Genomic DNA, 72,089 nt, shown 5'->3' on the forward strand with positions numbered 1-72,089 from the left:
ATTACTAGGCATACTAATAAGATTTAGGACTTAATGGGTGAGAATGGAGGCTCAAAAGTCTGAAATTCGGCTTTAAAAACTCAAAAATCAACTTTTACTAGAAACAGGGTCACGCGTGCGCATCGCCCATGCGTACGCGTGGAAGGTGGAAAAGTAGGGTGACGCATGAGCGTCGCCCATGCGCACGCGTGGGAGTCAGAAAAGCAGTGTGACGCGTGCGCGTCAACCGCGTGTACGCGTGGGTGCGTTTTGTGCTTCTCGCACAAAACCAGCACAGTACCTGCACAACTCTCTGGATTTTCTACTAGGCATTCACATGAGTGCAGCGATGCATACCTGTCGGCCAGGCGTACGCGTGAGACAGTAAAAATCGTGAGTGACGCGTGTGCGTCATTGATGAGCGGATAATTTATACGCTTTTTGGCATTGTTTTTAGTATGTTTTTAGTATGTTTTAGTTAGTTTTTATTATATTTTTATTAGTTTTTAGTTAAAATTCACTTTTTTGGACTTTACTGTGAGTTTGTGTGTTTTTCTATGATTTCAGGTATTTTCTGGCTGAAATTGAGGGACCTGAGCAAAAATCTGATTCAGAGGCTGAAAAGGATTGCAAATGCTGTTGGATTCTGACCTCCCTGCACTCGAAGTGGATTTTCTAGAGCTACAGAAGCTCAATTGGCGCGCTCTCAACTACGTTGGAAACTATACATCCTGGGCTTTCCAGCAATGAATAATAGTTCATACTTTGCTCAAGATTTGATGGCCCAAACCGGCGTTCCAAATCAGCTCAAAACTATCCGGCGTTAAACGCCGGAACTGGCACAAGAATGGGAGTTAAACGACCAAACTGGCACAAAAGCTGGCGTTTAACTCCAAGAAAAGTCTCTACACGAAAATGCTTCAATGCTCAGCCCAAGCACACACCAAGTGGGCCCGGGAGTGGATTTTTATGTCATTTACTCATCTTTGTAAACCCTAAGCTACTAGTTCTCTACAAATAGGACCTTTTACTATTGTATTCTCATCGGGGGTAGCTATCTCTGAGTAGTCTTATGCTATCTTAGATCATGGGGCTGGCCTCACGGCCATGCCTGAACCTTGTTCTTACGTATTTTCAACGGTGGAGTTTCTACACATCATAGATTAAGGTGTGGAGCTCTGCTGTACCTCGAGTATTAATGCAATTACTATTGTTCTTCCATTCAATTCAGCTTATTCTTATTCCAAGATATTCATTCGCACTCAAGAACTTGATGAATGTGATGATTATGTAACGCTCATCATCATTCTCACTTATGAACGCGTGCCTGACAACCACTCCCGTTCTACAAGCAAACAAGGCTTGAATGTTTATCTCTTGGATTCCTTAATCGGAATCTTTGTGGTATAAGCTAGAATTGATGGCGGCATTCTTAAGAATCTGGAAGGTCTAAACCTTGTCTGTGGTATTCTGAGTAGGATTCAAGGATTGAATGACTGTGACGAGCTTCAAACTCCTGAATGCTGGGCATTAGTGACAGACGCAAAAGAATCACTGGATTCTATTCCAACCTGAGTGAGAACCGATAGATGATTAGCTGTGCTGTGACAAAGCACGTTGAACATTTTCACTGAGAGGACGGGACTGTAGCCACTGACAACGGTGATGCCCAATATACAGCTTGCCATGGAAAGGAGTAAGAAGGATTGGATGAAGACAATAGGAAAGCAGAGAGACGGAAGGGACAAAGCATCTCCATATGCTTATCTGAAATTCTCACCAATGAATTACATAAGTATCTCTATCCTTGTTTTATGTTTTATTCATAAATCATCTATAACCATTTGAATCTGCCCGACTGAGATTTACAAGGTGACCATAGCTTGCTTCATACCAACAATCTCCGTGGGATCGACCCTTACTCGCGTAAGGTTTTTTACTTGGACGACCCAGTGCACTTGCTGGTTAGTTGTGCGAAGTTGTGAAATTATGTTTAGACCATCGTATTGAGCACCAAGTTTTTGGAGCCATTACCGGGGATTGTTTGAGTTGTGAAAATTAGAGATCACAATTTCATGCACCAAGTTTTTGGCGCCGTTACCGGGGATTGTTTCGAGTATGGACAACTGACGGTTCATCTTGTTGCTTAGATTAGGTATTTTGCTTCAGAGTTCTTAAGAATGAATTCTAGTGTTTCAAGGTGATGTTATTATCATCACCAAAGCTAATTGATTCTCATCAATTTAGCTCTTGAATGTAATGTCCTACTGAAGCTTGGCTAGCCATGTCTAATCCCTTTAGACTAAAGCTTTAGACTAACGTTGCATGATTCCTGGAATTCTCATTAAGAATTTTGATATTCTTATTTTATTTCAATTTTCGAAACAATCCAAAAAATTTACAAAATCATTAAAACCAAAAATATTTTTTGTTTCTTGTTGAGTCTAGTGTCTCATTTTAAGTTTGGTGTCAATTGCATGTTTATATTCTTCTTGCATCTTTCGAATTCATTCATGTGTCTTCATTAATCTTCAAGTTGTTCTTGATGATTTCCTTGTTCTGATCTTTAAATTCCCTTGTCTTGTGTGTTTTGTTATTTCTCATATGCATTCTCATTTTGTCAGTGTCGATAGTATACAAACTTCTAAGTTTGGTGTCTTGCATGCATTTAGTTGCATTTTGATTATTCCTCATCATTAAAAATCCAAAAAAAATTTAATTTGTGTCTTTTCAAGTCAATAATACAGGGAATTGAAGATTCAGAACATTCGGCAGAGGAATTACACAGAAAAAGCTGGGCGTTCAAAACGCCCAGTGAAGAAGGAAAACTGACGTTTAAACGACAGCCAGGGTGCCTGGCTGGGCGTTTAACGCCCAAAAGGGTAGTGTTTTGGGCGTTAAACGCCAGAATGTGCACCATTCTGGGCGTTTAACGCCAGGATGGCACAAGAGGAAAGATTTTGTTTTTAATTCAAATCTTTTTCAAGTTTTCAAAATTTTTCAAAATCAATTTTTTTTTCAAATCATATCTTTTCAATCATATATTTTCAAAATCAATTTCTTTCCTTTTTCAAAAATACTTGCTATCAATTAATGATTTGATTCAACATTTCAAGTATGTTGCCTTTTCTGTTGAGAAAGGTTTAATGTCTGAATCATATCTTTCTTGTTAGGCAAGTCATTAATTTTTAAAATCAAATCTTTTTAAAATGTTTCTTAATCATATCTTTTCAATCACATTTTTTTTAAAATATAACTTTTCAATCATATCTTCTTAATCACATCTTTTTCAAAATAGTTTTCAATCATATCTTTTTGATTTCTAATTTCAAAATCTTTTTCAAAAATCACTTTATTTCTTTTCCACTCTTAGTTTTCAAAAATCAATTAGTATTTTTCAAAATGATTTTAAAATCTTTTACTTAATTTTCGAAAATTTCTTCCCTTCTTCTCACATCCTTCTATTTATGGACTAACACTCACCCTCAATGCACAATTCGAACTCCATCTTTCTTGATAAGTTCGAATTCTTCTACCTCTTCCCTCTATTTTTCTTTTCCTCTGACACCTCAAGGAATCTCTATACTGTGACATAGAGGATTCCATATTTTCTTGTTCTCTTCTCTTTCATATGAGCAGGAGCAAAGACAAAAGCATTCTTGTTGAGGCTGACCCTGAACCTGAAAGGACCTTGAAGCGAAAGCTAAGAGAAGCTAAAGCACAACTCTTTGGAGAGGACCTAACAGAAATCTTCAAAGAAGAAGAACCCATGGCAGCCGAAAACAACAACAATGCCAACAATGCAAGGAAGGTGCTGGGTGACTTTGCTGCACCTACTCTCGACTTCTATGGGAGAAGCATCTCTATCCCTGCCATTGGAGCAAACAACTTTGAGCTTAAGCCTCAATTAGTTTCTCTAATGCAACAAAATTGCAAGTTCCATGGACTTCTATTGGAAGATCCTCATCAGTTTTTAGCTGAGGTCTTGCAAATCTGTGACACTGTCAAGACTAATGGGGTTGACCCTGAAGTCTACAGACTTATGCTATTCCCTTTTGCTATAAGAGACAGAGCTAGGATATGGTTGGACTCATAACCTAAAGAAAGCCTGAACTCTTAGGAAAAGCTAGTCAATGCCTTCTTGGCAAAGTTCTTTCCACCTCAAACATTGAGTAAGCTTAGAGTGGAAGTCCAAACCTTCAGACAAAAGGAAGGTGAATCCCTCTATGAAGCTTGGGAAAGATACAAACAATTGATCAGAAAGTGTCCTTCTGACAGGCTTTCTGAATGGGCATCATAGGTATCTTCTATGATGGTCTGTCTGAACTGTCCAAGATGTCATTGGATAGCTCTGCTAGAGGATCTCTTCATCTGAAGAAGACGCATGCAGAAGCTCAAGAACTAATTGAAATGGTTGCAAATAACCAATTTATGTACACTTCTGAAAGGAATCCTGTGAACAATGGGACGAATCAGAAGAAAGGAGTTCTTGAGATTGATACTCTGAATGCAATATTGGCTCAGAACAAAATATTGACTCAGCAAGTCAATTTGATTTCTCAAAGTCTGTCTGGAATGCAAGCTGCACCAGGTAGTACTAAGGACGCTTCATTTGAAGAAAAAGCTTATGATCCTGAGAACCCTTCAATAGAAGAGGTGAATTACATGGGAGAACCCTATGGAAACACCTATAATTCTTTATGGAGAAATCATCCAAATCACTCATGGAAGGATCAACAAAGACCTCAACAAGGTTTCAACAACAATAATGGTGGAAGAAATAGGTTTAGCAATGGCAAGCCTTTTCCACCATCTTCTCAGCAACAGACAGAGAATTCTAAGCAGAGCCACTCTGACTTAGCAACCATGGTCTCTGATCTAATCAAAACCACTCAAAGTTTCATGACTGAAACAAGGTCCTCCATTAGAAACTTGGAGGCACAAGTGGGACAGCTGAGCAAGAAAATTACTGAACTCCCTCCTAGTACTCTTCCAAGCAATACAGAAGAGAATCCAAAAGGAGAATGCAAGGCCATTAACATGACCCACATGGCCAAACTTGGAGAGGAGGAAGAGGCAGTGATCGCCACTGAGGAAGACCTCAATGGACGTCCACTGGCCTCCAATGAGTTCCCTAATGAGGAACCATGGGAATCTGAAGCTCATAGTGAGACCATAGAGATTCTATTAGATTTACTTCTGCCTTTCATGAGCTCTGATGAGTATTCTTCCTCTGAAGAGGACGAATATGTCACTGAAGAGCATGTTGCTAAATACCTTGGAGCAATCATGAAGCTAAATGACAAGTTATTTGGTAATGAGACTTGGGAGGATGAACCCCCTTTGCTCACCAAAGAACTGGATGACTTGACTGGACAGAAATTACCTCAAAAGAGACAGGACCCTGGGAAGTTCTCAATACCTTGTACCATAGGCACCATGACCTTTAAGAAGGCTCTGTGTGACTTAGGGTCAAGTATAAACCTCATGCCTCTCTCTGTAATGGAGAAGCTAGGGATCTTTGAGGTACAAGCTGCAAGAATCTCACTAGAGATGGCAGACAATTCAAGAAAACAAGCTTATGGACTTGTAGAGGATGTTCTGATAAAGGTTGAAGACCATTACATCCCTGCTGATTTCATAGTCCTAGAGACTGGAAAGTGCAAGGATGAATCTGTCATCCTTGGCAGACCCTTCCTAGCCACAGCAAAGGTTGTGATTGATATTGACAGAGGAGAATTGATCATTCAAGTGAATGAAGAATCCTTTGTGTTTAAAGCTCAAGGATATCCCTCTGTCACCATAGAGAGGAAGCATGAAGAGCTTCTCTCAAAACAGAGCCAAACAGAGCCCCCACAGTCAAACTCTAAGTTTGGTGTTGGGAGGTTCCAACATTGCTCTGAGTATCTGTGAGGCTCCATGAGAGCCCACTGTCAAGCTACTGACATTAAAGAAGCGCTTGTTGGGAGGCAACCCAATGTTATATTTATCTATTTTCCTTTGTTATTTTAGGTTTTCTATAGGTTGATGATCATGGGAAGTCACAAAATTAATTGAAAAAGCAAAAACAGAATGAAAAACAGAAAGAAAAACAGCACACCCTGGAGGAAAACCTTGCTGGCGTTTAAACGCCAGTAAGGGCAACAAATGGGCGTTTAACGCCCAGTCTGGCACCATTCTGGGCGTTTAACGCCAGAAAGAGGCACCAGACTGGCGTTAAACGCAAAGAAAGGGCAAGAAGCTGGCGTTAAACGCCAGAAATGGGCACCAGCCCGGTGTTTAACGCCAGAATTGGCATAAAGAGCATTTTTGCTCGCCACTTAGTGCAGGGATGAATTTTTCTTGACACCTCAGGATCTGTGGACCCCACATGATCCCCACCTACCCCACCACACTCTCTCTTCTTCACCCATTCACCAATCACCTCAACACCTCTTCCCCAAAAACCCCTCACTTATCAAATCCCATCTTTCTCTTCACCACTCACATCCATCCTTCATAAAACCTCACCTACCTCACCATTCAAATTCAAACCACTTTCCCTCCCAAACCCACCCATTCATAACCGAACCATACCCCTCTCTCCACTCCTATATAAACCCATCTTCACTCCTTCATTTTCACACAACCTACACACTACTTCTCCCCCTTGGCCAAACCACAAAGCCTCCTCCATCTCCTCCATTTTCTTCTTCTTCTACTCTCTTCTTTCTTCATTTGCTCAAGGACGAGCAAACCTTCTAAGTTTGGTGTGGTAAAAGCATTGCTTTTTTTTTCCATAACCATTTATGGCACCTAAGGCCGGAGAAACCTCTAGAAAGAGGAAAGGGAAGGCAAAAGCCTCCACCTCCGAGTCATGGGAGATGGAGAGATTCATCTCAAGGGTGCATCAAGACCACTTCTATAAAGTTGTGGCCTTGAAGAAGGTGATCCCCGAGGTCCCTTTCAAACTCAAAAAGAGTGAATATCCGGAGATCCGACATGAGATCCGAAGAAGAGGTTGGGAAGTTCTTACCAACCCCATTCAACAAGTCGGAATCTTAATGGTTCAAGAGTTCTATGCCAATGCATGGATCACCAAGAACCATGATCAAAGTGTGAACCCGAACCCAAAGAATTGGCTTACACTGGTTCGGGAGAAATGCTTAGATTTCAGTCCGGAAAATATAAGGTTGGCATTCAACTTGCCCATGATAGGAGATGAACACCCCTACACTAGAAGGGTCAACTTTGATCAAAGATTGGACCAAGTCCTCATAGACATTTGTGAAGAGGGCGCTCAATGGAAGAGAGATTCAAGAGGGAAGCCGATTTAACTAAGAAGGCATGACCTCAAGACCGTGGCTAGGGGATGGTTGGAGTTTATCCAACGCTCAATCATTCCCATTAGCAACCGGTCCGAAGTTACTATAGACCGGGCCATCATGATTCATAGCATCATGATTGGAGAAGAAGTAGAAGTTCATGAGGTTATAGCCCAAGAACTTTATAAGGTGGCGGACAAGTCCTCTACCTTGGCAAGGTTAGCCTTTCCTCATCTCATTTGTCACCTCTGTTATTCAGTTGGAATTGACATAGAGGGAGACATCCTCATTGATGAGGACAAGCCCATCACTAAGAAAAGGATGGAGCAAATAAGAGATCCCATTCATCATGAAATCCCTGAGATACCTCAAGGGATGCACTTTCCTCCACAAAACTATTGGAAGCAAATCAACACCTCCCTAGGAGAATTGAGTTCCAACATGGGACAACTAAGGGTGGAGCACCAAGAACATTCCATCTTCCTCCATGAAATTAGAGAAGATCAAAGAATCATGAGAGAGGAGCAACAAAGGCAAGAAAGAGACATTGAGGAGCTCAAGCACTCCATAAGATCTTCAAGAGGAAGAACAAGCCGCCATCACTAAGGTGGACCCATTCTTTAATTTCCTTGTCCTTTATTTTCCTATTTTTTGAATTTTCATGCTTATGTTTATCTATGTTTGTGCCTTATTATCATTAGTGTCTTAGTGTCTATGCCTTAAAGTTATGAATGTCCTATGAATCCATCACCTTTCTTGAATGAAAAATGTTCGTAATTGAAAAAGAGAAGAATTGCAAGAATTTTAAATTTTATAACAGATTAATTATTTTGATGTGGCGGCAATACTCTTGGTTTCTGAATGTATGCTTGAACAGTGCATATGTCTTTTGAATTTGTTGTTCATGAATGATTGGATCTTGAAAGAATGATGAAAAAGGAGACATATTACTGAGGATCTAAAAAATCATAAAAATGATTCTTGAAGCAAGAAAAAGCAGTGAATATTCAAAAAAAAAGAAAAAACGAAAAAAAGGAAAAAGAAAAAGAAAAAGAAAAAATAAAGTTGTGATCCAAGGCAAAAGGAGTGTGCTTAAGAACCCTGGACACCTCTAATTGGGGACCCTAGCAAAGCTGAGTCACAATCTGAAAAGGTTCACCCAGTTATGTGTCTGTGGCATGTATGTATCCGGTGGTAATACTGGAAGACAGAGTGCTTTGGGCCACGGCCAAGACTCATAAAGTAGCTGTGTTCAAGAATCATTATACTTAACTAGGAGAATCAATAACACTATCTGGATTCTGAGTTCCTATAGAAGCCAATCATTCTGAATTTCAAAGGATAGAGTGAGATGCCAAAACTGTTCAGAGGCAAAAAGCTAAAAGCCCCGCTCATCTAATTAATACTGATCTTCACAGATGTTTTTGGAATTCATTGCATATTCTCTTCTTTTTATCTTATTTGATTTTCAGTTGCTTGGGGACAAGCAACAATTTAAGTTTGGTGTTGTGATGAGCGGATAATTTATACACTTTTTGGCATTGTTTTTAGTATGTTTTTAGTATGTTTTAGTTAGTTTTTATTATATTTTTATTAGTTTTTAGTTAAAATTCACTTTTCTGGACTTTACTATGAGTTTGTGTGTTTTTCTGTGATTTCAGGTATTTCTGGCTGAAATTGAGGGACCTGAGCAAAAATCTGATTCAGAGGCTGAAAAGGACTGCACATGCTGTTGGATTCTGACCTCCCTGCACTCGAAGTGGATTTTCTGGAGCTACAGAAGCCCAATTAGTGCGCTCTCAACTGCGTTGGAAACTAGAAATCCTGGGCTTTCAAACAATGTATAATAGTCCATACTTTGCCCAAGATTTGATGGTCCAAACCGGCGTTTCAAATCAGCTCAAAACTGCCCAGCGTTAAACACCGGAACTGGCACAAGAATGGGAGTTAAACGCCCAAACTGGCACAAAAGCTGGCGTTTAACTCCAAGAAAAGTCTCTACACGAAAATGCTTCGATGCTCAGCCCAAGCACACACCAAGTGGGCCCGGGAGTGGATTTTTATGTCATTTACTCATCTTTGTAAACCCTAAGCTACTAGTTCTCTACAAATAGGACCTTTTACTATTGTATTCTCATCGGGGGTAGCTATCTCTGAGTAGTCTTATGCTATCTTAGATCATGTGGCTGGCCTCACGGCCATGCCTGAACCTTGTTCTTATGTATTTTCAACGCCGGAGTTTCTACACACCATAGATTAAGGTGTGGAGCTCTGCTGTACCTCGAGTATTAATGCAATTACTATTGTTCTTCTATTCAATTCAGCTTATTCTTATTCCAAGATATTCATTCGCACTCAAGAACTTGATGAATGTGATGATTATGTGATGCTCATCATCATTCTCACTTATGAACGCGTGCCTGACAACCACTCCCGTTCTACAAGCAAACAAGGCTTGAATGTTTATCTCTTGGTTTCCTTAATCAGAATCTTCGTGGTATAAGCTAGAATTGATGGCGGCATTCTTGAGAATCTGGAAGGTCTAAACCTTGTCTGTGGTATTCTGAGTAGGATTCAAGGATTGAATGACTGTGACGAGCTTCAAACTCCTGAAGGCTGGGCGTTAGTCACAGACGCAAAAGAATCATTGGATTCTATTCCAACCTGATTGAGAACCGACATATGATTAGCTGTGCTGTGACAGAGCACGTTGAACATTTTCATTGAGAGGACGGGACTATAGCCACTGACAACGGTGATGCCCAACATACAGCTTGCCATGGAAAAGAGTAAGAAGGATTGGATGAAGACAGTAGGAAAGTAGAGAGACGGAAGGGATAAAGCATCTCCATACGCTTATCTGAAATGCTCACCAATGAATTACATAAGTATCTCTATCCTTGTTTTATGTTTTATTCATAAATCATCCATAACCATTTGAATCTGCCTGACTGAGATTTACAAGGTGACCATAGCTTGCTTCATACCAACAATCTCTGTGGGATCGACCCTTACTCGCGTAAGGTTTATTACTTGGACGACCCAGTGCACTTGCTGGTTAGTTGTGCGAAGTTGTGAAATTATGTTTAGACCATGGTATTGAGCACCAAGTTTTTGGAGCCATTACTGGGGATTGTTTGAGTTGTGAAAAGTAGAGATCACAATACACACAATAACTTATCTTCCTTAACTTTTTCCAGCCTCCGGCCCAAATTCACAATTTAAGTGCATATTTCACAAACAAATATTCATTATCTAATTCATCAAATTCTCAACACACCAAACATACAAATTCACACAATTCTCAATCCAATTATTAATTTACATTACATATCAACTATGCATATTAGTATCAACCATTTACACAATCTAAACTTAATCGTAGGAACATCTAGCATAGGAATTCTCATCACACCACATGGTACTTAAATAAAACTTAAATCGTACCTCTTGTAGCCAAAATAATTAAGCTTCTTCTTGAGAGTCTCCACCAACCCTTAACTCCAAGCCTCACCAAGGCCCCACAAGTAATATCAATCTTCTAATTGTGCACCAAAATCACCCAATACTCTAACATAATCAATTTTCACACCTATAATCAACCTAGGGTTCATGTAATTGATAAATTGCAAGGGTTAGAGGGTTCCTTACCTTAACCCATAAAATTGATTGATGAAACTCACCAATGGCTCATACTAGAGTACACTTAAACAATCAAAATCATAAGATTTTCTCAAAATCCAAACCAAATTCGAATTTATAGAGAAAAACAAAAATTGGGTAGAGGACAGTGAAATACTCACCACAAAACTTCGATAGAATTGAAGAGGGCGAAAAGAGCAACGCGTGGCCGTAAACGGCTCGTCAATCGGAGTACCAGATCAAAAGTTATGGTGATTTAAAGTTTGATGGAGATAGGATTTTTTCTCTTCTTCCTCTCTTCTACATAGCTGCGCCCCTCTCTCATTTCCTAGGTTAAATGATCTGAAATGCTCATAAATAATATTTATATTTGTTGGGTCTTGGACCCACTTAGGTCCGGTTCACTTATTTTTGTCCGTTGACCCAATTTTGGGCCAAAACCAATAAGATTAGAGTTTTAAATCGCATTTTAAATATTTCTACCTTCCCTAATTATAAATCCTAATTTATTAGCCTTATTCACTTATAATTAGTTTTCTCAGCTGCAGTACCAGACAGATCTCAGTCGGTACCACCGGTCAAAATTTTAGTGCGCGTTTTTATGCAAAAAACTATGTTTTCCGACTCAGAAAAATTCACTGAGTCCAAAAATTATATTTAAATTATCAAATTCCGATTGCTAAATTTTCTAACCATATTCACTCCCATTTAATTTATTATTTAATTAATTACGATTTGACCGGGTTTTACATTCTACCCTCCTAACAGAAATTTTCGCCCTCGAAAATTCCATCCGCCACCACGAGTACGTGAGCGTAGTCTGCCTTTATATACAACGCATAGTAGTTCCGAGGTTTTTTTACTCTGCGCACTTTCGTTGCCACGCTCTGATTCCTCTCTCTCTGAGGGTTAAATCATTCGTCCAACGCCGACCAACAGCCTCGTTCGTTACTTTCATCGTCTCATCAACTCACATCTCATTAAATCTCAAATGATGTCATCAATAATATCACCATCATCTTTAATCATAGTCATCATCCCACATCACTATAATTAACCAAAAGTCATCACCATACCTTAATCATTTTCTATCACTATTCTCTCTCTTTGTCAAGCCAATTACCACTAATCACAGCTCAACTCCAAGCATAACCTCCAGACTTACTTTCTTTTCCCAAACCCTTAAATTTATATATAAATTGCTGTTTTAAAGTATTTGACTAATTAATCAAAACTCTCTTCGTTTTTAAAAATCAAATGAGTTTGAAATGACAAGTTAACAAAATCATAAGGACCCGATTTTCTTTAATAATCTATAAAGCATTCAAACACATCTCTTTTGTTAAAGTTACTCAAATAAAAAATCATTTTCAAAACCATAACCAACACTCTTTCAAATTCTTGGAAAAATTTCGACAGCACCTCCCCTAAAAATTGGAGTTTGCCACCTGTCACGGGTTCCCTCAAACCAATCTCAGTACAACATCAGCATTTCAATTTAATGGTTCTCAAATTTGTCTTTCAAATCCAATCATTATAAATCTCAATCTAAATCCAACACCATCATGACCAAATATCATAGTACTCATCTCTCAAACACGACGACTTGCACTCACTCATCATCTAAATCCAATTATGCATCAACGATCATTTCCTTATCCATTTCAGGACCATCAAAGTTCATAGCCACATTTTGTCCCAATTATCTAGAATCATTATCTGTATTAGTTCACTAACTTTTTAAGTACTCAAAGCATAAAGCATTTTTAATCATACCCTACTATTTCTTATTATTACCATAATATGCTAACGCTTCAGCAAGCTTCCGCTGCGCCACTCTGATTTCTCGTCTAGTACTAATCCTATCACTTATTTTCTCAAGTACTAAACCACAACTTAGCATGACTGACATTCACTAGATTTCTATCTGTGATAGCCAAAATCAAATACCAACTTAATCGTACTTTTAACACGTTATTACCAATCTTTCACTTACCTCTACCCAAACCATCGGATCTAACGGTATCATCTGTCGTAGTGAACACACGACCTTGTTACTGGCCCCTGGTAGTATTCCGGTTGACCTTCTCAGGACAGTTCCAGGATATGTGTCTAGCTCCTCCACAACTATAGCAATGTCCCAATCCAGCTCGACATGGAGTTCCTAGATGGTAACTTCCACATCGCCTACCAGTCATTTCATTCTGAGGTTGCTTTCCATACCTTCTCCCTTGGTAATTGTTGTTGCTGTTCCTTTAGGGATTGTCTCGAAAAATCTCTCGTATAAGGATTTGGTATCGTCTTCACTCGCCCCTCAAACGATGAGCAACTAAAGGTTGAATTTGCCCTATTCTCTTTTCTCGCAGTTCACTGTCACTGGGTTTCGAACAATAACTCCGTATTGTTCTCAACACTTCCGATCCCTTAGATATAATCCAACTCGCTTCTGTTGTGTCACTCTTATTCTTAACCTTCAAGAGCCTAGCTACTCCTCTAAGTTCACTAAATATCGCTCTGTCTCAGCAACTAATGGTCCTCGACTAATCGTCGACTTGGACCTTACTATTATCAACACTTGTCATGCATCACAAACGAATATTACATATTAATGATATTCAGGAAAGTTAGAAATTCAACTGCTAGTTTACAATTACCTCGAGTATGAGAATCGAATTTGGTTGCATCCCGGCCTTCTCTGTAGGGACAATTCCAAGACATATGCCCTGATCTCCCACACTTATAGCATACACCTAGTCCGGTCCTACACGGTCTGTTTGGATGATACTTCTTGTATCTCGGGCACCTCAAATTTTCTGGTTGAGTACTAGTCTGCCCTTCTGAATTCAGCCCCTAACGATTGTCATTTCTTCGGTCGTTGTTTCAGCGTTGAGAACGTGAAATAGCAAAACGACCCCCTTTGAAACTTTGGCTCCTAGGTGCAATCTTTGTTTTCTTTCCCTCTTTCCTTGTGAAAGATTCCCAGCAGTCACTCCTTGCCACCACAGTCCTTCTCGAGTTTTCTCCCGTTGCTTGACCCGTGTTAACTAACTCCGGATAACTCACTATTTCCACAGGTACCACTACACTCCGGACATCATTTCCACCTTCATTTCCATTACCACTATCTTCGCCAACTCTAACTTGTTGTTCCATCCTATCCCTCGCTCGGCTAGTCACAGTAGCCACAGTGCCAATGGCAGCAACAGCACTCGCCATCGCGGTCACGAAATCGGTCAAGGTATCTACGATATGGTTACATTGTTAACTCTCCATCCTCGACCCCGATTACTCCCACAATTGCGTCCACGCGGTGCTATTTGGATCCTGTTCACACCAAACAAGTGATATCAAGCTGATCAGACCTAATATCTCAGGTCAAGTGCTTCAAATTACCAAAGGTACACTCATGGACTTCATGCTAGACGTATCGGTTAGATACCCTAACTAGCATAGGCACAGACTCAGAGTATGCATTGAAGCATAAGTAGTTTCATCCCTCAGGCTCACGAGGACGAACTGACACCCTAATATTCAAATCCTTATGCTTGAGTCATAAGTCAATGATATTACAGTGGTACAACTGTCAGGTGGATTTTAAATACATAACTATAAATATAATTGAAAGGAGTATTAATCGAGAAGGCTAAAAAGAGTAAAAATAAAATCACGAAGTTGTATCACTCACGTATCGACAGCTAAAAGTTAAAGCGTGAAGTTGAAAGCGATATATAGATAAAGGCATAAAGGAGAATAGGAGAAAGGCAGTATATAAATATATATAACATAAGTAAATAGCCACTAGTCGCGCCCCGTGAAGTTTAGGCCGGCTAGGGTACAGTATGAAAGTAGCCGACAACAGAATCTCCTAATCTCTCCCAAAAGAAACATAAGAGCCTCTATAGGCAATTTTAAAAGAGTCCAATACATAATATAAGCTTTTCAAAATAAAGGTGGAGAGATTCTAAGCAAAATATAAAGTAGAGAATATAAAGATCTTTGCCGTCTCTTAGATGAACCACAGCTTACTTCTGAGCACCTAGACCTGTATCTGAAAAACAATAGATATATACGGAATGAGAATCCCCGACCCATGGGTTCCCAGTACGGTAAAAGTGTCAAATAAATACAATGCATTATAATAAAATCTCACTAAGTATCCTAAACTTTCTTTCACCAAATATTCATCCTATGTTCTCGCTAATACATAAATAGGCAAGTGTCATAAGGGAATGCTAAATCTGATTCATATTCCTCATGCTTCCTAACTTTCTAACTATCCAAGACAATTGGAATTATATCCAAGACCATCATCGGCTATTCTGTCTCTGCAATTCTATATCAATACCTCATATCCTCACCTGGAGCAAGTGAAATCACTTCATTGCATCTACCCAGGGAGCTCAAATTGCCACATTTTCTACCTGGTGCAAGTGAAATCACTTCACTGCATCTATCCAGGGAACTCAAATTGTCACATTCAGTAATAATCATTTTAAATTAATCATATCATTATTCTGTATCAACAAGAACAACCCTCAGCGTCAACCGACACTAGCATGAGGGACCTCTCAGTTGTAGAAACACAATCAATACAGACAAGTAATACACAAATAAGGTACAAGTAGAACAGATAGCATATAGTCAGGTAACATAGCATATATGACATAGCGATCCAAACAAATAGGCAAACCCAAACAATTCAAACATATACAAATGATGCATGCCTGCCCTATGGCTGATGAGTCTCATCTGTCGGTTATAAAGCCAACCTGACAAGTCCTGGTAGCTAACCATTGGACTGTCCCTCTGTCGTGCATCCCCAACTCGAGTTATTCACAATCATAATCATAATCAAACAACACCCATACTGGTGTTTATTCACGGGGGCGAGCTCATCCGGAACTTTCACAGTGTCCGGCCACACTTAGGACATAGGGTCAGCAGAAGCTCGGATCTCAACCTGGAGCAAGTGGAGCGGACCCACTGCATCTTCCTAAGAAAATTCGAGACTCAGATAGTTTCAATTTCAAATCATGCTCGACTGGGAGCAATTGGGGATAATTACTGCACCTATCCCAGGAGTCTCAAAACCAAACCCGGAGCAAGTGGAATCAATGCCACTACATCTACCCAAGCAGGTATATCTCATCGCATCCCGGAGCAAGTAAGGCGAAACCACAACCCTTGCGTCTACCCGGAGAGCCTTTATACTAACCAACCTGGAGCAAGTGGGGCGCAACCACAACCCTTGCATCTATCCAAGAGGTACGTTCTCATATGCCCAGGAAGAACCAAGGGGATCCTCACTTTCCTTCATTTCTCTGGGGTCTCACTTTCGAAAAAGAGAGCTCAAGTTAAAATAATCATTCAAAGTCATATTTTCATTTCTAGCCCTAAATCAATATTTATCATAGCCATCCGGCTCATAACATAATCCCATAACCAGCCAATAATCATTATTAAATACAGCCCTTCGTCTCACGGCATACATCGCACTTCTATCATCACCCTCAGTAACGGATACAATCATCATTACTCATCATTCATCATTGATTCTCACTTTACTTCATCCACAAGTTATCACATGTCTTAGCTTCTTTTCATTACTAGGCATACTAAAAAGATTTAGGACTTAAAGAGTAAGAATGGAGGTTTAAAAGTCTGAAATTCACTTTAAAAACTCAAAAATCAACTTTTGCTGGAAACAGGATCACGCGTGCGCATCACCTACGCGTACGCGTGGAACAAGGAAGGGGATCCTCACCTTCCTTCATCTCTCTACGGTCGCACTTTCGAGATAACAATCATTCAAAGCCATATTTTCATTTCCACTCATCCAAATGACCACAACCCAACCACATTTACATAATTACACTCAACCAAAACCAAACCTACCTCATCTACACAATTTCACCCAAAACTATCAAATTCCACACCTCAATTCCTCAAACCTTATTATTCAATTATTCACACATTCAATATCTAAACTCCATCCAATCTCTTATTCACATAATTACACTCAACCAAAACCAAACCTATCTCATATACACAATTTCACCAAAAACTATCAAATTCCACACCTCAATTCCTCAAACCTTATTATTCAATTATTCACACATTCAATATCTAAACTCCATCCAATCTCTTATATCATCACACAATACACACATCAACTTATCTTCTTTACCTCTTTCCGGCCTCCGGCCCAAAATTCATGGCCTCCGGCTCAAATTTATAATTTAAATGCATATTCTACAAACCAATATTCATTATCCAATTTATCAAATTCTCAACACAACAAACATACAAATCCACATAATTCTCAACTCAATCATTAATTTATATTACATATCAACTATGCATATTAGCACCAACCATTTACACAATCCAAACTTAATCCTAGGGGCATCTAGCCTAGGAATTCTCATCACACCACATGATACTTAAATGAAACTTAAACCGTACCTCTTGTAGCCAAAATAATTGAGCTTCTTCTTGGAAGTCTCCACCGACCCTTAACTCCAAGCCTCACCAAAGCTCCACAAGCAACACCAACCTCCCAATTGTGCACCAAAATCAACCAATGTTCTAACATAACCAATTTCACACTTATAATCAACTTAGGGTTCATGAAATTGATAAATCACAAGGGTTAGAGGTTCCTTACCTAAACCCAGGAAATTTTGTGATGAATATCACCAATGACTCATATTAGAGCACTCCTAAATAACTAAAATCGCATGATTTTCTCAAAACCCAAACTAAATTCAAATTTAGAGGAAAAAATAAAAACTGGGCAGAGGACAGTAGAATACTCACCACAAAATATAAATAGGATCGAAGAGGGAAAGAAGAGCAACGCGTGGCCACAAACGGCTCGTCAATCGGAATTCTGGATCAAAAGTTATGGTGATTTGAAGATTGAAATTGAAGTTGGAACCCTTACCTCTCACCTCTCACCTTTCTTCCATTTCAACGCCCCTACCCTCTTTCTTTAGGGCTAATGAGCTGAAATGCTCATAACTAATGTTTATATATGTTGGGTCTTGAGCCGGTTCACTTATTTTTATCCGTTGGCCCAATTTTGGGCAAAAACCTTCAAGATTAGTGCTTTAAATCGCGTTTTAAATATTTCTATCTTCCCAAATTATAAATTCTTATTTTTTAAAATTATTCACTTCTAATTAATTTTCTCAGTCACAGTACCAGACAGATCGCAGCCAGTATTGCCGGTCAAATTTCCAGTGTGCATTTTTTATTCAGAAAACTATATTTTTCGACTTAGAAAAAATCACTGAATCCAAATATCATATTTAAATTATCAAATTCTGATAGCTAAATTTTCTAACCATATTTGCTCCTATTTAATTTATTATTTAATTAATTATGGTGTAACCGGATTTTACAAGTCAAAGCCCCAAACAAAACTTTAATTGCTCATTCTTCTCTCTTTTTTTTAATTACAAAATAAAATTTTATGTACAAATTTTTTTTTAATTAAAGAGCACAAAAACTCCATACAACTTTAAAATACCAAATCACGTGTCTCAGTTTGAATAAGTTTATAAGTAATTTTTTTTAACTTTTAACTTATGAAAAGTTATAGTATTAATGTTTGATATAATTTTTAAAATTAAATTATATTTTTTTTAAATTATTGAAGTGTTTATAAAATATTAAAAAAAACTTCTTTTATAATAAATTTTTTTTATTATGATTCTTTTAAAATAAGTATTTTAGGACTAAAATATTAAATATAAAATAATTTATTTATAAGTTAGTTTTAGTATAAATATTTATTATTTAATTTTTTTTAAAAGAGATTAATTAAGTTTTTTATCTAAATTGAATTTTAAAAAATAAAAAATTTTAATTTTTTTAAAAATTATTTTATTATTTTTATGTATTAAAATAATTTTAAAATAAGTGTTTTTATGATAAAAATTTAAATATAAAATAATTTATTTATAAATGATTGTTAATATAAATTATTATATCTTAAATTTTTTTAAAAGAATTTAATTAAATTGTTTATTAAAAGTGATCCTAAATCGAACGACAAGCTTTTTTTGGTTTTTTTTTCCTTTGTTAATATTTATTTATCTTTTTGGTTAATTAGAAAGTGGCTACGTGGAACGTTGATGTTTTGGGAAGTGCTACGTTTGTCGTTTGGGCAAATAAGTGCAACTCCAACGTCCCCGTATGAGTTCCTCTTCTCACATATGGAGACCATTATATTATACAGTTGGAGTAAAGGATTTTCGAGAATTCCTTCTTGTTTCTTTTGGATCAATGAAAGAAGTTCTTGTGAGGAGAAAATTTCAGCATCTAATAGTTTTTTTTTTTGTCACTTGACAAGTTAATAAAACAAAATTAAATATATATATATATATATATATATATATATATATATATATATATACTATGACCCAATAAATAAAAGCTAGGTCTAATAAGATAAGAGTTTACCAAGAAAAGTGGTCTTCTCAATCTATCCCACCTTTTTAAAGAAGTCAGATACCGACAAGAGAATTCAGTTTTACCTGCCAAAAACAAATAATTATCTCCCCGAATCTCGTCTGCACACTACAAAAAAATTTGGTTATTACGGCGGTTTGAACCGCCATTATTACCTTGAATGGCGAATAACAAAAACCGCCGGAATTCAAAGCGCCATTTGGTTATTACAGCGGTTTTTAAAAAACCGCCACAATTCCCGTGGTTAAAATGGCGATTTTTTAACATGTTAAAATGGCGGTTTAAACCGCCGTTATTTTCGGATAAAACGGCATTTTTATGTTGGTTAAAACGGCGGTTTTTAGTTGGTTAAAACGGCGGTTCAAACCGCCATTATTTTCGATTAAAACGGTGGTTTTTGGTTGGTTAAAACGGCAGTTCAAACCGCCGTTATTTCCGGTTAAAACGGCATTTTTATGTTGGTTAAAACGGCGGTTCAAACCGCCGTTATTTTTGGATAAAACGGTGTTCTTTAATTGGTTAAAACGACGTTTGAAACCGACATTTTTACCGAGTTAAAATAGAATTTCATGTTTAAAACGGCATTCATGAACTGCTGTTTTTACCGAATAAAAAAAACATTTTTTATCGTTTAAAAAGTCATTTTTAACTATTATTTTTACCACGTTAAGCAAATGATTTTGTTTAAAATTTCATAATAACAAAAAATTATAACCCATAAACAAAATATTACATAACTCAAATAAAATATCAAACATAATATATGGTTTTTAGTATTAAACAACAACAACAAAGCCTTATCCCACTAAGTGGGGTCGGCTGGTTTTTAGTATTAAAAATCAAAAGTAATAATTTCTATACAAATAATTAAGCAAATCATACCCACTAACTAATACTTTGAGAAGTATTAGCATAGAGACTGCTTAGGTTACTCAATAACCTCGACGGATCATAATTTGCAATAAAGACAGTTCTCTTTTCTTATTTTCGTACATGTAACTAGTTACTTGAACTTTGGTGCAGTGCCTAAACTTGAAACTATTATCCCCTTAACCTAATAGCTACCTGTATGTGGAACTGCTGCTGCATACTGAGTGTCCATAACATCGATCACACAGTTGGCTATAGCACTGGCATAGACTGAAGAACCTTCTATTATCTGCCTCAGTAAAATAGGCCATAGTTAAAATACAGAAGCATAACAATGTGATTCAAAAGATTTATGATTGCCCTTGTTAGTTTCATGTCAAAAAGAAATACCAACCTTGCTATTGAACAAGAAACTGTAATATTTGCCAACATGTCCACCTGCAACATGGTGAAGTTTCAACTGAAGTTCATCCAGAAACTTGGCGACTGAAAGCAGACAGTTAATCTTCTTCCTCTGGAAGAGTTTGATTGTAACATCATCATCAACAATCCGCACATCAACCTCGCTATCTTTCGATTTCCTTTGAAGCCATGAGGTCCTTATGCATCCATCTGGATTGCTGAAAGACTTTATGTTACAGCTCTCTGTAGCATCATCTTTCGCTTTCTACCTTTTGCATCTCTCCCTTTAATATCTTTTCTTCTCCAACAGTAATTTGAGCTCATTAACTATTCTGAGTAGCTCCCTTATGTATTCAATGACATCACCCACCACAGAGGCTCTATCCATCTGTTAATAGCAGATTCAACCTATTAGCTTGATTTGTAAAAATTAGTAAACAAGTTTATAAGTGTTTTATACTTTTGTGGGGCTTGGGATAAGACTCCTCAGGATTTTGTATTTGCCATTCAGTTGCTCTCTTCATTGTTTCTCAGTTGCAAAGTGTTTGGTGCCTTTTCCTTCCCTTTTTTTTTGCCGACAGAAGCCGTGACCCTGTTGAAGTTGAGCACTCCCACATCATACTTAACAGGGATATCAGTGATATTGAAAAGTGAAATTGATGCTGCATGCCGAAACTTGTGTCTTGGAGAATAAAATTTGTAGTCATCAGCTGAGATAGCTACTTCATTCCGACCTGTCAATCTCTTAAACCTAAAAACGATCAAAACAAGTCAAACCAAGTGTGCATTCCCTAGAGGCTCAAATAAATTAAGTAATAATCAACATTCAAAACTGTAGAAGCAAATTATCAGCAGATCAACATCATCATAAATATAGGAAAAGAACTAGGTCTGCTTATCAAAAAGTACACTGAGAGTAGAACTTGACACTATCATCGAATTGAACAACTCGCTCTAAGCCACAAGAGTGCTGGCAGTTGTTGTTGATTCATTGCAAAAGCAGATAACATAACAAGTATTAGAACACCACAACATTGTGACATACCCAAAAGAGAAAAAAATGAGTCAAAAGCACAATCTCATGATTAAAACGCTGATCCAAATTCTGTAGAATTGAGAACAAGTCACTATAAACAAATAGAAGCAGAATAAAGCCAAGCTAGGAATCAATGAAACAAATAACGGTGACCTAAACAAATAGAGATTTGCATGAGGCAAAATGCCAGCGAGAAATAGTATACTGCATTTTAATGAACTAATCCAAATTCAACTCCATTTTACAACTTTCTTCCTACAACCAACTATGAAATGGACCTCTTAGTAGACACTTAAAAGAAAAAAAATAAAAAAACAAGGGCCTCTGAGCTGAACATTAGAAAACAAGGACTTAAAATGGAGTTTTGCTTGGTGTGTCGATGGGGGCAGTTTGTATTATTTTTCATTAGGGAAGCTGTTAGAGGGTTATTTCACGGAAATCTATACTTATGGTGACAAATAGCACTGTATTAATGAAAAATAAAATAGTTGTTGGATTATTTATTTCATGAATAAGACAGCATAGCTTCACCCTTCATGTTCTTACTTCTTACATAGCGGGGCCTCCCAAGGTGTCGGTTACTATATAATACTCACATTATTCTTTTCTTTTGTGGTTTTCTTTTTTTCTTTTGTTTTTAAGGGGGTTGTTTCGGTAGTGACTAATATTGAATAAACACTCTTATGTCACGTTTATGCCTTATTACTAGAAATATAATAAGCTGGCAATAAGTGGGGTTTAAAAATATAATAGCTTAATTATTACTCTTTTTTTAGTTTAAAAGAAGATTTTAATGAGAAAGAATTAATACATAATTTGCAATTGATATAATGATGTGTATTGAAATTTGAAAGTAAGATGTAGCAGTGAAAAGTATTTAGAGAGAAAGAACATAGTACAAAAGATACAGCATGAACACATGACTAGAAAACATATAAGATTTTCAGAAATGCCACATAAGTTCAATACTCTTCCATACAGTACTATGGCCCCATTAATCTTGGAAACATTGCCCTTCCTTTTTTAAAAATTGATATACTTACAATTAAGAAGATTCTGAAGGAAACGGTTCATCCAAATCCATGTTCTTTTCAAGCGTTTTCCTTTTGTAGTTGTTAACTAAAACTCAGGCCTTGTAACACTTAGCATTTCGCTGAGACAATCTAAAAGACAAATCAAAACCTAATACTGAATTACTGAAAGATTCCCATCCATCTCAAAAACAAAAACAATAACAATAAATAAATAAATAAAACACACGGGTAGCTAGAATTAGAATTAAAAGGATTGGTCAAAAAAAGAAGAAAAGAAAAAACCTGAAGATCTTCAGGGAGGTACTCGTGTTTCATGGAAAGGTCCATAGCGCGCTTAAGGCGCTGGTGGCGCGCGTTGACTACCTCCTTCGGAAGCCAATTCAGTGTAACAAAACACGGAAGGCAAGCAGCTTTCTTGAGCAATTCTCGGCATGCGAACGCCGCCCCAGCTTCCGACGGATCAACACCGTAGAACATCGGCGCAACCTTCTGACCCTTACTGCTCTGACACTCTATTATCTTCTCCAATTCCTTCAACCACCACGTCGAATCCCCATAGCTTCTGGAGAAAACCACGATCGAGATTCTAGAATCTTTGATTGCCTTAAACAAAAAAAAGCATTCAAACAATTCATCAAACACGTGCTATACAAATCAGTAAATCACCAACGGAGAGCATATTTACAAATCAAAACCGTGAAGCAAATGCAAATTTGTATACATGCTTGTAAGAAGAAAATCGAAGGAATTTCATGAAGACCTTAGTCCCAATTTCTGCTAACAAAGAGAAAATCAAAACCTAGCATTAAAGAAATAGAAGTAGTAACAATTAGCAAATACAAAATATGAGTAAAAAGGGCAACCCGGTGCACAAGCGTCCCGCGTTTAACGCAGGGTCCGGGAAAGGGCCGCAACCAAGGTTGTAATGTACGCAGCCTAACCTGATAATTATATCAGTGGCTGTTTCCACGGCTTGAACCCGTGACCTTGAGGTCACGTGGAGACAACTCATCCGCTGCTCCGAGGCTCCCCTTCAAATACAAAATATGAGTAATTAAAAGAAAAGAATGTGGATTTCTTTTTTTGTTTTTCATAGAATCGCCAATAAAATATGATAGTATATGGCAGAACATCCCTCAGCATCATTAAAAAAAATAGTTATAGACCAAGATCAAATTAGTAGATATCACCTAAACCCCCCAAAACAAGTTCTGTATTGGCTAAGTTGCTAAAGATTAAAATATTAAAAATATTCACACAAGACTGACAACAGTGCAATTACTGGTTTTTAACTCATACCTGGTTTATAAAAATCAATATACATTGAGAAACTGACAAGGAGTGGCTTAATTTTTGAAGGGCCTGGCTCATCATCCTAGCCTGCATTGCCATGTATGCATCCCCCATTTCACCATCAAGCTCCCCTTTAGGAACAAGAGCAGCCACCTGTGAATGTAAAGACAGAAAATTTAGTAGACATATACCCAAATAAGATGGAGGAAGTAAAAAGAAAGAGATTAGAGGAACATTAAATTCATTCATTCTTTCACACTGTCAAGTCAGACTAGTAAGTCAATGAAAGATTTATAAGTACAAATTTCAAAATCTAAAATTTGGCCCTAGGTATGAGCTCAAAAGAGAATCCATTGGTGAACAGTTTCCAATTTTCTCCATGACAAATCTTTCCTCACTTATAACCAACGCAGAAATGATATATAATACAAGTAGCAGCATATATCTTTGAACATGAATAAAAACAGAATCAATCAAAAAATTCCCAGTGCTGATGAATCTTTTTATAAGAAGGCTATTTTGAGTTATTACCATAACTAAGTATAACTAAATGATAATACTGGCTAAAATCACATTCTATTGGTAAAAATTTTCTAGTTCTTATACTGATTTGGAAAATCCTATAATAGATAAAGACCTATGACTTAGAAACAATTCATCTCAATTATATCAACAAAGCAAAGAAGAATGAATAATGACCCAGGCACAAGAAATACATAAAGCATAAGCTCCTCAAAGAAAATATTAGACTCAAAGACAATAACACAAATACCTTATGGACAAGAAATTGCATGAAACATGTTTAAACTCAACTGATGAGAAAGATTACTAGAGAAATCATTTCAGAAACAGTTAAGTAATGCCATTGTTCTTTTAGATACTTCTTCATTGGCTTAGAAACAATTCATCTCAATCATATCAACAAAGCAAAGGTGAATGAATATTATCAAAATAACAGTAACCCAATCATAATCATAATCATAATCAGCTTATAGTTGTGTTAAGAATAAAAAATAATCTTAAGTTAATATTATCAAAAGTTAAGTTAAAATTATTTGAGTTTGCAATTTTAATTTGCAATTAAGTATGATATAAATAGAGAACAGGATCTCTATTTTAAGAGTAGTTATGACATACTGATAATAGGAAATTTCAGATCTAATTGCATGCTTAACTAAGGGCATTTTAATTTAGGAACAATACACATTTGTCCTAATTTCTTTTCTTCCTTTCAAGTTCAATGCAACAAATACATACTCTACATGAAATCTTTTTTTTTCTTTGTAATGGATAATAATGCGGAGCGAGGAAATAGGGAAAACAGAAAACAAAGAAAGAAGGAAGTACTTGCCTGCTTCTACAGAGCTGAAGAAGGACCTCATTATTATATGGATAATGGTTCTGAGTGTCCGTACAATCCAGAGCTTTCCTCTTCACCAAAATCAAAGCTTCAATGCTCCGCCATAGCGGATGTGGACTGTCGAGAAGTACACTCGCTACTACTACTCCACTACGATTCAAAATCCAGTGCCGGCCTGGATGAGATGAAAAATGAGTTTGTTTGGAATGTTGATCTCAAGAGTGAAGAGGAACAATTTTCTATTTTTTATTCTAGTCACAATTAGGTGCAAATGCTTGCCAAAAACCTAGGTTCTTATTTCAATTGCAATAACAGTAACTCAATCATAATCACAATCATAATCACATCAATAGCAATCTAAAACCACAATTACAAGTTTAAAATAAGATATAAACCAGATTCAACTGCACCTCATCTTATTCTTGCTGTTGCTGTTGATCTTGATACGCAAACGGTGGAACCACTCGCGATGAATCCTTGCATACGACCTAAAAGAAGCAAGCCGACCTTACTGATCCAGAACGAAAGGGAGGCACTGAGATTTTGGCGGAGAAGACATAGGGGACGGCAAGGAGAGGAAGCTGGAGGGGCCGTCACCGGACAAAATCGCCGCTAGAGAAGCTGTCGCGGGAGGAGATGTCATCTGAGAAGATCGTCGTTGGAGGAGATCGTCCGAGAACGCAAGAGGGAGAGGTCACTGCAGTAGCGCCGTACACGAGCTTCAACTTTCAACCAACTGAAGTAATGAACAAGTGTTTCTGAAACTAGGGATTTTCAATTTGTCATTTTATATACAAGTGATACCGGTGGTTCAAAACCGCCATAATGACTAAACCCGCCACCAAATTCAAATTTATTATCGGCAGCGACCAAAATTGCCATAATATCCAAATATTACGGCAGTTTTAAAGAACCGCCGTAATATAAATGCCATTTTAAACTTATTTTTTTGTAGTGGCAGTCTCTATCTTTACTAAAAGACAGATTCTAACAAACTTTAAAGTGAAAAAAATGATTATCCATTAGAAAAGATGAAACTATTTCTATGAAGATGGTTATCAACTATACTATAAACATACTGACACTTTTCAGGTATATTCACGTTCTACTCTACTAAAAATCTGCATAAAACCATTGTTAACTTAAGAATCGGAGTCTCTTGCAGATACAACCTCTCACCTCCTCACGAAGAATTCGGACAGACGGTATATCGGTAACAAAAGTCGGACGATACCATACTAAAGGATCTATACCTCTTGTTCAGCCCTAAATCAACGTTTCAAGTAACCCTCAGAATAATATATATATATATATATATATATATATATATATATATATATATATATATATATATATTAGGTTTACGTGAATTAATATATATGATTGTTGCATACAATATATATACGTTACATACATATTATATATTACATGTATATTAAGTAGTATATATGACCATAACATATGTATTATATATAAAACATATATATTAATAAAAACATATGACTATTATTATTATTAATAAATTAATGTTTTGATATTATATATATATATATATATATATATATATATTATTTACATATACTTTATTCTTATTATAATTTTTTATTTGTTTTTTATTTTTTAAATTTGTAAAATTAAAATTCTATTAATATTTTTTTTATTTAAAAAGTAGATTTAAATTAATTCATTTTTTTAATTACTTAAACAAGTTTTCTTTAATTTTAAATGCCTAATAATCTCAAATTTTAAATTTTCAAATTTCAAATAAAAACTACCAAATACATTTTAAGTCCAAATTTAAAAAATTTTTTAATTTCAATTTTTAAGTTTCTTAAAATAATCAATTTTTTATTTTTCAATCACATAATCAAAATTTAGAAACACTACATTATCTATTTTCATCCATATTTAATCTATCTATAGGAAATATTACTCCAACATTCTTGCCATTTTCAACTCAATTTAGTGCTTCAAGACATGACTCATCTGGTGTTGGTGGCTCTTCTAACCGCTTCCTTCAGACTCTGATACAATCTAGCTAGTCCAAATTCGCAATATTCAAATTTTGCCAACTCTCGTGAATTAGATGCTATCGACTTCAACGATGATGAAATTGAAAATCGTAGGCAAGATAGTATCCAACACTGACAATAGGAAGAGGATGAGATGTTAATCAGTGCATAATTGAATGTTTTAACTGACCCTCACTACAACATTTATGTTTATTTGTGGCAGCTTTTTTTCTTATTTATGGAGGCTTATAACCCTCACCAAATAGTTTGTGAGAGTTTCTAAAATTTTCAAAATTTGAAGTTCCACGAGGTTTTTTGTGGGAATTTTTAAAAATCTCCACAATCTATTCAGTGGGGGAATTTGTGTGTGTTTAGTGACGGTTTTAAATCACTTTTATGGCAATTTAAATTTTTCACAAATTGATTTTTTGAATTTAACAAAAATTAACTATTTTGTGAGATTTTTAAACATCCACAAACTCTGTAATTATTTATTTATTTTTAATTTCAAATCATTCATTAATCTCATCTCATTTACATATTCTCAAATTAAAAATTTATTTTTTATTATCAAAATTTAAAAACTAAATCTTTTATAACACAATTCCTCAATATAAGACATAATTCTATTTATAAAAAAATTTTCGATATCAATAATTCCAAATATAATTATATATGATATTGTTCTGCATAACTATACTTTTCTTTAAAAATTAAAATAAAACAACAACTTCAATATTTTAATATCATCTAATTATATATAAAATCTTAAAATAAAAATATAAATACAATTCAAAAAGACCTTTAAAAGATATTTTATATTCATGAACAAAAATAGAAAATGTGAGTCTTAAAACTCATACCTACACAATTATGTATTAGATTGATATATCAGTCTTAACCATTGAAATATACTATAGCTGATAATAATAAGAAAATAATATAAAAACTAATAATAAATTAAATTACTTAGAACTTGGAGCTGTCTATGCTTTCCTAGGCGCTAACCCTTAAAACCTTAGTTTATAATTAGGGAGCTACTCAAATGAAGATGCAAAAAACATCTTTTTATGAAGATGCTTTGTATAAAAGTGTGATTTATTGATTTGGCCACACTTTAAATAAAAACAACACTTTTATAACATATCAAAATCTAACCCTACACTCCATCATCTAAGGGTCAAAAAGAAAAATCATCACATGAAGATAATTATAATATCTTCATGGGAGTACCCACCTTATAATTATTATATGTTATTATTCTAACTAAAAGGAAATATACTACAAGCACACGAATCAATCAAGGAGAATTTTAAGGTACAGATCACAAAAGGACAAAATCCGTACAGATTTTAAAGATTTTTGCTTAAGTTACACTTTTTATAAAACCACACTTTTAAAAAGCATCACAAAGAAAAGCGTCACCTAATGGAAAAAAGTAAATTAGAGGATTTAAGAGAAGAAATAATTAATCTATCAAAATTAATAAACCAAAAACTAATGATTTTAACTAATGTCAATTGTAATGACATCGAATTCTTAAAATCAATACAAAATGATTTTTCTCAAAATCTTTATTTTACTATAAGTTTTATCGAAGGACTTCAAAAACCCGAAAAAACTTATATTTCACATGGAGTTTCTAAAAAATGTTATCAGGGAGATAATTATCCCCATCTTCACCATACTTTTAATCCACAATTAAATTCTATAATAGATATGCTTGAAGAAATATTAGTTTCTCTAAAATTTCAGAAAAATAAAGAAAAGGAAGAGCCTAATATAATAAATAAAATTGAACAGATTCTTGATAAACATTTCCAAAAAGAAATTCCTAAGAAAGAAGAAGTCCAAAATAAAATCGATACAACAAACCTAAAGATTAGACCACCTCTAAAATTATGAATATTGATGAAAAATTAGAAGAGGTTACAATGCTTTTTAAACAATTAAAAATGGCTCAAGAAGACAATCTTATGGAACAAGGTTTTCAGATTAAAGAAGAACCAGAATTTTCTGAAAGAGAAGAATATGTTTTAGACTATTCAAGTGATGAAGAACCAGTACATCCAGTACAAGTAAAGGATGAAGCTGGAACATCCGGGAATAATAATCAAACCCAATTTAAATGGGAAACAGGTTTTGAAAATTATGCTTTCAAAAAAGGTTTTATAAGCAAAAATTCGAAATATACTAAAATACCATCTAAATACATTCCTAAAATTCAAGATCTAGAAGGAGAGAAAATGCTTGATCTAGATTGCAAAAAGAACGAAAAAGAAATTTTCGAAGATTGGATGAACTCTTTTCTATTAGAAGCTTATACAAACCCAAAACTAAATGAATTATCTGAAATGGATATCTGGAATTTCATAGGATTCCACACAAAAGGAACTATAAGAAATTATATGTTATCAATAGATAATAAAATAATAGAAGAATTAGCAGAAAAAACAACAGCCTATGATAGAATAGCACACATAATGAGAGTTCTATACAAAGAATTTTTTGGAAAAAATGTCATAAATCATAGAAAAGAAATTTCTGAGAAAGAGTATTTAGAGGCAAAAAATCATTTAGCCAATATTCAGATATTCGATCTTTGCTATATAGAATCCTATATCTGTGAATATAGAATATATTATTATAAATTAAAAGAAGAAGATAAAAATCATTATCTTAGCATGTATATCACAAAACTTCCATATCCTGCTAATGAAATTATTATGGGAAGGTTTATTAGAGAAATAAATAATAAGACAATTGAAAATAATTTCGGAGGAGCAACATTTGCTATAAGAGAGGAAATAAAAGAACGCTGTATGCAAGAAGCCACTCAAAAAAGATTTAATAATATAATTAGAATTTGTTGTCAAGATAACGAAGAAATTCCTCAAAAATATGGTTCTAATAAAAATATTCGGAAATACCATCCTTATAAAAATATCCAAAGAAAAAGAAAATATCACTTTAGAAAAAGAAAATATTATCCAAATTGGAGAAAAAAGAGATATTTTAGGGAAAGAAGTATCAATAAAAAACAGAAGAACTATTGCCCAAATAAAAAAGAAAACTGCAAATGTTGGTATTGTCAAGAGGAAGGACATTATGCAAATGAATGTCCAAAAAAGAAGGATAAAAAAAACCTAACCAAGCAACTGGAAGTCGCAAAAACTTGTTTTATGGAACCTCTAGAAGAATCTGATAATGAACTAAAATATATTTTCGAATATGTCTCAGAAACAGACTCAGAGACAAACTCAGGAACTGAGTAATAGCGCTACGTTCATTACTGTAAAAATTACAGAAAAATTTATTAATGCCTTCATAGACACAGGGGCAACAAAATGTTTTGCAAGTTCAAATATAAGACTTAACTGGAAAAAGTTAGAAAATCCATTAAGAATTAGAATAGCCGATAAATCTATACACAAAATTAATTTTAAAGCAGAAATGATTGAAGTCTTCATTCAAAATTACAGATTCATCGTTCCATCTATATATAAATTAGAATCTGGAATAGATTTAATTATAGGAAATAATTTCCTAAAGCTATATCACCCTTTTATCCAAGAATTAACATATATAGTTCTAAAAGCCCCATATGATTCCTCCCTAAATCAAAAGGCAAAATTAATAAAAATCCCAACTACTACTATAAACGAAATTTTAAAATTCAAAATATTTTCAATTCTAGAAGAATGTTATTTGAACCTATATTTCCAGATAAAAACTCCAAAAAGTGACCTTGAAATTAAAATAGAAGAGCTTTTAAATGAAGTTTGTGCTGAAAATCCTTTAGATATTAAAAATACAAACAAAGAATTAATAAATATTAAACTAAAAGTTCCTACAAGAGAAATAAATGTTCCAAATAGAATTCCTTATTCAGCTAGAGATAAGGAAGAATTTTCATCTGAATGTAAGGATCTTTTGGATAAAGGAATTATAAGACTAAGTAAAAGCCCTCATGCGGCCCCAGCCTTCTATGTTGAAAACAATAACGAAATTAAAAGAGGAAAACGAAGAATGGTTATTAATTACAAAAAAATGAATGAAGCAACCATAGGTGATGCTCATAAGCTCCCAAGAAAGGATTCCATTCTAGAAAAAATCAAAGGAGCAACTTGGTTTTCATCGCTCGATGCAAAATCAGGATATTGGCAACTTCGTTTAGACGAAGAAACAAAGAAATTAACTGCCTTTACTTGTCCAACAAAAGAATCAACAGGAGTATTACTCTACGAATGGAATGTCCTACCATTTGGACTAAAACAAGCTCCAGGTATTTATCAGAGATTTATGGAAGAAAATCTAAAAGATTTAAATGATTTTGTTCTAGTTTATATTGATGATATACTAATTTTTACAAAACAAGATAAAGAAGATCATCTTCAAAAATTACTAATTGTCTTAGAAAGATGTAAAGAAAAAGGTTTAGTCCTTAGTAAAAAGAAAGCTAAGCTAGCAAAACAAGAAATAGAATTTCTGGGATTAATTCTATCTACTGAAGGGAAGTTAAAACTTCAACCAAATGTATTAGAAAAAGTAGATTTATTTCCTGATAAAATGGAAGACAGAAAGCAATTACAAAGATTTTTAGGATGCATAAATTATATTTCTGATCAAGGATTTTTAGAGAATATAACAGATTATACTAAAAACTTATTTTCAAAAATAAGTATAAAAAAGATTTGGAAATGGGAAGAAAAGGATAGCCTGCAGATTCAAAAAATTAAAGAACTTTGTAAAAATATTCCAGAACTTTATATTCCAGAAGAAGATGACTATTTAATAGTAGAAACAGATGCTTCAGACAAGACCTGGTCAGGCTGTCTAAAAGCTAAAAAAGCTGAAAAAAGCTTGAACAAAGAAAAAGAATCACTAGATTCTAAACATTCCTCAAAGGAACTACTATGCAGATATATTTCTGGAACATTTACACCAACAGAACAGAGGTATACTACCCATGAAAAAGAAACTCTAGCAGCAATAAAAACTATTAAGAAATGGAGGATTGATCTACTTCCAAAGGAATTTACATTACGAACAGACTCAAGTTATTTAACAGGTTTTATTAGATATAATTTACAATCTGATTATAATCAGGGTCGTCTGGTAAGATGGCAAATGTTTTTATTACAATATCCGATAAAAATAGAGTACATTAAAGGAAATAAAAACATTATTGCAGATACATTGACAAGAGAATGGAGTTCATTGCCAACACAATGAATCAAGAAATCCAGAAGCTTGAACAAGAGCTTGAAAGGTGCAATCACTGTCAGCAGCTAAGAGCTCAAATTCAATCCATCAAGAAGGCCATGGAAGCCATGAAAGTAACCCAACAAGCAACATTACCCACTCCAATACCAATGCTGACAACACCATCAGAGTTCAGCCAGCTAAGCGTGGTGGACCATCCGCAAAACCCAAAACCAAAACTAATTTTTTCTGAAAAAATCCCTGAAAATAAAACTCTGGCAGAAATAGTTAAAAAATCAACTCAAGACAAAAAATATTATGTCATCTATAATGGCCCAATGAAAGGAGTCTACGACGATTGGGCTAAAGCAGCCCCATTCACCCACCAGCCCAAAACTATTCACAAAGGAGGATTTTTGTCGATAGAAGAAGCAAAAGAATCCCTCAAAGAATATGAAGTGCTCCACCCAGAACAAATTCTAAAAAGAGCTGACAAAGCTCCAGCCCAAGCCCAAAGAACTCCAGTCCAAGTCCGAACAGGAATGCTGAAAAATATTCCCACAAGGGCCGAAATAAATGACAAGAAAAGGGTCTGCAGATCAAACTGTAGAGAAACCCTTAATCTGATTCTAAACTGGACTCTAGACAAAAGAGCAATATTGGGATATTATCCCATTAACAAAGAACAGCTAACAAAGCTGGTAATCTTCCCAGAGGCATCACCCTCTGATACATATCAGTTTTTCCAATATGGATTAATCGATACAATCCTAATTTTTGATAATTTAAATATTATTAAAGAATTTCCTGCAGGTTTTATAGATGCAGTGAAAAAATTTAAAAATATGATTGATACAAAAGAACCAAGGGATATATCCCTAAAATTTACAAGTAGTCAGCCAATCTTCAATGAAGAAGGAGAATGTTTGATCCCAGCTTTTCAAGTAGTTTTCATGTCAGTCTTCCCAGGAGATTTTCAACCAATAGAACAAGTTCAAGATTTATCAATTTATAGCGATGAAGGAAGATTGGCCAGCACATTGGCAAGAGTCTTCGAGAGAGCTCAAAAAATAAACAAAGAATCCAGAACAAGAATAAATTACAAAAGCAGAAACACTTTAATTGTCTCTAGTAAGAAAAACCAAATTGAATCAAGAGAGATGAGACTCCTAGTGGATTTTGAATCAGCATTTTACAACTTTTCTGGATTACTGGAAAAACTTCCTGACGGGATAAGAAGGAATCTATGCCATTTACTAAAAGACAAAGAAGACCACAAGTGCCAGCTGTGCGCCTCAGAAATGTCTGAAGAAAGCAACAATGCTGAAGACCCCACCCACGTGGGAAAAGAAGAGGATGAGACATCTGAGTCATCCATCAACATTATTGTTGAATGACGTAAGAGCTTACGTCACAAAAGCACTAATAATGTAGTTGGTGCAAACTTAGTGCTCAGTGACGCATGCAATAACGTCACAAGAAGGGTAAGGATGGGATTTGTCCATCAGACCCAACTATTATAAATAGAGTACTAAGTCATTTGAAAGGGTATCAGAAATCAGAAAGCAGGAAGCTTAGAGTACTCACAGGCCAGAAGGGCAAAGAGGAAGTAGCTGAGGCGATTCTGGAGTCTGATCAAATAGAAAAATAATTATAAAAAACTCCCTTCTGGAGTTAAATTGTAAAATCTCCCCTCTGGAGAAAAACACCTATTGTAAAATAACATTAAATAAAAGTTCATCTCCAGAAAGGTACATCTTCATCTCAATCTCTTTATATTATGAACTATTTAGAAGATTTGGAAATAACTGAAGAATCTGATTATTATAAAATAACTGCTTTACTTGATAATGAAAAACAAGCTATTCTAAAATCAGAATTAGATCTCAAAGCAAATGAGAATTTTAAACAAAGCTTTTTAAAAGAAATTTTTAATAGAAAGAACATAATATATTATGGAAAAATGCAGTTTGAAGCACCTGTAAAAATAGAATCTGCTAATGGAGAACTTGAAATAGCTCTAATAGATGAAGAACAAATAAACGAACAAATAAAGAAAATTAAAGATCAACAAAAAAGATCTAAGATTGGATGGATTCATATTAGTACTATCCAAGTTTTAGTAAAATCAACATATATGAAAGGAATTAATTCACCAATAAGTTTAGCAATTTGTGATAAAAGAATTATTGATCCCACAGATCAAATAATTGGAATTATTCATGGAAATTTAGCAAATGTAAATGTTAAATTTAATACCCATATTGGATATGCCATCCCCTTATCAACAAAGAATTTTGATAGATCTATAAGCTTAGCTTATAAGTTTCATAGACAAAGTTTAATGGAACAAAACGACGAACCTTTTTCAATTACATATGCAATAAACTATGCATTAACCAATAGTCATCATAGTATAGAATTTAAAAACAAAGAAGGAATTTATATTGATGATTTATTCCAGAAGGTTGTTAAAACTGAAACACCAAGGCGCAAACCTATTGAAAAACCAGTTTTATTATTAAGGGAACCATCAAGAAAATCATGTTCCTCTAGTTTTCGAATAAGAGAATCTAAAATCAATAGTCCTTTAAGTTTATCCCATTTAAAAGATGATGAAAAAGATTCTGAAATAAGAAATTTGACAAAAAAGATTGAAACACTAAATGAAACTTTAAAAAACAAACTATGACAATAAATAAAGAAGAAATATATGTGTCTTATCAAGATAAGAAACAAGAACTCTTTGAAAGAGAAAATCATTTGAAATATTTAAGGTTTTCTGAAATAAATCAAAGAGCTTTCAAAGCTTTAGTATTTTCTTATAATAATCTGAAAAAAGAAGTCGAAAAATTAGAAAAAATAATAGAATCTTTAGAAAATAACAATGAAGCTATGGCAGAAGATGCGGAAATTTTAATATGAAAGATTTTCAAAAAAGTCTTATTTCTTTAAAAACAATTAAAAGAAATATGAAAACAAGGATAATGGCTATAGCTATAAAAATAAGAAATTTGACAACTGAATCTTCAGATTTAGAAGCAGAAATCAAAAAGATAAATAAGAAGATAATTAAAATAAGAAAATTAATACAACGTTTTAAAACTAAAAAATCAGTCAAAAATCTAAAAGAAAATATTAAGAATAAACAGATTTATCGTGCTCGTAGATTGCATTATCTTCACATACAAAATATGATTGCATTACAAGCTTTTGAATCAAGAATACATGTTCAAAATATTCAAGTAGTGCAACCTTTACAGGTTGAACCCCTAGAACAAGTACAAATTGAATCTGAACAAGATTTACAAGTACCTTCATCACCTTTACAAAATCATATAATCTAAAGAAGCATATAAAATGCCTGGTTTAGCAAATCAAACACTACAAGAATTAAAAAATGATTTAGATCTTCAGAAAAATCAAAAAAGATATTATGAAGTAAGATTACAGAATAGTAATATTTACACAAGAAATAGAGAAGAAGTAGAACAATTTTGTAAAAATTGTATAGAATGCATATCAAGAGAAATAGAAAAGTTGCTAAAAGAAATAGAAGATTTTAATAATGCAAACCCAACCCAAGAAAAATATTTCAACAGTTTGCATTAAGAAAAATTGGTATCAGAGCCAAAGTAACGATTCAAAAAAAAAGTAACACTTTTTATTTAAACAACGCTTTTTAATAACACGCTTTAAAACCACTAAAAGACAAAAATCTGTATATCTGTATAAAGTTGCATCTTTACCCTAGAGTGACCCATCAATCAAATACACAACGCAAAAAAGCAACGTGGTGAACAATGCAACTCATTACCTCCCTTTTGCCAGCAACAAGATGTATAATCACAACCACAAATATACTTCAAAGTGAAAAATGATAAATTCATGTCACCTATTACTAACAAGCTATCAAAATTATTATGTAAATCCTAAGACCAACACGATGTTCTACTTTTGCATGCAATTTCATTATGCAACTCAAAATCAAAATCAAAATGATAGTTGTGGCTCACTCTAAGATAGAAACAAACGTGTGATGTACAATTCACTAAAATGCGCTTGAGAGCAGAAGTAGTTTTCGTCTTTTCCTTTATGTCGAAAACACTGAAAATTTTACAAAAAAAAAAAATTACAATTACAACCTAACTAACAATCTTAATATAGAATATTCTAAATTTTCAAAGACCATTGATAAAATTTGAACTTTTCCTTAAAAACCTCAAATCACCAGAACAACTATAGTTCTACTCGAAGTTCTAGCATCAAATAAATATTAAGCCTCCAAATGACCCTTTTCACCCCAATTTGTTTTTATAGAAGATTAGAATTTGTTAAATCATAGCACACAATTATAATTGAATATCTAAATTAAAAAATATATATATAAAAACAGAGTATATGCATATTAGTCCGAAAATGGCAAACAAGACAACTTAAATAAAAAAAAAGAAAGCAGAAATTAGTTCACCATTAAGAATGTGAAATATGCATATCTGCTTCTACAACAGAAATATGCAAAGGCAAAGATATAACTCATATAAACCAACAATACGACAATATGAGCTCATCAACATAAACCAGCAATCTCATACAAGTACATGAACTTGTCATATTTTAAGGGTTGTATATGCCACCAAAAACAAGAGTGAGTATACTGATCCATAAACATTATGTAATTAACAAAAAGATTATCCTGCAGTCTACTAGTTACATTATATAATGCATTATATAATGCATTCTTAACATTTGAAAACTCTCCTGATATTTGGCAACGAAACACAAATATAGTAATTAACAAATCCATAAACATCATTGCAAGATTTTTCTTGATGAATTCACTGCAAAAATATATTATAAATTTTTTATGTAAATAGAAATACTCTAGGAAATACGATGTTCTCTTGTCAACTCCAAATATGCTAAGCCATATAAGTGAAATTGAATGACACTGGACTTGTTCTAACAACTTAACATATCACCATGGGGTATCAATTAAGTCACCTTTATCTCTTTTGGGAGTGCTTTAAAAAATGGTCTTTATGTCGCAATGCAGATAACTGGAAAAAATATAAGGCGGCTAAGAAAGAGACAAAAGTGGCTGTAAGTGAAGCAAGAACAAGAGCATATAAGGGTCTCTACCAGTCTTTGGGCACGAAAGAAGGAGAAAATGGTATATATAGAATCGCAAAGAGCTATGAAAGAAGAGAGAGATTTGGATCAGGTTAAGTACATAAAGGATAAGGATGGAGAGGTGTTGGCTCAAGAGGAGAAGATTAATGAAAGGTGGAAGAGCTACTTCTACGAGTTATTTAATGAGGGACAAAAGACTCTTCCGAGCCTTGGTCGGTTATGCACAAGAGAAGAAGACCAAAACTTTTACTACTATTGAAGGATTCGAGACTTCGAGGTAAAAGAGGCTCTAAAGCAGATGAAAAATGGCAGGGCAGTAGGACCAGATAATATCCCGATTGAGGTTTGGAAGGGCCTTGGAGAAAAAGGCATCAACTGGTTAACCAAGCTTTTTAATGAGATTTTAAGGTAAAAAAGGATGCCTGATAAGTGGAGAAAGAGCACCTTGGTACCTATCTACAAGAATAAGGGGGATATACAAAGTTGCGGAAACTATAGAGAAATCAAGTTTATGAGTCATACCATAAAATTATGGGAAAGGGTGATAGAGCGGAGGTTGAAAAAAAAGACACAAGTAACAGAGAACCAATTTGGATTTATGCCAGGCAGATCTACCACTGAAGCGATATACCTATTAAGAAGGATTATGGAGAGGTATCGTAGTAATAAAAGGGATCTACATATGGTATTTATTGATTTGGAAAAAAGCTTATGATAGGGTACCAAGGGAGGTCTTATGGAAGGTTTTAGAAAAGAGGAGAGTAAAGATCGCATATATTTGTGCAATTAAAGACATGTACGATGGGACCACAACTAGTGTGAAGACTCAAGGTGGTATGATAGAGGAATTTCCTATTGGTATAGGATTACACCAGGGATCATCCTTAAGTCCATACCTTTTCACATTAGTCTTGGAAGTACTCACAGAGCACATCCAAGAGCCTGTGCTATGGTGCATGCTTTTTACTGATGATATCGTCCTTATGGAAGAGTCAAGGGAAGACCTAAATAAGAAGTTGGAGTTATGGAGAGAAGCTCTAGAAGTGTATGGTCTGCGTATAAGCCGTAGCAAGACGGAATATATGGAATGTAAGTTCAGTCTGAGAAGGGAAAACTCTAATATAGAGGTGAAAATTGGAGAAACATCCTACGAAAAGTGGTGGACGAAATTGTGATCTACGTTCTTTGGATTTTGAATGAAAACTTTATTATGGCACTGGTTGGATTCACAACTCCGTTCAACTAACCAGCAAGTGTACTGGGTCGTCCAAGTAATAAACCTTACGTGAGTAAGGGTCGATCCCACAGAGATTGTTGGTATGAAGCAAGCTATGGTCACCTTGTAAATCTCAGTCAGGCAGATTAAAGGGTAATTGTGATTATTGGAATAAATAATAAAAAGGAATAATAAAAGGGGTAGAATACTTATGCAGATTCATTGGTGGGAATTTCAGATAAGCGGATGGAGATGCTGTAGAGCCTAAGGACGCCTGCTCTCCTACTGCTTCTACTCAATCCTTCTTACTCCTTTCCATGGCAAGCTTTGTATAGGGGTTCACCATCAACTGTGGCTACTTTCATCCTCTCGGGAAAATGATCCTATGCGGTTGTCAGTCGCACGGCTAATCGTCTGGAGGCATCACCCATGGCTGATGGCTACATCCCATCCTCGCAGTGAAAACTAATGCTCACGCACTCTGTCACAGTACGGCTAATCACCGGTTGGTTCCCGCTCCTACTGGAATAGAATCCCTTGATTCTTTTGCGTCTGTCACTAACGCCCAGCAGGTTACAAGTTTGAAGCACGTCACAGTCATTCATTACCGGAATCCTACTCGGAATACCACAGACAAGGTTAGACTTTCCGGATTCCCAGGATCCTACTCGGAATACCACAGACAAGGTGAGACTTTCCGGATTCCCAGGATCCTACTCAGAATACCACAGACAAGGTGAGACTTTCTGGATCCTCATAAATGCCGCCATCTATCTAGCTTATACCACGAAGATTCTGTTGGGGAATCTAAGAGATACGCATTCAAGCTCTGTTGCATGTAGAACGGAAGTGGTTGTCAATCACGCGCGTTCATAAGTGAGAATGATAATGAGGGTTACTTATCATCACATTCATCATGTTCTTGGGTACGAATGAATATCTTGGAATAAGAATAAGAGAGATTTGAATAAAAGAAAATAGAACTTCATTAATACTTGAGGTACAGCAGAGCTCCACACCCTTAATCTATGGTGTGCAGAAACTCCACCGTTGAAAATACATAAGCAAAAGGTTCAGGCATGGCCGAATGGCCAGCCCCCCTAACGTGATCAATGATCTCCTAAGATGAAGAATAAAACAAAACTGAGACCAAAGATGTCTAATACAATAGATAAATGTCCTATATATACTAGACTAGCTACTAGGGTTTACATGAGTAAGTAATTGATGCATAAATCCACTTCCGGGGCCCACTTGGTGTATGCTTGGGCTGAGCTTGATTAATTCACGAGCTGAGGCATCTCTTGGAGTTGAACTCTGAGTTATGACTTGTTTTGGGCGTTCAACTCCGGATAATGACGTTTTTCTGGCGTTTAACTCCAGACAGCAGCTTGTACTTGGCGTTGAACGCCAAGTTACGTCGTCATTCTTCGAATAAAGTATGGACTATTATATATTGCTGGAAAGCCCTGGATGTCTACTTTCCAACGCCGTTGAGAACGCGCCAATTGGAGTTCTGTAGCTCCAGAAAATCCATTTCGAGTGCAGGGAGGTCAGATTCCAACAGCATCAGCAGTCCTTTTGTCAGCCTTCTTCAGAGTTTTGCTCAAATCCCTCAATTTCAGCCAGAATTTACCTGAAATCACAGAAAAACACACAAACTCATAGTAAAGTCCAGAAATGTGAATTTAACATAAAAACTAATGAAAACATCCCTAAAAGTAGCTCAAACTTACTAAAAACTATATAAAAACAATGCCAAAAAGCGTATAAATTATCCGCTCATCACAACACCAAACTTAAATTGTTGCTTGTCCCCAAGCAACTGAAAATCAAATAGGATAAAAAGAAGAGAATATACTATAAAGTCCAAAATATCAATGAATATTAATTTAATTACATGAGCGGGACTTGTAGCTTTTTGCTTCTGAACAGTTTTGGCATCTCACTTTTTCCTTTGTAGTTTAGAGTGATTGGCGTCTCTGGGAACTTAGAATTTCGGATAGTGTTATTGACTTTCCTAGTTAAGCATGTTGATTCTTGAACACAGCTACTTATGAGTCTTGGCTGTGGCCCTAAGCACTTTGTCTTCCAGTATTACCACCGGATACACAAATGCCACAGACACATAACTGGGTGAACCTTTTCAGATTGTGACTCAGCTTTGCTAAAGTCCCCAGTTAGGGGTGTCCAGAGCTCTTAAGCACACTCTTTTGCTTTGGATCACGACTTTAACCATTCAGTCTCAAGTTTTTCACTTGGACCTTCATGACACAAGCACATGGTTAGGGACAGCTTGATTTAGCCGCTTAGGCCTGGATTTAATTTCCTTGGGCCCTCCTATCCATTAATGCTCAAAGCCTTGGATCCTTGCTTTTTAAAATTTTCGCCATTTTTTTTTCACTGCTTTTTCTTGCTTCAAGAATCAATTTCATGATGTTTTTTTCAGTTCATCAATAACATTTCTCTTTGTTCATCATTCTTTCAAGAGCCAACAATTTTAACACTCATAAACAACAAGATCAAAAATATGCACTGTTCAAGCATTCATTCAGAAAACAAAAATTATTGCCACCACATCAATATAATTAAATTAAATTCAATAATAATTTCGAAATTTATGTACTTCTTGTTCTTTTGAATTAAAACATTTTTCATTTAAGAGAGGTGAAAGATTAATGGATTTTATTCATAGCTTTAAGGCATGGTTACATACTAATGATCATGAAGTAGAGACACAAAAACATAGATAAACACAATACTAAAAACCGAAAACAGAAAGAAATAAAGAACAAGGAATGAATCCACCTCTTAGTGGCGTCTTCTTCTTGAAGGACCAATAATGTCCTTGAGCTCTTCTATGTCCCTTCCTTGCCTTTGTTGCTCCTCCCTCATTACTCTTTGATCTTCTCTTATTTCTTGGAGAATGATGGAGTGCTCATGATGTTCCACCCTTAATTGTTCAACATTATGACTCAAATCTTCTAAAGAGGTACTGAGTTGCTCCCAATAGTTGTTGGGAGGAAAGTGCATTTCTTGAGGCATTTGTTGATGATGAACTTCCTCATGTTCTTCTTGAGGGCCGTGAGGAACTTCTCTTGTTTGCTCCATCCTCTTCTTTGTGATGGGCTTGTCTTCTTCAATGGAGACATCTCCATCTATGATAACTCCAGCCGAGTAACATAGATGACATATAAGGTGGGGGAAGGCTAGCCGTGCCATGTGTTAAGGCTTGTCAGCTATTTTGTAGAGTTCATTGGAGATGACTTCATGAACTTCCACTTCCTCTCCAATCATGATGCTATGAATCATGATGGCCCGATCCACAGTAACTTCAGATCGGTTGCTTGTAGGAATGATGGATCTTTGGATGAACTCCAACCATCCTCTAGCTACAGGCTTGAGGTCCAGTCTTCTTAGTTGGACTGGTTTGCCTTTGGAGTCTATTCTCCATTGGGCGCCTTCCACACATATGTCCATTAGGACTTGGTCCAACCTTTGATTAAAGTTGACCCTTCTTGTGTAGGGGCGTTCATCACCTTGCATCATAGGCAAGTGAAACGCCAACCTCACATTTTCCGGACTAAAATCTAAGTATTTCCCCCGAACCATTGTGAGATAGTTCTTTGGATTCGGGTTCATACTTTGATCATGGTTCCTAGTGATCCATGCATTGGCATAGAACTCTTGAACCATTAATATTCCGACTTGTTGCATGGGGTTGGTTATGACTTCCCACCCTCTTCTTTGAATTTCATGTCGGATTTCCGGATACTCATTCTTTTTGAGCTTGAAAGGGACCTCGGGGATCACCTTCTTCTTTGCCACAACATCATAGAAGTGGTCTTGATGGCTCTTGGAGATGAATCTCTCCTTCTCCCATGACTCGGAGGTGGAAGCTTTTGTCTTCCCTTTCCCTTTTCTAGAGGATACTCCGGCCTTAGGTGCCATTGATGGTAATGGAAAAACAAAAAAGCTTATGCTTTTACCACACCAAACTTAAAATTTTGCTCGTCCTCGAGCAAAAAAGAAAAGAAGAGTAGAAGAAGAAGAAGAGAATATAGGAGAGAGGGGGAGAAGTAGGTTCGGCTATGTGGGAGAAGAAGGGGTTTGTGTTGTGCGAAAATGAAGAAGAATGGAAGGGTATTTATAGGGAGGGGGGAGGGTTAGTGTTCGGCCATTTTGGGTGGGAATGGGTGGGAAATTGAATTTGAATTTTATGAGGGTGGGTGGGGTTTATGGGGAAGAGGAGGTTGATGTGAATGGTGAATGGGGTGATTGGGAAGAGGAATTGAGGTGATTGATGAAGAAGATTGGGAATTGTGACATGGGGAATTCAAATCACAAAAATAGGATTAGGAGGTAAGGTGGGAATATGGTAGGTGGGGATCCTGTGGGGTCCACAGATCCTGAGGTGAAAAGAAATACCATTCCTTCACCATATAGGCATGTAAAATGCCTTCATGCATCATTCTGGCATTCAAACGCCCATTGGTGCATGTTCTGGGCGTTCAACGCCCATGTAATGCATGTTTCTGGCGTTGAACGCCAGTTTCATGCTTGTTACTGGCGTTCAGCGCCAGTTTGTCCTCTCTGTGCACCATCCTGGCGTTTAACGCCAGGTTGTTGCTTGTTTTGGGCGTTCAGCGCCAGAATGGTGCTCTGTTCTGGCGTTGAACGCCGGCCAGATGCACCTTACTGGCGTTGAACGCCAGTCTGCGCTACCTCCAGGGTGAAAATTTTTTTCTTCTGTTTTTGACTCTGTTTTTAATTTCTTTGATTTTTTCGTGACTCTTCATGATCATGTACCTAATTCAACACAAAAATAACACTAAAACAAAATAAAATAAAATTAGATAAATAAAATTGGGTTGCCTCCCAACAAGCGCTTCTTTAATGTCAATAGCTTGACAGTGGCTCTCATGGAGCTACAAGATGATCAGGTCAATTTAGTGTGTTGTCTCCACACCAAACTTAGAGTTTGGATATGGAATTTGAACACCAAACTTAGAGTTTTGTTGTGGCCTCACAACACCAAACTTAGAGTTTGACTGTGTGGGCTTTTCTTGACTCTGAACTGAGAGAAGCTCTTCATGCTTACTCCCTTTTTCCACAGAGGGATGGCCATGTGCCTTAAACACAAGGTAGTCCCCATTCAATTGAAGGACTAACTCACCTCTGTTAACATCTATCACAGCTTCTGCTGTGGCCAGGAAAGGTCTTCCTAGGATGATGCATTCATCATCTTCCTTCCTAGTGTCTAGGATTATGAAATCAGTAGGGATGTAAAGGCCTTCAACCTTTACTAAAACGTCCTCTACCATTCCATAGGCTTGTCTCAAAGACTTATCTGCCAATTGTAATGAGAACAAGGCAGGTTGTACCTCAATGATCCCCAGCTTCTCCATTACAGAGAGTGGCATGAGATTTATCCCTGACCCCAGATCACATAGAGCTTTTTCAAAGCTCATGGTACCTATGGTGCAAGGTATTAAGAACTTGCCAGGATCTTGTTTCTTTTGAGGTAGAGTTTTCTGAATCCAAGTATCTAGTTCACTAATGAGCAAGGGAGGTTCACTTTCCCAAGTCTCATTACCAAACAACTTGGCATTCAGCTTCATGATAGCTCCTAAATATTGAGCAACTTGCTCTCCAGTCACATCTTCATCCTCTTCAGAGGAAGAATAGTCTTCAGAGCTCATGAACGGCAGAAGGAGATTTAATGGAATCTCTATGGTCTCTAGATGAGCCTCAGATTCCTCAGGATCCTTAATAGGAAACTCCTTCTTGCTTGAAGGACGCCCCAGGAGGTCTTCCTCACTAGGATTTTCGTCCTCCTCCTCCCTAGTGCATTCGGCCACTTTGATTAAATCAATGGCCTTGCACTCTCCTTTTGGATTCTCTTCTGTATTACTTGGGAGAATACTGGGAGGAGTTTCAATAACTTCCTTACTCAGCTGGCCCACTTGTGCCTCCAAATTTCTAATGGAGGATCTTGTTTCATTCATGAAACTGAAAGTGGCCTTTGACAGATCAGAGACTATATTGGCTAAATTAGAAGTATTTTGTTCAGAGTTCTCTGTCTGTTGCTGAGAAGATGATGGATATGGCTTACTATTGTTCAGCCTATTGCGTCCACCATTGCTAAAGCCTTGTTGAGGCTTTTGTTGATCCTTCCAGGAGAAATTTGGATGATTTCTCCATGATGGGTTATAGGTGTTTCCATAAGGTTCACCCATATAATTAACCTTTGCCATGGCAGGGTTCTCAGGATCATAAGCTTCTTCAGAAGCTGCCTCTCTAGTACTGTTGGATGCATGTTGCAATCCATTCAGATTTTGAGAGATCATGTTGACCTGTTGAGTCAACATTTTGTTCTGAGCCAATATGGCATTCAGAGCATCAATTTCAAGAACTCATTTCTTCTGAGGTATCCCATTATTCACGGAATTCCTCTCAGAGGTATACATGAACTGGTTGTTTGCAACCATGTCAATGAGTTCTTGAGCCTCTTCAGGCGTTTTCTTCAGGTGAATAGATCCACCTGCAGAATGGTCCAATGACATTTTCGAAAATTCAGAGAGACCATAATAGAATATATCTAATAGGGTCCATTCTGAAAACATGTCAGATGGACATCTTTTGGTCAACTGCTTATATCTTTCCCAAGCTTCATAGAGGGATTCACCATCTTTTTGTTTGAAGGTTTGAACATCCACTCTCAGCTTGCTCAGCTTTTGAGGAGGAAAGAATTTATCCAAGAAGGCAGTGACCAGCTTATCCCAGGAGTCCAGGCTATCCTTAGGTTGTGAATCCAACCATATTCTAGCTCTGTCTCTTACAGCAAAAGGGAAAAGCATGAGTCTGTAGACTTCAGGATCAGCTCCATTCGTCTTTACAGTCTCACAGATCTGCAAGAACTTAGTTAAGAACTGATAAGGATCTTCAGATGGAAGTCCATAAAACTTGCAGTTTTGTTGCGTTAAAGCAACTAGTTGAGGCTTAAGCTCAAAGTTATTGGCTCCAATGGCAGGAATAGAGATGCTTCTTCCATCAAACTTGGATGTTGGCTTTGTGAAGTCACCAAGCATTCTCCTTGCATTATTATTATTATTATTTTCGGCTGCCATGTCCTTCTCTTGTTCGAAAATTTCTGAAAGGTTGTTTCTGGATTGTTGTAATTTAGCTTCTCTTAATTTTCTCTTCAGAGTCCTTTCAGGTTCTGGATCAACTTCAACAAGAGTGCCTTTTTCCCTGTTCCTGCTCATATGAAAGAGAAGAAAACAAGAAAAGAAAAAGGAATCCTCTATGTCACAGTATAGAGATTCCCTTGTGTTAGTAGAAGAAGAAGGGGGTAGAAGAATGAAGAAGAGTTCGGATTTTTAGATGAAGAGAGGTGAAGAGAAGTGTTAGTAAGTAATTAATTAAATAGAATAAGAGAAGAGAAGGGAATTTTCGAAAATAATTTTGAAAAAAAAAGGGTTAGTAATTTTCGAAAATCAAAGACAAAATATAATTAAAATTAAAATTTAAAACAAAAAGAATTTTTGAAAAAGAGAGGGAGAATTTTCGAAAATTAGAGAGGGAAAAGTAGTTAGGTGGTTTTGAAAAAGATAAGAAACAAACAAAAAGTTAGTTAGTTGATTGAAAAAGATTTGAAATCAAATTTTGAAAAAGATGAGAAGATAAGATATTTTGAACTCAAATTTGAAAAAGATAAAATTTTTGAAAAAAAGATAAGATAAAAGATAAAAAGATTTTTAAGAAAAAGATATTTGAAAAAGATTTAATTTTTAAAATTGACTTAACTAACAAGAAACTACAAGATAAGATTCTAGAACTTAAAGATTGAACTTTTCTTAACAAGAAAGTAACAAACTTCAAATTTTTGAACCAATCATATTACTTGTTAGTTAATTTTCGAAAATTAGATATAAAAGATAAGAAAAAGATTTTGAAAATATTTTGAAAAAGATTTTTTTTGAAATTTTCGAAAATTTATAAAAAAAATGAAAAAGATATGATTTTTGAAAAAGATTTTGAAAAGATAAGATTTTTAAAATTGAAATTTTGACTTGACTTGTAAGAAACAACTAATTTTAAAAATTTTTGACCAAGTCAACCCAAAATTTCGAAATTTTGGAGGAAAATAAGGGAAAGATATTTTTTTGATTTTTGAATTTTGAATTATGAAAGAGAAAAACAACAAAATTACTCAATGCATGAAATTTTTAGATCAAAACAATAAATGCATGCAAGAATGCTATGAATGTCAAGATGAACACCAAGAACACTTTGAAGATCATGATGAACATCAAGAACATAATTTTGAAAAATTTTTTGATGCAAAGAAAACATGCAAGACACCAAACTTAAAAATCTTTAATGCATGGAAAATATGAATGCAAAAATGCACATGAAAAACAACAAAAGACACAAAACAAGAAATCATCAAGATCAAACAAGAAGACTTGTCAAGAACAACTTGAAGATCATGAAGAATACTATGAATGCATGGGATTTTCGAAAAAATGCAAGAAAATTTTTTAAAGCATGCAATTGACACCAAACTTTAAAATTAACACAAGACTCAAACAAGAAACACAAAATATTTTTGATTTTTATGATTTTCTAAATTTTTTTTGTATTTTTATTAATTATTTTCGAAAATAAAGTTTGTGAAAACGAAAAAGAAAAGAAAAATTTTTGAAAAAGATTTTTGAAAAGAAAATTACCTAATCTGAGCAACAAGATGAACCATCAGTTGTCCATACTCGAACAATCCCCGGCAACGGCGCCAAAAACTTGGTGGACGAAATTGTGATCTACGTTCTTTGTATTTTGAATGAAAACTTTATTATGGCACTGGTTGGATTCACAACTCCGTTCAACTAACCAGCAAGTGTACTGGGTCGTCCAAGTAATAAACCTTACGTGAGTAAGGGTCAATCCCACAGAGATTGTTGGTATGAAGCAAGCTATGGTCACCTTGTAAATCTCAGTCAGGCAGATTAAAGGGTAATTGTGATTATTAGAATAAATAATAAAAAGGAATAATAAAAGGGGTAGAATACTTATGCAGATTCATTGGTGGGAATTTCAGATAAGCGGATGGAGATGCTGTAGAGCCCAAGGACGCCTGCTCTCCTACTGCTTCTACTCAATCCTTCTTACTCCTTTCCATGGCATGCTTTGTATAGGGGTTCACCATCAACTGTGGCTACTTTCATCCTCTCGGGAAAATGATCCTATGCGGTTGTCAGTCGCACGGCTAATCGTCTGGAGGCATCACCCATGGCTGATGGCTACATCCCATCCTCGCAGTGAAAACTAATGCTCACGCACTCTGTCACAGTACGGCTAATCACCGGTTGGTTCCCGCTCCTACTGGAATAGAATCCCTTGATTCTTTTGCGTCTGTCACTAACGCCCAGCAGGTTACAAGTTTGAAGCACGTCACAGTCATTCATTACCGGAATCCTACTCGGAATACCACAGACAAGGTTAGACTTTCCGGATTCCCAGGATCCTACTCGGAATACCACAGACAAGGTGAGACTTTCCGGATTCCCAGGATCCTACTCGGAATACCACAGACAAGGTGAGACTTTCCGGATCCTCATAAATGCCGCCATCTATCTAGCTTATACCACGAAGATTCTGTTGGGGAATCTAAGAGATACGCATTCAAGCTCTGTTGCATGTAGAACGGAAGTGGTTGTCAATCACGCGCGTTCATAAGTGAGAATGATAATGAGGGTTACTTATCATCACATTCATCATGTTCTTGGGTACGAATGAATATCTTGGAATAAGAATAAGAGAGATTTGAATAAAAGAAAATAGAACTTCATTAATACTTGAGGTACAGCAGAGCTCCACACCCTTAATCTATGGTGTGCAGAAACTCCACCGTTGAAAATACATAAGCAAAAGGTTCAGGCATGGCCGAATGGCCAGCCCCCCTAACGTGATCAATGATCTCCTAAGATGAAGAATAAAACAAAACTGAGACCAAAGATGTCTAATACAATAGATAAATGTCCTATATATACTAGACTAGCTACTAGGGTTTACATGAGTAAGTAATTGATGCATAAATCCACTTCCGGGGCCCACTTGGTGTATGCTTGGGCTGAGCTTGATTAATTCACGAGCTGAGGCATCTCTTTCCAACGCCGTTGAGAGCGCGCCAATTGGAGTTCTGTAGCTCCAGAAAATCCATTTCGAGTGCAGGGAGGTCAGATTCCAACAGCATCAGCAGTCCTTTTGTCAGCCTTCTTCAGAGTTTTGCTCAAATCCCTCAATTTCAGCCAGAATTTACCTGAAATCACAGAAAAACACACAAACTCATAGTAAAGTCCAGAAATGTGAATTTAACATAAAAACTAATGAAAACATCCCTAAAAGTAGCTCAAACTTACTAAAAACTATATAAAAATAATGCCAAAAAGCGTATAAATTATCCGCTCATCAAAAAGTTAAAAGTTTTAAGTATCTTGTGTGCATCATACAAGATAATGGAGAGATTGAACAGGATGTAAATCATAGGATCCAAGCAGGTTGGTCAAAATGGCGGAGTGCATCTGGTTTTATATGCGACAAAAAGTGCCTTTAAAACTTAAGACCGGCTATGCTTTATGGTACGGAGTGTTGGGCGGATAAAGGGGAGCACGAACATAAGTTGAGTGTGACAGAGATGAAGATGTTGAGATGAATGAGTGGTCATACGTGATTGGATAAAATAAGGAACGAAGATATAAGGGAGAGAGTTGGAGTAGCACCAATTGTGGAAAAGATTGTTGAATCGCGTCTTAGGTGGTTTGGACATGTGAGAAGAAGACCGATAAAACATCTAGTCAGAAGGGTGGATGAGATGGAAGATGGACAAGGGAAGAAAGGCAGAGGAAGACCTAAGAAGACTATTCATGAGGTGGTCCAACGAGATCTACATGTAAACGGTCTCTCTGTAGACATGATACATGAAGAGCACAATGACGTCGTTTGATTCATGTAGCCGACCCCACTTAGTGGGATAAGGCTTTGTTGTTGTTGTTGTTGTTGTTGTATGAAAATGAAATAGGAATACTATTTTGGTTGGTCAGTCAATGATAGTTAGGCTGCAAGCTAAGGGGAATGGAGAATAAATAGCTCCTACGCTAAGATCAAATCCTCATTCTCCATGAGAGACAAATATGGCACTCAAAGGAAAATATTTTGCTTAAGGAAAGGAAAGAGGTGTAACTGGTAGTAAAAGAGAATGATCAGAAGATGTGTGGCTTACATTTTCTTTTTGAAGTTAAGTCAAGGTATGACTGGCACCATTTAAGTACACAAAATAGCAGAACGAGTGATGAGAAAAAGAAAACTGTTCAGGCCTAGGGAGGAGTTGGTTTCTTTGCAATATAAGTTACACCAGAATAATTTAGTGAAGAAAATAAGAACCATTCTTCAGCAACGCATGATTGAGCGATGCCAAATAAAGAATCATCTCCGCACCTGAACAACATGATACACACTTTGGAACTTAGTTCCCACCAATTATTCGTATGCTAGTCCCTGTTGCCTTCCGCATTTCTGATACCATTGCTCCTCCTTTCTCTATCAAACAGCCCGCTTGGTTTGATCGGACTACAAGACGTGCAGTAACAGACAACTCCTTGTATATTTGAACATTAATTGCTTGTTTGAGTGTAGGAAAAAGATAAAGACCAACCAACCTCCCATTCATGCTCAGGCAAGCCCGAAGAACCTTTTATAAGTGACTAGAAACAAAAGGCTGAAGCGGGAATATCAATCTGCAAAAGTATTAAATCTAATTAGCATTAGACCAACAAATTAGTGCCTTAAGGATTAGACTAAACACACTCACAGGGATGAACATGTTACAATACTCAGTCAATTAAATTTATTTAGACAACGTAAAATGGAACAAAGTAAGAAAGTTCAGAATGCCTACTAATGACATAAAATTAAAGATGATTTATTCACTAGTGCAGTGCTGCGCACTAACTAATTAAAAGAGCATCCTAATCGGACATGTGACTAGTGCAAACTATTTAGCATGCTCTATTCAAACAATTGCAACAAAAGCTTCAGTGTCTTAAAGCAAACCTGCTACTGAACTTAAAGCAAACTGCAACATGAATCACCATCATCTTCAAAAATCGTAACAAGGTTAGTTAGACACTAAACAGTGCATTAACCTTGACATGAGCAAAGATGTTTTAATCAACTTATACAATAAAATAGAAAAAACAAGAGTTGGAAAAATAAAATGAATGAAAATGGTTCTACTTACTAACCTAAGGGTCATTGTTGTGCTTATCAACAGCCTTTGCTTTGCTTCAATGATCTCTAATCTGTGCGACTGTGTTGCCGATGAGGATGAGAGGGGCGATGATTGAATTACCTTAAGAGGTTTATCTTCAATATAAATTGGACCATACTTTTTCTATGTCCTGCCAAAATCTAGTGTGAGCTATTACCTTGCAACAATCTATATAAATCAACCAGATGAATTTTAACTTTCCCTAGTATGAATGAAAATAGTGAGCAGTGAAATCTAAGAAAGAATTTTGAATGATTTCATATAATTTGAATTTTGAACACACACTTTTCAAATAGATGATAGAATCAAATATGCATACCGCTGATCCACAATATAAACAACAATAATATGAGAGTGAAAGTTCCAGAGAGAGAGAGAGAGAGAGAGAGAGAGAGAGAGAGAGAGAGAGAGAGAGAGAGAGAGAGAGCTAACATGTAAGAGGCAGTACTAAAATTAGAAGGAAGGTGAGAAGTGAATTTTCTCAAATTGTCATTGGAAAAAGTATCAATTTCCAAGAAAGAGGAAGAATCCATCATGTAGTTATTGAATCAAGAGCATAATTAATCAATAATCATTAATCAGAGCATGGAGTTGTTGAATTAGGGGAAAAGAAAGAATAAAATAAAATAAAAATAGCATTAATTATAAAATTATCAAAATGGAGAAATAAAACTCAACAAGAAAGTTATAACCAAATCATTGATTGTTAACCAAATACGTGATTCATATTGTTCGATCCTTCGATAGAAGGTGACGCCACGATACTCTGAACTTCGCGACCTCGATCCATGTGTACTCTTCTTCATCTGTTGTGCACTTTGAAGAACCATTCTTTACTCCACCGCCGCCATTGCCGTCGCACTACCACCACTGCAATCTTTCTTCATAACAAATTCCAACCTCGCGTGTAGAGGAAGAAAACAACACATTGACATAAAAGCTTGATGGCGGAAACATCGAGGATATGAATGGCAACAGTGGGGAGCTTACTCTTCCTCTGATCTCGAACACTACAGCAAGCTTGATGGTAATAATAGCAAAGAGATGAATGTGGTATATCTAGGTTTTCAGATCTCACTTTTTCTTTTCAATTCTAAATTTGTTTAGACAAGGTTTTGTTTAAAATAAAATTTATTTGGGTTTAATTATAATAATTTAGGATATAAACATTTGTTTGGACAATTAGATTTGAAATTTTTAAATTTTAACTAGCAGTAATTAATGGAAGTTTTATATTATGCCACAAATAAAATATATTGGGGAGGTTTTAAAAAACCTCCATAAAAAAGAAATTAAACAAACAAATTCAAAAATAACAAGAAAAATAGACTAAAATTTCAAAAACTAAGAGGTTAAGACACGAAAAATTTTGAAAATAAAAAGGAAAGACACTAAAGGGACACCAAACTTAAAATCAGAAATAAAGGAAAGATAAACAAAACTTAATTTGAAAATTAAAGGAAAAATAAAGAAACAAAACTAAGAAAAATACCTAATCTAAGTAACCAGACAACCAGTAGTTGTCATTCACAAACAATCCCTGGTAACGGCGCCAAAAACTTGGTGCAGGAATTCGAGATTCCCACAACTTAACTGGCAAGTGCACCGGGTCATCCAAGTAATACCTCAGGTGAGTGAGGGTCGATCCCACGAGAATTGTCAGACTGAGCAACAATGGTGATCCACTTGGTTTAGTTAGGCGAACAAAAAAAGGTTTTTGATGGTTGAAGCCACATAAAACAGTAAATAAGAGAGTAAAGAAGGCAATTAAAGGGTTTGGTGTGAAAACAGTAAGAGAAAAGAGTTAAGGCTTCGAAAATGTTTACTTTTCCAGATTAAAAGTTCTTACCAACTATTTTAACAATGCATGATTCATTCCATGGCAAACTGTAAATGGCTAAACCCTAAACTCTTAGTGATTTAGCCTCCTATAACCTTCATCAACCGCTACTCTCGTGGTCACTTAATTCCGATTAGAGGGTTAAGTTCAAAAACTAGTTTGTGGCCACAAAAACCCTAATTACCCAAAGCTAATAGGATTATATGTCACATATCCCAATTAGTTCATGTAATTAGAAATTTAGGAGGAATTTATTTTCAAGCTGTTATTCAAGCGAGATAACTCTCTCGAGAATCACAAGAACTCATGTAGAATAAGGGTCATACTCTCGTTCCACCCAGATTCATAAGATTAAGAACAAAAACAATCTTTGAAATTGAATCATTACATTAATTAAAATAGAAAATTAATATTCTTAATTCATAGAAATAAACAAAGCTTTTAACCTTAACTAAGAGGTTTAGTTGCTCATGACTTACAGAGAAATTAGGGTTCTGAAAAACGTGCAGAAGGGAGAGGATTTTTATACAAGAGATCTTTTTCCTTTTTATACTAACCTAATTCGATGTGGAAATAAAATAAAATAACAAATGCTAAAACTAAAAGATATTATTTGTAATTAAAAATTACAAAAAAATAATATAACTAATACTAAATGCTAGATCCACTAGAGATGCTCCAAAAATGGGGCTTCAAATTCGAATTCAACTTGTTGGCATTAAATGCTATATTGGGTGTTTAATCGCCCTAAGGGGAGCAACTTCGTATATGCTACTGGCGCTAAACGCCGCGTTTAGCGCCCTGGGGGGGACTACCAACTTTTCTGTTTTTAGCTTCAAACTCTGTCAAACTGCTCCAAATTTTACCTGAAATCATAAAAATACTAAAACAACTCAAAGTAGCATTCAAAGAGGATTTTTGCACTAAAATCAAATAAATATAAATAAAATCTAATTAAAAACAACTAGAAAATGATAAGAAAAAGGGTACAAGATGCTCACGCATCAGAGAGCTCCCTTGCATTTTTGAGTCGCTTGGCAGCTTCCTACTCTTCTTATTTCTTGGATACGAACTCTGCTAAACCGATCCAAACTTTACTTGAAATAATCAAAACACTAAAGCAACTCAAAGTAGCATCCAAAGAGGTTTCAAACACTAGAAATAAATTGAAACTCAATAAATTTGTATCTAAAAGAAATAGAAAATTAAAGAAAGATGCTCATGCATAATAACACCAAACTTGAACTGTTTCTTGTCCTCAAACAACTAAAAACAATATAAGACTGAGGAGAAAAATTTCCTAAGATTTGAGTGTTCATTTAAGCTCCTGTCCAATTACTCAGTGGGGTTAATGCCACTATGATTCTAAATAGGTTTGGTATGTCTCTATCCATTGAAGCTCAGAAATATTGATATCCTTCAGAACTAGTACTCGGATGATATTATGGATTCTCTTTCTCCTTAAGCTTTGATTAATCCTTGAACAAAGCTTTTTCTTAACTTTTCTTTGGTGCTTTGCACTTTGAGCCTAACCGCGATTCTAAATATTTTATCTCAAGCTTAGCTTGACACAAAAACACCACAAGCGCTTAACTGGAAAACTCTTTGAGTTCTAATTTTTTTTCTTTTAATTTCTTCCAGTCAGTGGTGCTCAGAGCCTTTGGCATACTCTGTAATTGCACTTGGTCTCAACACTTAGTGCTCTGTCTCAAGGGTTACTTGACACATTCACACCACAAACATATGGTTAGGAAAAACAACTCTTTGAGTTTTTAATCATATTTGATCTTCCTAACCATTTATGCTCAGAGCCTTGGACCTTACTTTTTATTTTCATAATATTTTTTTTCTATTTGTTTTGCTTCAAGGATTATCTTATTACTTAATTTAGAGAATCCATAATATTTCTCTAAGTTCCTATACCTTAAGAATTAACATCTTTGACTTCAATATCATGCACTATTCAATTCATACATTCAAAATCAAAGATAATACCACCACATCAAAGTAACTAAAACAACTCAGAATATAAAACTCAAGTCTCATGCATTTTACTACTTCTTTTCTTTTTTTTTTCTTTTGATTTTTCAAGTTTAGTGAGCAATACATGGGATATTTTTTAAAATAAATATAAAATATCAAATTAAATAATTAAGCTAGAAAAAGCAATAAAAAACTACTAATGATCATGCAAAGGAGTTTAAACAGATAAGAAGAAATAAGATAAAATACTGAAAAATAGAAAATAACTAAAGTAGCAAATAATAAAACTCAACCAGCTCAGTCCTGGTGGCTGCTCCCTCCCAGGAATCATCTCCATCGCCTTAGCTCCTCCAACTCTTGCCTCTGACTCTGGTGTTCTTCCACTAGCTAATGAAGGAGAGTAGAGCGATCTTGATGCTCCATCCTCAATTAATCAATAGACAACGTCAACTGCCTAATAGATGTAGTCAACTGATCCTAATAATCGCAAGGAGGGAAATAATACCCTTAAGGCATCTCAGGCTGCTCCTGCTGAGGAGGGAGAATTGGCTCTTGAGGCGGTGCTCGCCCAAGCTCCTTGGCATACTCCATACCTCTCTTAGTAATCGGTCTGTCAATATCAATAGGGCATCTCCGTCAATGCAAACTTGAGTGGCCTTACACAGGCGAAAGATGAGGTGAGGGAAGGACAATCAAACAGAGATGGAGGCCTTCGTGGCTATACTGTACAATTCCAGAGGAATCATACGTTGCGCTTCCACCTCATTATCGAGCATGATGCTATGAATTATCACATCTTGGTCAATGGTAACCTCAGATCGGTTACTCGTAGGGATGATGGAGCGCTGAATAAATTCCAACTATCCTCGAGCAATAGGCTTTAGATCATGCCTTCCTAGCTAGTACGGCCGACCTCTAGCATCCCTCCTCTACTGTGCTCTGGGGAGGCATATGTTAGTGATAACCTGGTCCAGTCTTTGGTCGGTGTTGACTCTGTGAGTGTAGGAGTGGGGATTGTCTCTGGATGGTGGCAGCTAAAATATATCCCTCACTCTCTCTGAACCGAACTCTAGGATCCTCCCTTAGACCATAATGCGCCAGTTTTTCAGGTCGGGGTTCACGCCCTTGATATGCTTGTAGGTCACCCAAGCATTGGCATAGAACTCTCTGACCATTAGAACACCAACATCGGTGACAGGGTTGCACAGAATGTCCTCAGAATTTGTTCCCAGATCCTCGGATATTCATCTGGCTACAAATCAAATTAGAAGCCTTCTCTTTTACTTTCTTGAAGAAGATTTTCCAGTTTTTGGTGCCATGTGAAAGATGATAGAAATGGAAAAATGGAGTGTCCCAACACTAAACTTAAAACTTTTTCTCGTCTCCAAGAAAAGAAAAATACAGATAAAAAGAGAAAGAGAAGTGAGGTCAAAAGAAAAGATGTGAGGGAAAAGACGGAAGAGAAATGATAGTAGAGGAAGATAGAGTGGAAAGGGGGTGTAGTTTGCTTCGGCTAATGAAGGAAAAAGAATGGAACAAAAAAATGGTGAATGGAAGGTATGAATGTTGAAAGAGGGAAAGAAATTGAAGATGGTGAAAGGTGATGTAGTGAAAGGTAAAAGTAGTGGGGATTTATAGAGAGGGGGATTTTGGTTAAAAAAGGAATAAAAGGGAATGGAAGCAAGTGAATTGGGGAAGTGGATTGTGGTGTGGTGAAAGAAAAAAATGGTATATATAAAGGAGGGAATGGGGTTCGGTTGGTTAGTAGAAGGATGACGGTGAAATGAAATTGAATGGGATTGAATGGGAAAGGGGAGTGTTACCATTGGGGAATGGAAGAGAGAGATTTGATGGGATTGATAGGAAATGATAGGTTGGTGGAAGGTGTGGTTGCTATATCGGGGTATGAATGGGATGGGAAAGTGGGTAGGGGGTAAGAGGAAGTGCAGATAGTGGATTGAACAGTCAAAGGGGAAGGGATGTGGAAGTTACCACTGTGGAAGTTGAATTTCCTCCTTCAAAAACTGATTCTGTGTTGTCGGCACTAAACGCCAGCTCCGGTGTTTAGCGCCACAACACTTCACAAAATGTGCCATTCAGAGTGCTAAATGCCTTTCATGGCGTTTAGCGCCTCCACCTCTTTCAGAAATAATTTTTTTAATATACGAGACCTGGCGCTAAACGCCCAAATGGCATTTAGCACCCTATAAGGCATGGACTCCTTGAGGTTTGTGCCATCCAAGGCGTTTAACGCCCTCCCTGGCTTTTAACACTAGCACCCTAGTTGTCCCTCCCAGTGCTAAACGCCCAGCCTGGTATTTAGCGCCCAAATCGACGTCAATCTTCACCTTGATTTGCGTGCTCTTCGGCGCTAAATGCCTAACCTGGCATTTAACGCCACCCAAACAGAGAGCTCATTGAGATTAGTGCCCTTTTCTGGCATTGAACGCCTATCTTGGCGTTTAAGCCAGAGCACTTGAATTGAAATCCTTTCTAGGGTGTTCTGTTCTTCTTCCAGACTCTTCTATTCCTGTTCTAAACACTTTGCACGATAACAAATGTTATTAAACTAAGGAAAAATATGAATAAAAGTCATAAATAAATGCAAATTAAACTAAAAACAAAATCAAATGATACTCAGGTTTGGGTTGCCTCCCAACAAGTGCTTCTTTACCGTCACTAGTTTAACGGTCAGCTCTGCTAAAGTGAGGGTTGATCATAGTGCTTTAGCTTCTCATCTCTCACTATGAATCTTTTTCCTATGCTCTCATGGATTAACTCAATATGCTCAAGAGATAGGTTCATATTCACTATATGAGGTAAGATTGGGCTTTTAGTCAACACTACTTTCATTCCTGGTGAGAAATTTTCAGTGGGAATCTTCTTATTTCTCCATCCCTTGGGTACCTTCTTCTTGGGACCTTCCTCCTTGGTGGATGATGCACACCCAATACCAAACATAGGTTTGATGTCAGGGGGAATGTATTGTATTGATTTCTACCAAATGAGGTTTGAGTTGTAAACTCTGCTTTACTTCAGTCAGGGATCCTTGGTTACTTAGGTTAGTTAGTTCGCCCTTCATGCAAGTGCATCCTTTATCTAAGTGATGTATGGGTCTAAAAACCTTGAAGATCAAATAATCCTCATGAATCTTCAAAATTAATTCACCTTTTTCCACATCGGTCAGAGCTCTTCCAGTGGCCAGGAATGGTCTTCCTAGGATTATAGAGTCATTTTATCCTCTCCCATGTCAAGGATTACGAAATCTGTAGGGAGGAAAAATTTTCCATCATTGACCAAGAAATTCTCCATTAATCCATGTGCATGTTTCAGAGACTTATCTGCCATTTGTAATTCTATTCTTGTTGGTTGTGCCTCTTGGATTTCCAACTTCTTCATCACAGACAAGAGCATCACATTGATACTTGCACCCAAATCACATTAGGCTTTGTCAAAGGTTGTGCTCCTAATGTTGCATGGATTCTAAAAGCTCCCTAGATCTAACATCTTCCTTGGCAATTTGATCTGAATTATTCTACTACATTCCTTGGTCAAGACCACTGTTTCATCTCCTTTTAAGGTCAAATTCTTAGAGAGTAAGTCTTTCATGAACTTGACATAAAGAGGCATTTGCTCCAGGACCTCAACAAATATTGATCTGCAACTTTCTTAAATCTTCCAAAGACTGTGAGAATTACTTGTCCTTAGTCTACCTTTAGAGCTTCTGAGGGTATGGCATCTTCGACTTGTACTCAGGTGCCTTGGGTGGGGCGTGTGCTACAGTACCCTCAGTCTTTTCTGGAGCTTCTGTTTCTACTGATCCTTCAATAACATGTGCTTCCTTATCTGTCACTGCTTTAGTTGCCACTGTGATAGCCTTACACTCTTCTCTTGAATTAGGCACAGTGTCACTAGGAAGAGTGTTAGGAGGTTTCTCAAGTACTTGCTTTCTCAACTGATCCACTTGTATCTCTAAGTTCCTAAATAAAGCTCTTGTCTCCTGTATAAAACTATGAGTATTCTTGGAGAGTTCTGTAACTATAGAGGACATGTCAGGAGTATTCTAAGGTAGAGCTTGATGCGGCCGAGAGGCTTGAAACTGACAGTTGTTGAAATTATTCTAATTAAAACCGCTTTAAGAATTATTGAAGTTTGGTTGCCTCTTAGATTGGTCTCTCCATCCAAAGTTAGGATGATTCTTCCATCCTTGATTATATATCTTAGAAAAAGGGTCATTGTTGGAAGGTCTAGAGAAATTACCCATGAAATTAACCTGTTCAGGAGTAAACTGGCCATAGCCAAAATTCTCACCTTGAAGGAAGCCAACACTCATGTCATAGGAGGTGTGTTGAGCACTAACGGCTGAAACTTGTATCCTACTTAAGTGTTGTGTAATAGCATTGATTTGTTGAGAAATAGCCTTGTTCTAGGTAAGAATGGCATCCAAGGTATCCAACTCCATGACTCCCTACTTTACATAGGTCCTCTCAGAAAAGTATAAGTACTGGTTATTAACAACCATTTCAGTCAACTCCATAGCCTTATCAGGGGGTCTTTTTCATGTGGAGTGACCCTCCTGCAGAATTATCTACGGACATCTTGGCGGTCTCAGAAATTCCATCATAAATATCTAAAATTGTATCTAGTCAGAGAAGATATCAGGAGGACACTTCCTGAGCATCAACTTGTACCTCTCACAGGCTTCATAGAGAGACTCACCCTCTCTCTGTCTGAAGGTTTGAATATCCGTACTTAGCTTATTCAGCCTCTGAGGTGGAAATAACTTGGTCAGAAATATGTTGACCACCGTATTCCAAGTGTCCAAACTCTCCTTGGGATGAGTATCAAGCCATTATTTAGCTCGGTCCCATATAGCAAATGGGAAAAGAAGTAGCTTGTAGACATCAGGGTGGACTCCATAGTCTTCACAGTATCACAGATCTGTAGGACATTAGAGATAAACAGGTTTGGATTTTTCTTCAGGAATTTGTGAAACTGGCAGTTCTGTTGCACTAAAGAAATCAGCTGATGAGACTTCAACTCAAAGTTGTTAGTAGCAACACGGGTACAACAATGCTATTCTCATAGAAATCACGGGTGGGAGCAGTGTACGAGCTAAGTGTTCTCCTGGGTTGTGTAGGTATATTAGGATGATTAACAACATTAGCATTAACTGCATTGTTATTATTGTTGAGCTCCATAGTGGACTCTTCAACTTCCTTCTAAAAATTATTCCTGAGATTCTCATTGGCTTTATAAGCTCATCTTGTTGTAAACGTCACCTCAAGGTCCTTTCAATCTCAGGATCAAAGTCTAAAAGAGGTTCTTTATTCCTATTCCTGCTCATAAATAACAGAAAATAAAGAAAAAGTGGGAAACTCTAAATTAGAATTTAATACAAGATATCCAAAAAATTGTGGTTTATCACAACTCTTGGAGATTTCCCAATAGAAGTGGGAAGGCATTGCCATGGAATTTGTGTCAGGCTTGCCAAAGACGAGAGCAATATTTGATACGGTTTGGGTAATTATTGACAGATTGACATAGTCCGCTCATTTTTTGCCTATCCGTATGACTTATTCCTTAGAGGAATTGGCGAGGCTGTACATTAAGAAAATTGTGAGATTACATAGTATACCTACGACTATAGTGTTGGATAGAAATCCTCGATTTACTTCATGATTTTGGTGAGCTTTTTTGAAAGTGTTCGGAACTCAATTGTGCTTAAGTACGGCGTACCATCCTCAAACAGATGACCAATCGGAGAGGAAACTAAAAACTCTAGAAGATATGTTGAGAGCATGTGTGCTTGACCAACCGATGAGTTGGGATCTTGTATGCTGCTAGTGCAGTTTACAAATAACAATAGTTACCATGAGAGCATCGGAATGACTCCATATAAGGCTCTGTATGGGAGAAAATGCCAATCTCCATTATGTTAGTATGAGGATGGAGAATCAAGTTTGTTTGGGCCTAAATTGGTGGCTGAGACGACAGAGCAAATTAAAAGAATTCGAGCTAGAATCTTCACAGCACAAAGTTGTCAGAAAAATTATGCAGAACGGCGGTGAAAGCCATTAGGGTTTGATGAAGGCCATCATGTATTTCTGAAAGTTACACCAACTTCAAGTATCGAAAGAACAATAAAAACAAAGAAGTTGAATCCCCGTTATATTGGTCTTCTTCAGATCCTAAAGAAGATTTGGCCAGTGGCATATTAGATGGCTCTATTGCCACATCTTTTGAACTTGCATGACGTATTTCATATTTCACAGCTTCGGAAGTATACTTTTGATGTAACTCATGTTCTTGAGCCTGAGTCAGTTCAGTTGAAGGAAAAATTCACATTTCAAGTGGCTTCAGTTAGAATTGATGATTGGTGCACGAAATTGTAAATCACACTTTTCACAACTCGTACAACTAACCAGCAAGTGCACTGGGTCGTCCAAGTAATACCTTACATGAGTAAGGGTCGATCCCACGGAGATTGTCGGCTTGAAATAAGCTATGGTTATCTTATTATTCTTAGTCAAGATATCAATAATGGTTCTTAGTTTTAATTGCGAAAAATAAAAGAACATGAAATAAATACTTGTTATGCAGTAATGGAGAGTGGGTTGGAGTTTTGGAGATGCTCTGCCTTCTGAATCTTTGCTTTCCTACTGTATTCTTCTTCACGCACGCAAGGCTCCTTCCATGGCAAGCTGTATGTTGGTGGATCACCATTGTTAATGGCTATCATCTGTCCTTTCAGTGAAAAAGGTCCATGTACATGGCTAATCATCTGTCGGTTCTCACTTGTGCTGGAATAGGATCCAGTGATCCTTTTGCGTCTATCACTACGCCCAACGTTCGTGAGTTTGAAGCTCTTCACAGTCATCCCATCTCAGATCCTACTCGGAATACCACAGAAAAGGTTTAGACTTTCCGGATCTCAAGAATACTGCCAATTGATTCTAGCTTATACCATGAAGACTTTGGTCTCACGGATTGAACGCTCTGTTGTCAGGAGAAGCAATCAAACTCGTGAACTAGAAACCCAAGAGATAAACACTCAATCTAAGGTAGAATGGAAATGGTTGTCAGGCATGCATTCATAGGTTGAGAATGGTGATGAGTGTCATGGATCATCACATTCATCATGTTTAAGTGCGAGTGAATATCTTAGAATAGAATCAAGCGTGATTGAATAGAAAATAGAAGTAATTGTTGATGACAAGCCATCATATACCTATTTTTCTATGCTTTTTCATACAAGAAATTGATGATTTGTGCTTAAATATTGCATTCTTGTGTACTTAATTGGAAGATTTCCTCGATCTTTTAATTTTATAAATCTTGTAGGAAATAAGAAGAAAAAGAAGCAAAGAAGCACAAAAAAAGGAGAAAAAAGAGCTTTGGGGTACACTTTGAAGTTGGGGTACACTTTGGAGCCTTAGGCCACGCTCTTAAAAGCGTGGCCCATGACCAAATCAAAGAAGGAAGCAACCAGCACGCACACTGCCCTGCTCTTGCCAAGGGCAGGGCAGAATCGTGATGCAAAGTGAGGTTGGAAGCAAGAATTTTCGCTAAGTTAAAATCTGGGCGCTCAAAGCATGACCATGCCTCCTTCAAAGGGCTATAACTTGAGCTACAGACGTCCAATTGATGTGCTTTCAGTTGCGTTGGAAAGCAGACATTCAGAGCTTTCCAACGATATATAGCAATCCATATTTGGCGTACAATTGAGGCAGGAATGGAAGGCATCTTTAAGGGCCAAAAATAAGCAAAAATAAACCAAGGAAAATGGGTAGCGTGTGCACCGGCCAAGTCTCGGAAACAGGACTTCAATTTGGAAACACTGCCCTGCCCTCCGCGAGGGCAGGGCAGCATTTTGTTGTGGCACGGCCAGCGCACCATTCTGGCGCACCAAGGGACGGTTCGGCAGCACCAGCAGCACGCACAGGCACCAAACTGGCGCACCAGAAATTTCTGCCCTGCCCTCCACGAGGGCAGGGCAGCATCCTGCGCACCAAGCTCACACGCCACGCTCGCACCATGGCCGCACGCATCAATTCCTGCCCTGCCCTCCACAAGGGCAGGGCAGCCTCCTGGGAGCAACATGAGCCAAAATTCAACCAAATTTTCATTTAAATTCAATTCTTCTCCAAATTGAATCAAGGCCAAACAAACCCATTTCTCCTCAAATCCAAAGCAAGCAAAGCCCACATCATCACTCAAAGGCACATGGATCAATTAAATTAGGATTTTCATTTTTGTAATTTGTTTTAATTTCATTTTCATTTTTCATTTAGTAAAGCCTATATAAAGGCATCAATTGGAGCTGAAAGAAAAAGGGGGCTCCATTAGGGAGTGGTAGATAGCTCTCTCTTTTAATTTTCCTTTCTGCTTAAATTTTGGAGGAAGAATTGAAGGAATTCTGTTTCAATTCTCCATCTAAAATTCATTTGTGTTATTCTGCATAATTGAGGAAATTGAGAAATTGGATCTGAAGTTTCTTTTACTGTTTCATCTTTCTTCTCTTCTGCAAGTTGTCTTCTACTTTGATCAAGGAAGGAATTGAGATCTAGACTTATTTTCTAGTCTCTTTGATTTCCTGAGATCTTCATTTTAAATTTTCCAATTGAGTTGAATTTAATTTCTATTTGCTTCTTCAAGCAATTCTGCTTTCTGTTTGAGATCGGTTGCAAGTTACTACATCTTTTACTTCTTTGTTTGATTGCCATTTACAATTTCTTGTTTGATTTCTTGAATCCCAGCTCCCAAAATCCTTTTATTCTTCCTGCAATTTAAATTTTCAGTTGCTTGATTTATTGCTTCCTTTAATTTCCAGCACCTACTCCCCTTTACATTTAATGAAATTTACATTTCTTGTCATTTAAGATTTTGCCAATTTACTTTTCTTGCTCTTTAAGTTTCTATGCATTTTTCTTTCTGAACTTTATAATTCCTGCAAATTTACATTCTGTTGGCTACAGTTTCATCCAATATCCCTTAAATGTTAGCTTGACTAAACTAATCACCCACTAAAGTTGCTTGATCCATCAATCCCTGTGGGATCGACCTCACTCTTGTGAGTTATTATTACTTGATACGACCCGGTACACTTGCCGGTTGGATTTGTGTGTTGGAAATTTGTTTTTCCACAAAAACACCATCAAGTTTTTGGCGCCGTTGCCGGGGATTGATTAGATCAACAATGATTAAGTGGGTGAGAAGTCTAGATCAAGCATTTTCTTTGTTTTTGTTCTCTGTTCTAAGTTGAAACCAAGGTGTTTGTGTTTTTGCCTCACTAAGAAATTCTGTCTCTGTGACATGACTTTCAATTTTCAATGGTGTTGTGTTTTGCAAAATTCAAATGGAGTTCACCTCATCTTTTAGTCAAACAAACTTCATGGGATATTGCCCGCCATCACAATATGATTTAAGTCAGTATTCTAATTATGGTTGGGAATATCACTAGGAAGACACAAATTCTGAGCACTCCAATCCATGGAGATTTGCTTCAGAACCCCAAGATGAGCAAGAGAATTATGAGGGATACTAACCACCACCACAAAATGATTCATATCATTATCCTCATGGTGGATGGGAGTATCACCAAGAAACTGCAAATTCTGAGCAGTCAAATCACATGAAAAATTATCCACCCTCACTTCCCAGTTTCTCATTTGAAAATTCTTCATCAATTAACTATGCCTCAACACAAAATCCATCACATGACTCACAACCAACACAAACATCCACAAGCCAAGGACTCTCAAGGATTGAGTCCATGCTCAAAAGATGTTGGGAGGAAGAAAAGAAATTCTGGAAAAGAAAAGAGAACTTTTTCACAAACATGGAAGTGCACGTAGCTCATTTGTTGAGTGCAACGAAGAAAGTGGAAAGGCAAGATGAGGAAGCCTCTGTGTCAACCAAAATTTTAATGAAAAATGAGGTGGAGGAGGCATTTGATCCTGAACTTTTACATTCACAAGAGCCACTTGAGGTGACAATGAAACATAAAGATTCCCTCCCAGAGGCATTAATGGAAAATCATGAAGAAAAAAAGGAGGAAGACACTCAAGAGAAGTCAAACTCAAGTGAAGCAGAAAATCACATGAAGGAAGGGGTCATTGAACCATCACTGCAAGGAACTCTTGATGAAGACAAAACTCCAACAATTACACAACCACCAAGACTTGGACTCAAGGAAGTGAAGGCAATTGACAAAAACACCAAGAAGAGGATTGTGACCAAGATATCAAGGACAACATTCAAGAAAAAGTCAACTGCAAACAATCCTCCCCCTGATCAAGCAAGCAAGCTCAATCAAGCCAATTTCAAAAGAAAGCTTGCTGAAAGGAGACCAAGACAGGGGATAATAGCTAAAACTTCTCCTTCCTTGAAGTCATTCCTCTTAACAAACTGGAAGAAGAGGAAGAAAGTGAAGAGCAACACGTCAAGCTAATGACACTAAAAGAGCACTTGTTGGGAGGTAACCTAACCGTAGGTACATTTCCTCTCCATGCTTTGTTTAAATTTCAATAAATTGGCATATGGTTACATTCTAAGTTTGGTGTTGCCATGCAACACATTATTTTCAATCTTTTTGGATGATTGCATCAAATCAAAAAATTGAAAGTGACACACCAAGATTCTAAGTTTGGTGTGCCACCTATTTTTCTATGCTGATAGCTACGATTTTAGGAAATTGCACAATCGGCAAAAATTCCTTCCGGCAAGTGCACCGGTTATCGTCAAGTAAAAACTCACAATAGAGTGAGGTCGAATCCCACAAGGATTGGTTGAGTGAGCAATTCGGATTAGAAGTGTGTTCTAGTTGAGCGGAATCAAGATTTAGATGAGAATTGCGGAATGTAAAATTGCATGAATTAAAGAGCGAGAAGCTAAATTGCTGAAACTAAAAAGGGATCGGGGTGATTGCATGAATTTAATTGCAGAATGTAAAGAGAAAGTGGTAGATCAGAAATGGGGAATTCATTGGGTTTCAGGAGATATTGAGATCTCCGAATCAAAACATTTTTATCCCTTCCTCAACGAATGCATTCATTGAATTTTGCTTGGCAATCTTATATGATTGGATCCCAATCCCTTGGCTCACCAATTCTCTCTAAAAACAAACAAATTCCCAATCCCTTGGTTTAAATGTTCATAAGAAGAGATGATGCTCGATCACTGATTATACCACACAGTTTCATGAACCACAATTTGGTAGGATTACATTTCACAATATCCATCCAAACCCCAATCCAATTCACTGTGAGAAAGCTTCTCTAGCATGAATCCTCCATTCCTTTCCCAAGGTTCCGAAGGATTCCAATTATGGATAGTTTCTTTCCCAAGACAACTAACCAATGGAATTAGATCGAGAAGCTTTCTAACAAAATTCAAGAGGAAAGATTGAAGAAGAAGATAAAAACTATTATTGATTCATTGAATTACAATAGAGCTCCCTAACCCAATGAAAGGGGTTTAGTGAGTCATAGCTCTGAATTCAATTACAAAAGTGTGAAAACTAGCAAAATGATCCAAAAAGTCCCCCTCCTAACTTAAATTCTATCCTATTTATACACTTTCTAAATTGAGCTTCTGTTGTGTTTCTTGGGCTTTGAGGCCTTTCCCTGATTTCCTTTTGCTTTGGGTTTATGATCCATAATCCTGATGAGGCTGCTGATCCAATTCTGTGACATTCATTGAGCCAACTTAGTGATAATCAAGTAATGACACATGACTCAACAAATCGAAATTCCAGACTCATCAATTCTTCAGGCCCAATCCCATAAACCATGATATTCAATTGGGTTTCATACCAGAGTACATTTAAGTTAATGTTTGTGCTCAAATGCTAACTTAAACTGCAATATCTTTGGCCCAGAAACCTTTTCAATTAGTGGCGTTTAAGTTGCAGTTTAAGCTTAAACTGCAACTTAAACGTTGGACACTCCTGGAGGTGGTATAATTCAAGCACGTTTAAGCTTCAGTTTAAGGTTAAACTGAAGCTTAAATGTGGAAATGGAAGAAAGCAACCCTGGAGGGTAAAGTAGTCGAACACGTTTAAGCTTCAGTTTAAGGTTAAACTGAAGCTTAAACTTGGAAATGGAAGAAGGCAACCCTGGAGTGTGGAATTGTCGAACACGTTTAAGCTTCAGTTTAAGGTTAAACTGAAGCTTAAACGTGGAAATGAGAAAGCAACACTGGAGGAGAAAAAATAGTCGAACACGTTTAAGCTTCAGTTTAAGGTTAAACTGAAGCTTAAACGTGGAAATGAGAAAGCAACCCTGGAGGAGAAAAATAGTCGAACACGTTTAAGCTCCAGTTTAAGGTTAAACTGGAGTTTAAACGTGGAAATGGCTCCCTGGTGCAATTTCTCATTTCTGGCGTTTAACTTCCAGTTTAAGGTTAAACTGGAGGTTAAACGCCAGTTTCAGCTTTTCCTCAGCTTTCATGATTCTGGCGTTTAAGCTCCAGTTTAAGCTTAAACTGCTTAAACTGGAGCTTAAACTGGAGCTTAAACTGCTTAAACTGGAGCTTAAACTGGAGCTTAAACTCCACATGTGATATTCAAGCTTCCTTTATTGATTTTGTTGCTTCCTTGCCTAACCTCTTCTTCCCTGAAATCATCCAAACAACTGCATCAAAGTCTTGCAAAATTTTATGAGAAATCTTCCATTCATAGCATTCAAGTAATATAACTAAAAACTCATGAAATTTGCATCAAAATCATACTGTTTGGATGGTTCATTGCTTTGTTATTCATTTAACCATTCTTGGTTACTTTAAGCTCAAGAAAATGCATAAAACAACTAAAACTAACAGAAAAATGCTAGTGAAACTAGCCTAAGATGCCTTGGCATCACAACACCAAACTTAATACTTGCTTGTCCCTAAGCAAGTCCTGAGTTATTTGAGAAGAAAGTATGAAACAGAAAGCAATTACATTGGCTATATTAGCAAACATTTGAAGTTCATCAGAAGGGTTTTATGCAGAAAGTTGCAGCATCACTTTTTCATTCTTATCAGGTAAGATTATCACTTTTTCATTGCATCCATCAAACACTGCTATGGCCTCTTGTTATTCTTATGTCCTTGGCACTTTTCCCTTCTTTGTTTTTCTTTTTCTTAGAGCTCCTTTGCTCCTTGTTTGCTCAGTGTCATGTGTTGCACAAGCCTTTGGCATTTTCTTTTTCTTATCAGTGCACTACACATATCCACTACAGGCATTTTAGTTCACATTTCTTCTTGAGACATTGGTGCCCAGCACCTCTTTGTGTGACTAAATGTTTTGTATTTAGGTTGCTCTTGATAATGGACTTTTGGTTGATAATCCCGGGTTAGTTAACCCAAGTTACCAAGTGTTGAAACACTCCTCAGAACCTATTCATCCAAGCATATCCTTAATACATAAACACCACAGGCATTTGTCTCAGAAGTTCAAACCATTGGTGCCTAGCTTATTTTCTCAATTTTTTTTGCTTTTTGGTTGCCCTTTTTCAGTGGCTTTTTCTTCTTCTTTTTCTTTCTTTTTCATGGCCAAAGACATTTATTCATCAAGATCCATAGACAGTATTCAAACTTCTACACAAAAATGATAATTCTACACTCAATTTCCAGTGATCTGACTAAACAATCAAGCATGCATACCACCACTTAATTCTACTTGATTTGTCCCTAATTGAGCCAAGTTACTTTTGTTCAAACTTTTCTTTTATTTTTGGAAACAGAACAAGCATGGCAAGCATTTGTTTAAGAAGGTGAAGTTATATCCAAACATCTAGGCATTCACTTTATTCAAAGCAGTAAACCAACACTCATACTAAAAACTTCACATTCCAGAAAGATTCAACAATTACAGTTTAAACCAGAACAAGCATACTTTTGTTTGCCTTTTAAAGAATGGTCAAGGAACAACACCACCTTGTGAAATTTCTTGTTTTCTCTTTGTTGCCAGGATCCTTCTTCTCCTAGTTGTTGCTTCATGTTCTTTCTAAGATCCTTGTTTCCTTTCCTGCAAAGAGTGATGAAGTTGCTTGCTTCTCAAGCACTTGAGTGGTTAGCTCAACTATGTATGGGCAAGTGTCTGAGTCTTAAGTTGGTGTGTGAACACCAAACTTAGTCTCCTACTTACTCCTCTGCTCTTTGAATCCTTGAATTCTCCTTGGAATGAAGTTGCTGCTAAGGATTTTAAGCATTTCTGTGATTGGTTAGAATGGTTGTTCCTTTCATATAATTCAAAGGTTGTTGTGTTCAGTTGATCCGTATGGTGGAACACCAAACTTAGAGTCACACATTCCCCTTTGAATTATTGATCCACGAATTCATTGTTTGGTGTGAAACACCAAACTTAATTCTTTGCAATGCACAGAAACTACTTCACCTTTTTATTGAAACAAATGAAAGAAACAGCAAAGGAGTATTACCTCAGGTTGGGTTGCCTCCCAACAAGCGCTTCTTTAACGTCACTAGCTTGACGGTTGTCCCTTGTTAGGGTGGATTGTAGTGCTTGATGTCCTCTCCTCTCATTATGAAAACGTCCCCATTTGATTCCTTCATGATTTCCAAATGTTCCATAGAAAGAACTTTCCTAATTGTGAACACTTGAGGGAGCTGGGAAGGAATGGTCTTGAGGCCAGGTGGGATTGGCAGATAATGACTTGATATCACTTTATCTCCCGGAGAGAAACCTTCAGTGGGAACTTTCTTTTTTCTCCACCCTCTTGGCAATTTCTTTACAATTCTTCCTTCTCTCTTGAGGATTTCTTCATTGACCCTTATACCAGGAGGATCCTTCTGATCTGTTTCAATTGATTCTTGTGGCTTTAACTCTTGCAATTCTTGTTTGCCTTCCAAGGACTGTTTCAGAGTTTCAGCTGCTGGATTGCTTTCCTCCAAACACAGATGGCTACTATCATCCTTAGGCTTTTCAGGTTCTGGTTCAGGCTCAGATGCAGGTTTGAAAACATGGAAAATGAGCTGTTCATCATGTATTCTCAAAATTAGCTCTCCTTGTTCTACATCTATGAGCGCTCTAGCAGTGGCTAGAAATGGCCTTCCCAGAATGATAGGGTGTAGGTAGCTTTCCTCCATATCCAAAATGACAAAGTCTGTGGGGAAGAAATAATTTCCCACTTTCACCAGCACATTCTCAACTACCCCTTCAGCTTGCTTTTGAGTTTTGTCAGCCAGTTGTATGATTACATCAGTGGATCTTACCTCATTCAGTTGTAGCCTCTTCATAAGAGTCAGAGGCATCACATTTATGCTAGCTCCTAGATCACAGAATCCTCTGTCAATTTTTGTTTCCCCTATGATGCAGGGGATATGAAAACTTCCTGGGTCTGTTTTCTTAGAGACTATGTCCTTCTTGATGAGTGCACTGCATTCTTTGTTCATTATTACAGTTTGTCCTCCCTTCAAAACTCTTTTCTTGCTCAGCAATTCCTTCAAATACTTGATATGTGTAGGCATTTGCTGGAGAATCTCAAGAAAGGGAATATTGATATGGAGAGACTTAAATGTCTCTAAAAACCTTGAATATGTTTTCCCTTTTTCACCTCCTCCTAACCTCTGAGGAAATGGTGCTTTTGGTTGGTATGTTTCCAGCATGCCTTTATTTTGCAGTTCCTTGGCTTGCTCAGTTTCACTTTCCTGCTTAGCTTCTTCCACACCTTCCTTCAAGATTTCTGGCTCCTGTTCTGATGGTCTAATTCCTTCTTCTTCTGAGACTTCCTTCAATATGGTGATGGCCTTGCATTCTTCCCATCTCACTCCCTTTTGTTCCCCTTTAGGATTCTTTTCTGTGTCACTAGGGAACACTGCAGTTGACTTGGGGGCCTGTTGAGATAGCTCTCCTACTCGAGACTCCATCCTCTTGAGTTTTTCACCATGGTTCCTTAAGGTAGATCTCACATCATCCCTAAAGCTTTTCAACTCACTTATGTCCTGACCCATGTTTGCAAGCATTCCTTCTATCCTGTTTAATTGATCTTGAAATTGTTGGTTCGGATTAGGTTGGGCAGGTTGATTATTTTGGCCATGATATGGTGGTTGGGGGTAAGTATTTTGTGTGGCTTGGTATGATCTTTGGTTGGAGTTTTGGTATGTGGAATTGTTATGTTGGTTGGGGTTGTAAGGTTTGTGGTTTTGTGGTTGGGTTTGCTGGTTTCCCCACCCAAAGTTTGGGTGGTTTTTCCAGCCTGGGTTGTAAGTGTTGGAATGTGGATCATATGGTTGCCTTTGTTGATTTCCCACATAGTTGGCCTCTTCCCAATCACCTCCTTCAGTGCTTACTTCCTCTTGATCTTGTGTGTGTATTGCAGCCATTTGATTTGTTTCGAATTTCCTGGTGAGCTCTGCTAGTTGCTTGGCAAACACCTTGTTTTGGGCTAGAATTGTATCAACATGGTTCAGCTCCATGACTCCCTTAGTGTTGTGTCTCTCTGAAGCATAGTAGTACTCATTCTCAGCCACTGTCTCAATCACTTCAATGGCTTCTTCCACAGTCTTTTTCCTGTTCAATGAACCTCCTGATGAATGGTCTACAGCCTTCCTTGATTCATAAGAAAGTCCATCATAGAAAATATGCAATTGCACCCAGTCATGGAACATGTCTGGTGGGCATTTCCTTGTCAAATCCTTGAACCTCTCCCATGCCTCGTAGAGAGTTTCACCATCTTGTTGTCTAAAAGTCTGAACCTCAGATCGAAGCCTATTGACCTTTTGTGGGGGGTAGAAACGTGCCAGAAACTTGCTTTCCACCTCATCCCAGGTTGTTAGACTCCCCCTTGGGAATGATTCCAGCCACTTAGCTGCCTTGTCCCTAAGTGAAAATGGGAACAAGAGCAGTTTATAGGCATCTTCCTGGACTCCATTGGACTTCACAGTGTCGCAAATTCTCAGGAATTTTGTGAGATGTTGGTTTGGATCTTCATTAGCACTCCCACCAAATGAACAATGATCCTCCACCAG

At 36.6% G+C, this 72,089-nt stretch overlaps 2 protein-coding genes and 3 non-coding genes across 9 annotated transcripts; 2 read left to right on the forward strand and 3 right to left on the reverse strand.

Moving 5' to 3' along the window:
- Nucleotides 1-4,153: 4,153 nt before the first annotated feature.
- Nucleotides 4,154-4,260, reverse strand: LOC112798541 (small nucleolar RNA R71). Its single transcript, XR_003200150.1, has one exon. It is a non-coding gene; the product is annotated as a small nucleolar RNA R71 (small nucleolar RNA).
- Nucleotides 4,261-20,132: 15,872 nt separating this feature from the next.
- LOC114927629 (uncharacterized) lies at nucleotides 20,133-26,241 on the reverse strand. Of its 5 annotated transcripts, none has more exons than XM_072235686.1 (10): nucleotides 25,809-26,222; nucleotides 25,390-25,573; nucleotides 24,045-24,191; nucleotides 23,687-23,776; nucleotides 23,467-23,519; nucleotides 23,028-23,348; nucleotides 22,755-22,874; nucleotides 21,136-21,426; nucleotides 20,668-21,063; nucleotides 20,133-20,562 (listed from the first exon to the last, which is right to left on the reverse strand). In XM_072235686.1, exons 5-7 carry the CDS (start codon nucleotides 23,497-23,499, stop codon nucleotides 22,854-22,856), a joined length of 375 nt encoding a protein of 124 aa, XP_072091787.1. In that variant the 5' UTR covers nucleotides 23,500-23,519; nucleotides 23,687-23,776; nucleotides 24,045-24,191; nucleotides 25,390-25,573; nucleotides 25,809-26,222; the 3' UTR covers nucleotides 20,133-20,562; nucleotides 20,668-21,063; nucleotides 21,136-21,426; nucleotides 22,755-22,853. The 5 variants fall into 5 exon arrangements, with proteins under 5 accessions (XP_072091787.1, XP_072091786.1, XP_072091784.1 ...); XM_072235685.1 differs by having other exon boundaries at nucleotides 22,755-22,893; XM_072235683.1 differs by lacking the exons at nucleotides 23,467-23,519; nucleotides 23,687-23,776 and having other exon boundaries at nucleotides 25,809-26,241.
- Nucleotides 20,458-21,063, reverse strand: LOC140184153 (transcription factor bHLH10-like). Its single transcript, XM_072234448.1, has 3 exons — nucleotides 20,984-21,063; nucleotides 20,668-20,893; nucleotides 20,458-20,562 (listed from the first exon to the last, which is right to left on the reverse strand). Exons 1-3 carry the CDS (start codon nucleotides 21,061-21,063, stop codon nucleotides 20,458-20,460), a joined length of 411 nt encoding a protein of 136 aa, XP_072090549.1.
- A 19,347-nt stretch (nucleotides 26,242-45,588) lies between the features above and the next one.
- On the forward strand, nucleotides 45,589-45,692 carry LOC112798638 (small nucleolar RNA R71). The gene has a single exon (XR_003200241.1). It is a non-coding gene; the product is annotated as a small nucleolar RNA R71 (small nucleolar RNA).
- A 26,035-nt stretch (nucleotides 45,693-71,727) lies between these two features.
- LOC112799391 (small nucleolar RNA R71) lies at nucleotides 71,728-71,831 on the forward strand. The gene has a single exon (XR_003200973.1). It is a non-coding gene; the product is annotated as a small nucleolar RNA R71 (small nucleolar RNA).
- The last annotated feature ends 258 nt before the right edge of the window (nucleotides 71,832-72,089 follow it).

This window comes from Arachis hypogaea, chromosome 4 (genome assembly GCF_003086295.3).
Source record: "Arachis hypogaea cultivar Tifrunner chromosome 4, arahy.Tifrunner.gnm2.J5K5, whole genome shotgun sequence".
In the NCBI taxonomy this organism is placed as follows: Eukaryota; Viridiplantae; Streptophyta; class Magnoliopsida; order Fabales; family Fabaceae; genus Arachis; species Arachis hypogaea.

Coding starts and splice junctions, on each gene's coding strand:
- LOC140184153 (XM_072234448.1), bottom strand. CDS start 21,063: ATGGATAGAGCCTCTGTGGTGGGTGATGTCATTGAATACATAAGGGAG. Junction 20,894..20,983: donor GTTAATGAGCTCAAATTACT/GTTGGAGAAGAA, acceptor AAAGTCTTTCAG/CAATCCAGATGGATGCATAA. Junction 20,563..20,667: donor GTTTCTTGTTCAATAGCAAG/GTTGGTATTTCT, acceptor TTACTGAGGCAG/ATAATAGAAGGTTCTTCAGT.
- LOC114927629 (XM_072235682.1), bottom strand. CDS start 24,152: ATGGGGGATGCATACATGGCAATGCAGGCTAGGATGATGAGCCAGGCC. Junction 23,349..24,044: donor TATTGATTTTTATAAACCAG/GTATGAGTTAAA, acceptor TTTTTGTTTAAG/GCAATCAAAGATTCTAGAAT. Junction 22,894..23,027: donor ACCTCCCTGAAGATCTTCAG/GTTTTTTCTTTT, acceptor ATTCAGTATTAG/GTTTTGATTTGTCTTTTAGA.